General features: G+C 36.0%; 1 protein-coding gene across 1 annotated transcript; it reads right to left on the bottom strand.

Moving 5' to 3' along the window:
• Positions 1–33955: 33955 nt before the first annotated feature.
• Positions 33956–57079, bottom strand: LOC127880103 (uncharacterized). The gene is made up of 13 exons (XM_052427332.1): positions 56669–57079; positions 55644–55846; positions 51692–51956; positions 51033–51174; positions 49960–50081; positions 48234–48452; positions 47813–47933; positions 47560–47642; positions 47237–47402; positions 46879–47042; positions 46509–46720; positions 36071–36143; positions 33956–35785 (listed from the first exon to the last, which is right to left on the bottom strand). Exons 1-13 carry the CDS (start codon positions 56771–56773, stop codon positions 35675–35677), a joined length of 1986 nt encoding a protein of 661 aa, XP_052283292.1. The 5' UTR covers positions 56774–57079; the 3' UTR covers positions 33956–35674.
• Between the last annotated feature and the right edge of the window lie 15010 nt (positions 57080–72089).

Here is a 72089-nt window from a genome sequence, read left to right as displayed (position 1 = left end):
CGTTTAGTACGAAATCGTTATCGCACTGTATTTTGTTGTGTCTAAACATACGGTAAAGTGTAATATATAAAAATGCGTGGAATCGAATTTCCTACAAGCTAGTACCAAAATAACGATAAATGCTCATTACACAAAAAAGTTTTCTTGTTAGCGAATTTTGCAAAGTTGAATATCTGATACAATAAGTCGTGTGAGAACAATATAGGCGAAACAAAAATGTAGCTATCATATGATACAATACTGTGGTGAAAAAATCATTTAAATATCATGAGACGTTGCGAAAGAATTGAGTTAAACCGATGTAACTGAAACTTTCCCTCGCTTGTTTACATGCATAGAAATGCAATGACGTTGTAAAAAATCTAAAGTTAAAGACAGAAATGCGTTTGTACGAAATCGTTATCGGACTGTTTTTGTTGTGTTATGATATATAGTTAAGTGTTATACATCAAAATGCGTGGAATCGAATTTCCTACAAGCTGTACCAAAATAACGATAAATGCTCATTACACAAAAAAGTTTTCTTGTTAGCGAATTTTGCAAAGTTGAATATCTGATACAATAAGTCGTGTGAGAACAATATAGGTGAAACAAAAATTGTAGCTATCATGCGGTTAAATATTGTGGTGAAAATTTCATCTGAATATCATGAGGCGTTCTCGAAAGAATTGAGTTAAACCGATGCATTTTAAACTCCTTTCCCTCGCTTGTTTACATGCATAGAAATGCAATGACGTTGTAAAAAATCTAAAGTTAAAGACAGAAATGCGTTTGTAACGAAATCGTTATCGGACTGTTTTATTGTTGTGTTGATATATAGTTAAGTGTATACATCAAAATGCGTGGAATTGAATTTCCTACAAAATCATACCAAAATGAAGATAAATGCTCTTAACACGAAAAAGTTTTCTTGTTAGCGAATTTTGCCAAATTGAATATCTGACACAATGAGTCGTGTGAGAACAATATAGGCGAAACAAAAAATGTAGCTATCATATGATACAATACTGTGGTGAAAAAATCATTTAAATATCATGAGACGTTTGCGAAAGAATTGAGTTAAACCGATGTAACTGAAAACTTTCCCTCGCTTGTTTACATGCATAGAAATGCAATGACGTTGTAAAAAATCTAAAGTTAAAGACAGAAATGCGTTTTGTACGAAATCGTTATCGGACTGTTTTATTGTTGTGTTATGATATATAGTTAAGTGTTATACATCAAAATGCGTGGAATTGAATTTCCTACAAAATCATACCAAAATGAAGATAAATGCTCTTAACACGAAAAAGTTTTCTTGTTAGCGAATTTTGCAAATTGAATATCTGACACAATGAGTCGTGTGAGAACAATATAGGCGAAACAAAAAATGTAGCTATCATATGATACAATACTGTGGTGAAAAAATCATTTAATATCATGAGACGTTGCGAAGAATTGAGTTAAACCGATGTAACTGAAACTTTCCCCGCTTGTTTACATGCATAGAAATGCAATGACGTTGTAAAAAATCTAAAGTTAAAGACAGAAATGCGTTTGTACGAAATCGTTATATTGCTGTATTTTTGGTGTTTTTAACATACGGTTAAGTGTAATACATCAAAATGCGTGGAATTGAATTTCCTACAAGCTAGTACCAAAATAACGATAAATGCTCTTACACAAAAAGTTTTCTTGTTAGCGAATTTTGCCAAGATGAATATCTGACACAATGAGTCGTGTGAGAACAATATAGGCGAGAAAAAAAATGTAGCTATCATGCGATTGAATATTGTTTTGAAATTTTCATCTCGAAATCATGAGGCGTTCTCGAAAGAATGAGTTAAACCTCTTGGTAGATATTGCACCCAAGCCAAGGTTGTTTTCATGGATAGAAATGACGTTCGAGCTACAGTACATGTTTCGTGCTTTAAAAAGTGTATTCGTGATTATAGGCAAAATGGTTTTCGGCTAGTCTTGATCAAGCGATACATTAAACATACACGCATGTCATATCAAAATATTCGGAATGAAATTTCTATAAGATGATATCAGTTTTGTTTCAAAAAGCGATAGGATGAAAAAGTTTTCTTGTTGCGAACGTTTTCAACGTGATTTTTATCTCATAAGCATGTATGTTGGAACAAAAATTACAATAGAAAAAGTTGTAGCTAACAATAAGCTGGGCATTGTACTTTAAATTTGATAGTATGTGAGTTGATGACTTAAACCTCTGTAAGATATTTACCCAAGGTTGTTTACATGAAGCGAAATGAACTTTGAATAATTGGGTACGATAGTTTTAACCCAGTGTTACTTGAAGCGTTAAATGACCTACGTATACGTACTAATGTAATGAATTTTTGCGCGATGCCGATTTAAACAAAACGATCAATGTTGCGTTTAACTTTCTACGTGCTAAATCGAAATGTTTCACATACATACAAAGTGTTATACACCAAATTCTTCAGAAAACAATTCCCAATTAACTGTACATATTTCGTTAAGCAAAACGAAAAAGCAAAAAAGTTTTCTTCATACAAAAGATTTCGACAGATATTTTACATAGAAGCATATATTTCAGGGCAAACTAATCAGTACGTAATTGTAGCATATAGCCATCTGTGTACTGTACTGAAAATTTCATATTGATATTTTGAGTGGTTTCAAAGAAAATGCACTTAAACCTCGTTGTACGATATTGCACCAAGGTTGTTTACATGAAGCGAAATTACGTAGATCTACTGCACGTCATGAATTTTGACTCGATGCCGATGTCAAGAAAAATATCAATGTTGCGTTTAACTTCCTACGTATTTAATCGAAATGATTCACATACATGCAAAGTGGTATACACCAAATTCTTCAGAAAACAATTCCTTATTCAACTGTACATATTTCGTTTAGCAAAACGAAAAGGCAAAAAAGTTTTCTTCATACAAACGGTATTTTCGACCATAAACTTGCACTTTTGTCCAAGAAGCATTAACAAAAGAATACAACGTATGGAACAATCATTGTGGAGCTTTCTTAGTTGAATATCATAGTCAAAATTTGATCCCAATATCTGCATAGGTTGTTGAGAAATGTACAGTTAAACTTTCTCGCAAATACTCATCTATCCGTGTACTTTAATTTGAAATGACGTTCGATATTATCTGCACTTTATGACCTCGCTGTACTGGGTGTAATTTCTCGTGCGATGCTGGTAGATATTTGATGAAGTATTGGATTGAAAAAAAAGTTGTACTAGCGAGATATTGTGATTTGAAAAATACTCCACTGCACTGTTGCGTTTAAAAATTGATCATAGTACATTTCGCAAAAATATTCATACAAGTTCATATCAAATAACAGCTGTTAGGTATTAACTCATTTTTCACACACACAATTTTATTTTGTCGAGATGAAGAATTGCGAATGAGCAAAATGCTAAGTAAACGTATATGGCTGGAATTTTCACTAACGCATAAGCTTTGTCGAAACTTGTGATACGTATCGAGTACTTGAGTTAGATATTCTCTGCGTACTTTTGTTGTAACATTCGACGTTTTGTATTCTAACAGTATGAGCGCAACATTTGGTACATGAATAACGAAATCGGGTCGTCTATTTTGAATAGTTACTTCGTGCTTAATGTACAATTTACAGTCGTCGCGTAATGTGGGAAATGTCTTTCTGAGGTACTGACCCAACTCGCTAACGTACGTTTTATCAAAATCCCTCAGACATGCAACTTTGTTCAGCGTTTTTCTTAAGTACGAGTGTCTACATCTGCCACGCGTTAGAAATTTGCTATTCATCTTTATCAAGGACTTTGGTATGTAAGCGCTATGCTTTGTCTATATACTGAAAACGCACCAGCCCGTTGGGTATATAAAGCGACACGGACAGCTATTGTCATCATTCTTGATTTGAGACTCCAAGAGAGAACATTGACTCGAAATCATGCCGAAATACGCAAACCGACTGCCAAAGTTCGAGGACACAGACGCTGCTAGTGGTAGTAGCGAAACGACTGGCTGGCAAGGGCAAGCGACATGCTACAAAGCCATACACTCGACCAGAACAATCGGCGTCAATTGATCTAAAGTCGTTCGGCTATCAACTGAACAGACTTGGAAGTCAGGTTACAGCGTTTGTGAACAGCAGCGACTACGCTATGTCAAAGGAAGGTCGCGATGTCTGCAAAAAAATGGTATCGTGTATTCAGAAGGCTTCATCTTATCAGCGAGAAGCGAGCGAACATTTGATTAATGATCAAGAACGTTTCTTCGAGGATGAGTGGGTCTAAACGCGAACGCGCGCTAAAAGAGCAGCATGAACTCGAAACCGATAGGATAATATCGCAGCTCCTATTTGAAAAAGAGCAGGCTTTGGATTCGCTTAGAAACAAAACTCAAGAAGAAAAAGAAGAGGCTATTCGAGCATTGAAACGTGTACCATATGCTACGATGAGGAAAAAAACAGTACCTTGACAAGTGTGGGCCACACTTTTTGTGAAAACTGCTTGCCGGATGATGTTTGAATGGAGACTGCGCTATGTGTCGAGCTGACGTACTGGCTGGGTGCGAATGCTTTTGACTGAATTAGATGTTTTGGATTATTTATATGCTTGTTTGTTTGTTGTGAAATAAAATGTTGAAATGCATATCATGTGTTGGTCGTTAATTGAGCAGGTTAGATATAGTTTGATTGTAGAGTAAATAACGTTGAGCTTACGAACAATGTCGTATTGAATTGCAATGGATCGACTGCTTAATATGAGTCATTGTGTAATATAACATCTAGTAGTATCAACATGTTTCGAAATGTGCAGCGAAATCAAAAAATATTATAACACAAACTTGTACTATATAAATCCAGTCTTTTGACAAACGCAATCATTCTCATTTGAGTAACGAAGCGAAATGGTGTCAAAACAACTTGCTGGTGTTGGTTTATGTTTAGATGATGAAAGTCATCCGTTATATCTCACCCAAGTGAGCTCAACCAAACTTGTCAAAACGTGCACTCCCTTCTAAAATGAGAGACGAGAAAGCTGATAAACAGTATCATTTGCAAAAAAATGAAGAAAAAGAAGCTGCCGATTTTATTGCTCAGCTTGTACAGCAAAATTCCAACGACTCATCAGGTTCGAGTAGTACTAAGAATTCGAACAAACGCAAAGCTATTGGTGATTCCGAGGGACACACTGTCAAAAAACCTAAGGGCTCGCGAAATGCAAAACAAAATGCAATCTCAAGTGAAAATAAGCAGACTGACTTTGTAGAGCAGTATCTCAAGAAACAACAAAAAATAAAATCGTTGCACGCTGATGCTCGTACAAGGATAGCGTTCATTGAAAAATCCTTACACTATGTGCAATCCAAAGAAAGCGATGAGCCAACGGTTTGCTCTTTCTGTCCGAGGCATCTTCAAATATTTCGCAAGCCATAGAAAGCATCTCAAGTGAACTACAAAACAGTGGCGATGTTGACTCCTGCAGAATATGCAAAAATGAAGGACAATCCACCAACAATTATAAGCAAAAACGTGCGGGCACGGATTCTGCTGCATAAATTGCATAATGAAGTATTTGGAATACGTCTACAACAAAAATTCTGGGCGACTTATTTGTTTGAAATGCAAACATCCATACGATGAAAACGCCACATATCAAGTTGGCTCACGCTATGGCATTATTGGTTGATACATAGTATGAATAAATCATATTAAACATCTAATCTGTGTTTTGTTTTACATGCTTGAAATGAATGTTTTATGCTTACACGACTTCAGGCTCATATTGGCCTTAAAAAAGGAAAATTAAGGTCACGGGTATAAATAGCTAGTTTTTGACACAACACAATCATTCTTCCTTGAGATTTCAAAGCGACATGGCGCTCTCCAAACAGCTTACCAATGCTGGTGTTCGTGTAGATGATGAAACTCATCCATTGCATTCAACACCCAGTGAGATTGATACGAAAGCATCCAATTTTGTACTCACTTCTCACAATGACTGACGAAGAAATTAAAACAGAATATCGTTCGCGAGAAAACGATGCAGCAGCTAATTTCATTGCTCAGCCATCACAGCAATGTTCCAACGACTCAACAGGTTCAACTAGTACAACGACATCGAATAAACGAAAAGCTATTGCTAATTCTGACGGTCAAACTGTCAAAAAACCAAAACGAAACGCAAAACAGGACGCTATTTCAACTGAAAAGAAGCATGAAGACTTTTTCGAAGAGTATTTAAAAAACAAGAGATACTAAAATCGTCGCACGGCAAAGCTCAGATAAAATCGACAGTCTCAATAAGGCGCTAAGGTACGTTAAATCTGTACCAATTGATGAGCCGAGGTTAACATCGTGCGTAACAACTGCAGCTACAAACATTTCCAATGCAATTGATTTGATTATTTCAAACCATCTAAAAAGCAGCAGCAAATCGACTACTGCAGACTATGCAAACTTGAAAGCAATCCACCTAGAGTGTTCAGCAAGAAGTGTGGGCACGGGTTTTGTTGTCTAAATTGCTTTCCAAAGTACATGGAATTTGTAAGTGCTAACACTGGTGAACAAATTGTTTGTTTGAAATGCAAAATACCATATGATTGTCACACTGGTTGTTTTGGACCAGGTTATGTCATTTTTGGCTAGCAATGTATCAATAAAATCTATGTTACACCTTACATTTGTGTTTTTGTGTTATATGATTATACATAGAGTTGTGAGTGAAAGAATCTGAAAATACTGAAAACTGCCATTTCACACAATCAGACAAGTAGAAGGTTGTGCTTGCTAGCAGTAATAGGCTCTCGGAATGGCAATCTCTTTTTGAACCAGACCAGTTATGTAAGCCGAGTATGAAAATTCTCATCTTCTTATTCATATAGACGACTAAAACAAATCTGCACAAAAAATTGACTTGTGGTTGTGCTTGCAAGGTCACACACACACTGTAATATGCGCTCGGAATGGCAATCTCTTTTGTATGAGACCAGTTATGTAAGCCGAGTATCAAAATTATTGTATTCTTAATCATATAGACGACTAAAACAAATCTGCACAAAAAATTGACTTGTGGTTGTGCTTGCTAGCTCAAGCAGACACTGTAAATTGCATTCAGTGATTTCTCAAATCATATCAGAGCTAGGACTTGAACCTAGATTTCCTTCTGCGAAAGAAGGCGTTCTTCATTGAACCACTCTGAGAATATGAACTGAACATCACTTCACACATAACACACACAATGAGTTTTGTGGACAGACATGAATGTGCTGACAGAAAACCATATTTTTCTAAATTGCATTTATATACTTTTTTTCTCATCATTTGCATCAGAAATCTTATGAGAGCCATGTATAAAAATTCTCATATTCTTATCCATATGCATGAATAAACCAAATCTGAACCAAAACATGGCTTGTGGTTGTGCTCGCTAGCTCAAGCAAACACTGTATGATGCGCTCAGTGAATCACAGTATCACGGCACAACAAACACACACAATGAGTTTTGTGGACAGACATGAATGTGCTGACAAAAAACCATATTTTTCTAAAAAGCATTTATATACTTTTTTTTCTAAGCATTTGAATGAGACCAGTTATGAGAGCCATGTATCAAAATGTTCAAATATTCTCTTATGGACCTCAATAAAACAAATCTGAACCAAAACATGGCTTGTGGTTGTGCTTGCTAGCTCAAGCAGACACTGTTAGATGCGCTTTGTGAATGACTGAATCACTGCACAACAAACACACACAATGAGTTTTGTGGCCAGACATGAATGAGATGACAGAAAAGCATGCTTTCGAAATGGGCTTTTAATACTTTTTTCTCAACAATTGCATCAAACCTGTTATGCAGGCTGAGTACTAAAATGTTTATACTTTCTTTTATTGATATGGATAAAAAATCTGAAGCAAGAGTGCAGAAGACAGATGAATGTCCAGGTCATGATAACCGTAAAAAAATATTGGAAATGAAAACTCTAATCAACAGAACCAGATTCCTTTCAGTTGGGTTCTTGGGTACTACAAGGTCATAATAAGCTCCATGAATATTGAAACTGAAACAAGAGTGCAGATGCACTTAGATGCTTTGTAGACAATGGAATGTAAAGGTCATTTTGCAACAGACTTGTTATGTACATGTAGGCTTTGTGTACTTAAATGCGGAACTCTTTCAAAAAGGAGGCATAAACACAGGCTTATTTCTTCTACAAAATGAAACACAGACTATGTCCAGAATACCCCTCAAAGTCAAATCTCATTAAATACCAGGGTACTACAAGGTCATAATAAGCTCCATGAATATTGAAACTGAAACAAGAGTGCAGCTGCACTAAGATGCTTTGTAGACAAGGGAATGTAAAGGTCATTTTGCTACAGACTTGTTGTGTATGTAGGCTATGAATACTTTAATTTTTATATGTTTTTCTACAGATATGAATTTGAACCAAAAATTGGCTTGTGGTTGTGCTTGCTAGTTCGCACACACTGTAATGTGCATTCAAATTAAATCTGGTAAACAGACATTGTCATGCCTGCAAAATAGCAAAAGTTTTTTACTTTTTGCAAGATGTCATATTTGTGTGCAATACAATTTCTTTACTGACCAACAACATGCACATTTTACATTTTTTGTGTTAATACCTTTTTTTGAACTTTGTACACCATAACCCGTTATGAATGGTTTGCTTCTTGATATTTAAACATCTATACTATAGGTACTCTAACCAAGTCAGACTTCCAATGGGGTTTGCTTGTTGATACACATATTTGTGTCAACTTGAATGAAAGATTGTTGTGAACAAAATTCACAGGTTGGCAAAAAGCAGAATTTGCATTTTGTTGTGTATATAGATTTTTTTTGAGTTTTAGACAAAACATATTTTTGCGAAGAAGACTTTGAAATGGACAATTGTGCATTCTATGCCTAAAATATGAAAAGTGAGCCTCTTTAGAAGTATGCTGACAGATCAGTTTTCTTTCACATATAGTATCATATTGAGATGTAAATTCTGGTCAGAAATTGTTCAACTTATGATTTGAGATGAAATATTCCATCACGGTGTTAGCAGCACATGGTAACAAGTAAATACTGAGTGTTAATTCATTGTAGAAATCAACTTAGTATGGCAGAGTTTGATGTGTACAAATAACCTACAGTCAAAAAGGTCTGATGCAGATAAAAAACAAAACAACACATATCAAGTGTTAAACTGACTTACTTTGTATAAATCAGAGGTTTTCACAAAAATCTGAATTGAAGTACACATTTTGTTTACAGTGTTTCACTTTTGAAACAAAAACTACACAAGATGATCTATCATGTATTTTAACTTTCTTTGTTTACATATGGGATGTGTTGACATTTCAACAATACACGGTTTTGTCTATCATGAAGCAAAAAAATATATTTTGGTGGTACTTACTTGTAATCGTAATCATGTTTTGACAGAATTCATCGTTTCTTAAACTCTCAATCCAAGAAAGAAAGCCTTAAAATGCCTCACATACATGTATCGATACTGTACATAGAACAACACCCATTTTTCGGAAGGTTCGGATGAAACTCATATCTTTGAACGTTGTATTTTTCCAAAAAGCAAAGTAAACTACAAACTTTTTGTCAAGCATGAATTAAAACTATCTTTTCTAGAACTAATTACACCGCATATTCCGCAAAATTCGGCTTGTTGATAAAATACTCGTCGATGAAAACATAAAACACTTTGTTTACATACAATTGGGGCTTTTGTCGACTTTGTGAAATGGGTCATGTTTTGGGGAAGGGACATGCATTTCGAGTTTTATGCTGTTGAGTTGAATAACGGCATACTATAAAAGGGCGAATTGCTTGTGTTTGAATCATTTCGAATTTTGAAACCGAACGAACAACACGCATAATGAGTGACAGAAAAGCTTGCGAGCAATGGATGTCAGGTGTGGAGAAAAGTGGCAGTTTCCAGGCATGGTTAGAGAGGCAGAATAAGCATCGTGAGAATAAGTCGTCAGCTGGAAACAACAAAGCAGCTTGTGACAGATGGATTAAGAGCATGGGCGAAATGCTGCCAACTGTGTATGACACTACGTTAGTGATTGTGTGTCATAGGTGCAAAAACTTTTTTTCGATGGTGAACTTTTGCCGTAGATGCGAGGCCCTCAGCTGTGTGTCATGTACGCGGATCGACGATCGCTGCGAATGGTGTGGCGAAATTCAGGGCTACGGTCAAAACAGAGAAGCGAGGCTTTTGCATCTGTGATGGACTGATCGAGTGGACTATGTGGGCTGATCTAGTGGACTATGTAAACTGTTGTACGTTGTTGTTGCGAAAGATTGAATGTTTGAAATATTGATTGTTGCAGAATAAAATCGTTTGAAACTACATATACATAGTTGTTTGTATTTGCTTTGATTAGAGTTGGATAATATAGTTTGAGAAAACATACGACACTGGGTTATATCAATAACTAACGCAATAGCGAAATCAAACATTCGTGCACACACTAGTACTTGTTTTTCAACTCTGCGTTTGGTAGTTGCACGAATAAGTATATGTTACTACAAGAATAAGAACAAAACGAATTGAACGGTTCATGATATTTATTTACAACACGATCATACAAAACCTACTCATGTGTCTATCAATAGTCTTGTTCCTGGACCCACCATTCGCAAAAACTGGCAATTCGGTGAATGTTTATGGTGTTCCAAGAACGCATCGTCTGTAGATTTCCAATGATACAACACAATGCCACAACGAAAACATTTGCAACGGTCGTGTTGTCCCAAGTAGTACAACCCGCAAGAAGCAAGCTGGTATTTGTTTGGTTGTATTTGGGGAGACCAATGCTCAAAAGTTTTCAGTCTATCGATATAGTTGTCCATGTAAATACTTGTTCGATACATGCACACAGCGTCGGTATCATCCATGCTATGATATGCGTTTTATTTCACATGCAATTGATTATTTCAACATCTTTATACATTTTTTGTCTCAAAAATACTCTTGGTCAAACGTTACGAGTTTTGTTCTCTTGGCTTTTGAGCTCAACAAAATCCCATTAATGGTTTGAAGTCGTTTTGTGGGATCTTGGTGTGTCCAGCACAAATCATATTTCGGATTGATCAGAATAACCTCAATATCAACATAGTAAACAATTTCTGTATTCGTCACTTTCCAACATTGATCTCGCTGCGAAAATGTAAACTTAGCATCTGGATAGAGATCCGTGATATACATTTCGACTGCTTTATTCCACTGTTCGAGGTTTAAACGTAACATGTGTCGAAAAAAACCTAAATCTTTGAGTTCGACGGCTAGCATTGTTTTGTGTGAAGTGTACTAAGTCAAATTACTGCTATATAACATTTTTCTACAAAACAAACAAACACCTGTGAACGTTTCAACAATTTTATTCAATACTTTGAACATGTACAATTGACAGGCACGCAGCGACAGGTCCAGCATCGGTTTAGTCTGTTAATTTGTCTCTGCGTCATTTTGCCCACGCTGATGTTGAAAGTCGGACGTTTCGCCACCGCAATTTCGGCATCCCAGTCCTCAGTTTTTGGAGTGACGGTTTCTGAAACAGAACAAGCAAAAGTTAGTTACAGCATTCAACGTTTACAATCAAACCTCCAACACTAACATATGAAATTCTTAACAACATACTTTTTATCTCAGACAGCCTAATCTCCATATCCCAGTCCTCAGTTTTTGGAACCCGGAATGTAGTTGCTGGCACAGACATGTTATCGCTTTGAAGGTTAGATCAAGAATGATTTGATCTACCAGTCATGTAGCGCCTTTTATTTGCAGCGACTCTTTGACAACCACTAACCCAAAGCTGTTGTTACTTGTTTCAGTATACAGAATATTTAGGTTTTTGTTGGCCGTATTGTATTCACAAGAAACGAAGTTGTACTTTGATTGCATCAAACGCTCAATTTCCTCACGAAGTGTCGCTGAGTCATCTTGCTGCGAGACCTCAAGAATGCTTCTCATGCGAAATGAGTCAAGTTGTTTGTTCCAAAAATCAGTAGTGCATTTGGGTACGAGTGTTTGACCATAACGTTTGATTAGACACGAAGCCAGTTTGTCATGCGTATTCTTTGAAAATGTTAGTACTCCAATCATACTTAAGGCTTGTGTCAAGTAATAGCTCGTAGCTGCCATATCTTTGGTACATGTTCTTGAAAAATAAAGGTGACACTGATGAACCTCATTGCCGTAGTTATCTTCGTAATCGGTTTGTTCGCAAAGCAGAAAATCAGACCCATTGCTTTGAGAACCACTAAACCTGAGCTTCACAAACTGTATGAATTCAGATTTTGATCTATGAATGACAACTTGTTCTAAATCTTGTTGTGTGAAATCAACAGGCAAAACATGTTTTTCGTTGATAACAATGTAACACGATGAATCAAAATCAAAGTTTTGATTTATGTGTGTTGCTAACAACTCGGGTTGGTTTGATTTGATGAGTGCATGCAATTTGCTTTCGCCTTTCCGTTCGATGCAACGAGCCATATCTGTTTTCAAAACCTACTTTTTCAAGCTTATAACACTAACTTTGTAACATGACGGGTTGTATATAAAGCCATGCAACTTATTCAATGTGTCTCATTTACAATCTGACAACCGAAGCGACAACATGTTCGTCCAAACATTGTGCGAAAAATTCATTCGCGAGAAAAGAAATTTCAATGCGAATGGTCACCAGAAGAAGTACATGTTTAGCGTTACATGTCCTTTCACAGATGTCGAGGGACTGCGTTTTACGTCGATAACGAACAGTCCGTATGACTACTTGAACTACAAGCCAACGCTGGACCATGTGTTTCTCGATGAACCGACACTAGCTGCGTTTGAACGATATGTTGACTTGATGTTTTCTGTTGCCGATGAAAAGATTGATATGTGCTACTTCAAAATATTGAAAACATTAGTACCAGAACATTTCGCAACTCTAACCGAGCGCATAAAGAAGGGTAGATACATGCAGTCGAATCCCACGTTAAACTACAGACTGCCGATATGCATAATACCAGTGTTGGAGTTGCACGGAATCGAGGAGTTTAGCAAAGTCTATTCGGTGAAATCCACTTGCCTATCTTTGGAAAGGACACAGATACGATTGAAGCTGAACACCTACTTTCGAGCAGTCATGACATTACTCGATTGTTCGGAAAATGATATCGTGGAAATATTGGTGAAAAAAGGAGTGCTACCGAGTAAAAACTTTCAGCTTGTCAGTACACAGAAAGAGCTCACAATAGGTCTGAAAATTGTGAGAAGCTGTGGTGAAATATACGAAGCGTTGCAAACTGGCATCGAAATGAGAGAGATGAATGCTAACGTATACTCACTGCAACCAAAATATGGATATCCAAATACAAATTTGTGTCAGGCGTTAGAGGTTTTGTTTGTGATGCATCCTTTGTACCGCAAGCACATCAACAGTCTTCACATTGAAACGGAGCTGATCGATGGGGGAAAAGGTAGATTAGTCAATGCTATTCCTAATCGCAAACGCAAATTTGTTGAAGATCCAAAGGATCAGTCGAGTCTCCCCAAAAAGATGCTTTGCAAAATTTGCAAAACAAATGAAATGCCTTGTTTTGATGTGAAGGCATGTTCGGAGCAAAATGAGATAATCAGTATGCCGGTCGATTTGTCAATCGTGAAAGAAGAAATTGCGGAAACGTTTATCCCAGAACAAGAGGTACAAGAAGCCCCAATGCCCGTTAGCGAAATGTTACCTGAAGAAGACCCATGTAAAGTTTACTTCATCAATCAGTGTCAAAACGAAGAACACGAAGATATGCTCTCTCAAGCGGTTAGAACATGCATTCCCAACATTCACATCCCACCAAACTTTGTCGCATTTTGTGTGTCAAAGGAATTGCTGACAAACGGCCTCGTTTTGTACATTCCTGCAGATTTTGTGTTGTAGTCTGTTAAGTTCATATTTTTTGTTATATAGCTATTACATGTGTTTTGTTAGATGAATGAAATAAAATCCAGCAATGTTGCGCTTCATACTATTTGTCTTGTTTGTGTCTCTATGTAGCTGTAACGATAACTGCTTCAAGAAATCGCCAGAGCGCGATCTGGGTATATACAATGGTGCATTCTCGATCGTTTCCTATGATGATGCGCTAGACAAGTTACGCAAAATTGTATATATTCCTGAGAGAATGTACACAACGCAATATGATATTCTCGAGGCCATACGAAAAGTCATAAATCAAAATTTGGGCGTGAAAGACAATTATTTGACCATTGATAATCACAGGGACAGGTTTTGTTTCCAAATCAAAGGCAAACTCTTTTTGATTTTGACCGAGAATATAGGCAGGATGCTAGCTACTGATTCTCTATGGCGATTCTTGGTACCAGACAATACATCTAATCATGTTGCAGACATCGAAAAACGCAGTACCGATAATGAGCTCGTCACATCGACAGTTTCAAACGAAATTGACACACACACAAACAGCGAAATGGAAAACACAACGCTTGCTTATATCCCCAACAATGGTTCGACAACCACAAAGGTTAACAAAAAAAGCACGCAAGCATCACCGAGAGTTGCACACGAAAATACCACTAAAACATTAAGTAAAAAACATAACACATCAGTTGTCAATGCCCTTAGCGATGGTTCAACAACCTCAAAGGTTGAAGAAAATAGCGATCTTGGCACATCGATAGTTGCAAACGAAACTAGCACACAACAAAACTACAGTGAAATCCATAACATAACGAGTGGTAATATCACAAATAATGGCTCAACAACCACAAAGGCTAACGAAAATAGCGAAACAGGATCTGTCCTTGTTATAATCGAAGTTGTGTTTTGCATTCTAGCCGTGTTTGCAATCGTTCTTGGACTAATAGGATTTGTGTATAACGTTATAAAAAAAACACAGGAACTAAAATAAATATAAAACACACTTAAACAAACGGATCTTGTCATTCTTGATGTTCTGAGCCAAGCATGCGGGCGTTTATCATTTTGTGTTTTTTCATTGTTGTCCGCGCAGACACAACAGTTCAAAGCGTTTCTTCTTACGGTTTACAAAACTGTTATTGCAATGTGTGTGATCCGACTAAAAGTATTGGTAAAATATATGATGGATCTTGCTACTTTATCAGTATTGAGCAACAGTTCAAAGTTGGAAACCAGTTTTCAACGAACGTCAATGTACGTAAAACTGTAAACAGTACCGACTATAATGCATACGATGTGGTCATTTTTGGACATAAAAACATTCATCTAAAAACGGTTTTCACTCAAGTAAGCAACGAATTTATTTTAAACAACATCCAAGGTTCTATCAAGATAGCGCTGTTCAACAACAAAGATAGGCCTGCTCAATGCGTTCATTTGTTCAAACGAAAATATTTGGGCATTTCATGCGAAACGGCTAACGTAGCGCTGTTAAAAGCGGATCGAGGAGAGTTTGTGACTGTGTCACCTTTCAATCCGCGTGCGTACAAGACATGTTCATTTGACGAAAACGCAGCAGCGTCGATCACATCACCTAAAACTTGTTTCGTGGTGAATGAAGATGGCCAGTGCTTACCAGCAGTGCTGCAAACAGAAGAAGAGTTTCAAAACGCTTTTGACTATCTGATTAACAGAACGCACGACCCGAAGGTGAATGCAATATCTCAAAATTTGATGTTCAAAATTGACAGTCTGAACGAAACGCTCGAATTAAACGATTACGCGATAGTCTATTCGCGAGTGTCATATGATGAGAACAATACGTGCTTGTATATCGACGTGAATGAAAAATCTATTTCGTATGAAGATTGTACAACAAAACGAACTCTGTGTCAGATTAGAATTCCTGGTATGGGACTGGATTCACCGAGTGACGATGATTCCAAAATAAACAGCTTTTGGGTCTTATTTATTGCACTAACATTTGTGGTTGTTTCTTTGGTTATAGTTATAGTTATTGCGTATGTGTTGCAAGGATTTCAATCTAGACGTTTACAAACTACTACAACAGTTCAAATAACAAGCGCCTAACTCGAGTATAAAACCATTCACGCAAAGTCAGTAGTTGTCATAACGTAAAAAATGTTCAGCTGTGAGTTTGTGGCTGCGATGGTAGCAAATTACTTGGAATGCAAGCAGTTTGAGGACTCAAATGACACTCTTTGTGACATTGTTGAATGTGTGGTTTTGCTTGTAAATAGAACGGTAACGATGCATGTTCTTACGAAATATGACTTGATAAACTCTTGTGTCGATAAAGACTATTTCGCCGAATTGCTTGAACAAAAGCTGAACAGTGGTTTGAGCTGGGATGTGTTTGTGACTGCATTTGTTTTGTTTGTTGCCGTCGTGCATGAACGATCGAAATACAACCTTGAAGGCTTCTACCACCTGGTCAAGATTCAAGACGTTTTTCGAAAGTATAGACTAAATGACTGGGTTGAAAAACAACCTGGTAAATGGAATGCATTTGTTGATTATTGTAAGCATGTTTGTTGAATAAAAAGTAGAAAACAGAAAAATACGTTTTTGGTTGTTTTATTCATATATTTCATATATACAATCATCACATTCACGGTCGCTCTGTAAACTAAACAATAAATTTGATTCCAACTCTACAAACAAATCGTTTTTATCGAAAATGTCTTTGATACCAATCATATCGATGATTTCCTTACACATAGCACAGCCGTTGGATTTCAGTAAATCATATTTCTTTTCAGTCTCGCCATCTCGATCAGCAATACTGAAAAGCAGTTTCGTTTCATCTAGTGTATCCCTTACTATTAGATCGACATCGCCATAATTATCGTCGTCGACGTTTCCAACAACATCTTCAACAAGATATAAGTACACGCTAAGGTGAACTGTGATTCCAAAGCACGTTAGTTTAATTTCATACTTGAACTCAGGTCTTGGCTCGAAACAAGAATTTGACCAACCCGGTTGAAACGTGTCAGATTTAAACTTATAGAACCTCTTAACTTTGGGCTTTTCAGTTGATGTGATGCTCAAATGCTTCGATACTATTTCCCACAACTGTTTTGCATCAGCTTGTGACTTGATGCGATCATACTTCGAAATTTGCGGACGAGCATACGATGACCATTTTCTGCGGTGAAAATACATGTTTTGAAATGTAACAATTTCCCAACAGACACTTAAATGGTTTGCGATACAGATCGTTACAAAATGTGCATATATAAGCGCTGCGCAAAACGTAAACTGCATTAATTGATGTTTGTGACACTCTTTCTCGGCATATTGCTAACACTATTCATTATCGAAGAACGAAACCCCGATATTTGGACTCGCAAACAGACCAAACCTGACAACGACAAGAAGAAGACATGATTTGTGTTACATTTCTTGCGGCGTTTTGTATTCAAGAACTGCGATGGTGGTTGTCTGTTAGAAAAATACGAATGGAATGCATACAGATAATGGAACAAATTCGTATGGACTTTCGAACAGATTGTTGCTGTGGTCGCAAAGACTGCACCAAACTAATTGCGCGACTTCAACTGGAGAAAGAGCAAGCTGTGAAAGACTCTCGAACTTGTATTGTTTGCCGCATTGAAGAGAAAACCTGTGTGGTAACTGCATGCTGGCACTTGTTTTGCGTAAACTGTTGCTGGCGCATGCATATGAACGGGAACAAATGCGCTGTGTGTAGAACTGAGATGTGGGGTTGGACGCCGATTTATTGGACCGATTAGAAGTTATGACTTTGAGTGTTTTTATTATCGATAAATAAACCGTTGAAATGCATTTTATGTGAATAAAAAGTAGAAAACAGAAAAATACGCTTTTGGTTGTCTTATTGCATGAACAAAACAAACACACAAGTTTACTGTTATTGTTCTTTATTAACAACATACAACAAAAATGTACAACACTTATGTCATCACATTTTCTTCTCTGCGCTTTCGACTCAGACTACGACTGAACACCTTTGTAAAGCTTCTCTTCCTAGGCCTTGAACGTTTATCATCGTTTTCACTAAGTTCGTTGACTGACTTCGGTTGAAGGTTTTCCTTTGACTCGTTTTCTCTTCTGAGCAATTCGTTATCATACGCGGTTTTGTTGTGAAATGTAAGAAGTTGTGGAATGCGTTTAAGAAACATCACCACTTCTGTCATGCCTAGGTGCTCAGCGAGTTCGATCATGTTTACCAGGCTAGAGATTGACTGCCAATCCGAGTAATCTAGCGTGAGACCGTTACATTGGTACTCAGACAGGTTCATGAGAATTTCAAACACGTTCATCAATTCTTGAACACTGTACTTCGGCTGAATCTTGACATGATTTGTCTTAACGTTAGTGAACATTTTCACAATTGCTGCTGGGTATGATTTTTGTTCTTTGCCCACATAAAATACAACCCTGTCTTTGCTTTGTTTAAGCGACTGAATGAGCTTTGAAGAGATTTCAATACCAATATCGTACTTCAGTTTAGTGAACAAGCGATTAGTGGCTTCGGTGTCAGTGACCCGTTTAATATCTTTAACGTTTATGGTTGACATGGTTGACATGGTTGTGTGTGGTTTGAGTGTTTCTATAGAAAAACTAACCTTAAATAGATTTTTATCGCAGTTTTCCAAACCGTAATTTGTGATTGTATAGACAGTTGAACATCCACAAAAAGTCATGTTTTTTCTTGAGCTGGGAATCACATCCTATAGTGTTAATCATAACAAGAAAAACATAAACTCCTAAAAGCGAATAAGGACAGAGTGAAGTGTTTCTCGAAGTTTTGTATGTATCGTAAATAAACTTTATGTATGTGGAATTGTTAACTGTACTTTCGTCAAACAATGAGAAAAAATTGTAAGCTTTAAGTCGGTTGTATCCACAAATAGGATCGCCAAATACTGAATCAAAATGGCTTGTAATTTCGCTAGTTGTCAATTTTTTGAACAACGACATGCGTTCATCGTCTTTGAACTCATTGAGAACCATTGTGACACACGTTTGAATTCCACACCCGAGTTTTGAGTTCATTTCTACTAGCTTGCTTTCGAATATTCGTATTGGTTCTTCATATTCTGTTATGTATTGAAAAATGCATAGCGAGCATTCGTGGTGATGTCTAGAGTACATGGGTGAAAGCAAGTAGGTGTTTTGTGCTAACTGTTCGTCTTCGTCAACAATCAAAACCTCGTCAATATCCATTGATAAGGCAACAAATGTTTACAGTTCATTGATACAATTTATTTACAACATATACAAAAAATGTAACACACACAAGTCAACATAATCATACAATATTGCAACAACGTAGTCATTCGTCATCATCGCTCAATTCTAGATCACTGAGTATAGTCTTTTCCTTTTTCGGTTTCTTTGCAGCTTTCGTTTCACCAGATTTGCGCATTCTTTTAACAGCCAGACCGTTCATAATTTCCTTTTCATCATCGTTTAGCGTATCTGAGATTTCTGTATCGGAGATGTCGATATCGGCATATTTGCGTTTTTCCTCAACATTGGAAGATTTTATTCGCTCTATTAGCGCAAACATGTTTTCGTCTTCCCCAGAACCGAGTATTTTGTTAATCACATCAATTGGAATTCGATCGAAAACGTTAGAGCTCACAGTCTTCACAACATCGTCCTGCAGGTTTTTTGTTTTCTTGATGCCCTTTATCAGATTCTGCGTTCTTACTTTGAGGCTTTTGTACTGCGCTAGTTTGGCATCAATCTGTTTTAGTTTTTCTGAAAGTTCTTTTATCTTCAAATAATCGTTAGGCGACAAGAAGACACCTGACTCGACTTCAGAAACCAAATTCCTTTTCACGCCGTGATTGAGTACAGTGTTCGCAAACTGCTGTATTCGTTCTCGGTTGTTCGTTTTTATAGCATAGCTCGAGGTCAACATTGCTTGTGCCATCGTAGAAAGTGATTGCGAGTGTGCTTATTTTGTTAACTGCAGCTATATATATACGCTTGAAAAATAATGCACGCCTTACTTGTTCATCATTGGCTGGAATAAACGAATGTAGTACGCCTCTTTTGCTTTACGCACATGCTTGTCTCGCTCTGTCTCCAAAACGAATACAGTGTAACGTTCTTTTACATCGCACAAGTGTTTCCCACATTCTATCAAATGATCAGTAGCTCGACAATAGTGCTGTTCTGTTCGAATATGAGAGTTGTGTGTGTGAATGCGTTTTCTCAAATTAACGGTCTCGCCAATATACTCACCGCCGCAAGTGTTGCACTTCAGAACATATATAACATCTTTTGATTTACAAGTCAAGTTCTCTCCATCTTCAACAATGTATACAAAACCACAATTGAACTGAAAACTATTTCCACTCTTTATTTGAGAACATAAAGTGCAACGCATACCGTTACATGGTTTAACTTTGTAATCCATACAAATTTCGATATTTCGAGATTGTGAATAAAAATGTGTTTATACGCTTTTTGTTACTGAGACGTGAAGATCAGCTGGTACCGTGAAATTGATTCCGTGTTCCTGCATAGCACAAGTAATGTCAAAACACGAACAGTTTTGCGAATTTAGCTGACTGATATGTAGAGTTTTACTAACTTTTGTGAAACAAAACTCGATTGTCAAGTCGAATATGAACACGTTTTCGTCTCCAATATCGTCTAGTATGGTTTCAAAAATGCTTTCGAGCAGTTCTTGTTCATTGATCAAAACGCTGATGCATTTAAAAACGTGGATGGAAAATTCTTGAGTGTTACCAATGCTCTCGCGTTCAATGGTATACATGTTGTCATACAAAGTCATTGTGAGTTATGACAATAGCGGATACAAACGCTTTGATATATGTTAACTGTTTACAACAGTATCGTTATGCCGAGCTATGCTGTGTAGTACAATTATGAAGCAAATAGCAGCTATCACAAGCACAATGAATCCACCAACACAAACAGCGACAGTTTCCCAAAACGTTAATTTTCTTAGTCCCGGTTCGTCATTCAATGTACTTTTACCCAACAAAACCTCGCAAATCGTGGGACTGTGTTTGCATTTTTCGATTGAAATGGTCTTTGATCGCATATCGACATACGTGCATTCTTGTCCACTGTTCGTCCTTTTGTTGTACACAATGAAGTGATCGCTTGTTACAGAAGTGTCATCTATATTTTTTATTTGAAACTTTGCCTCACTCATATTGTGTGCCGTGTTCTGAGTAATGCTAACCAAATATGAAACAACCGTATTATCCAAATCGTAAACACTCGCAATACTTGAGTGCGAACAATTTTCATCAATCCGAAAACATTTGCCATCATTCGCTTTCACAGCACCAATATCGCAGTATGTGAAATTAGCCAATTGTATGTGTGGTACGCGAATGAAATGACCATTTCTCGCTATAAGCACAGCATTCGTGCTCTCGGTACAATTCTCAATTTGATACGTATTTCTATATAACGACATACAAATCTTATCAACAGCTGTGCCATCTTTGGTGCTGAAGACAGTAAGTCGATATGATGAAGCCTTTTTCGCGAGAATAACTTCGTTACTCACTTGTTTCACTATTTGACTTAGCATCGCACGTAAAGCATGATTACGTTCGTTGATAATCAAGAGTGTGTATTCACGAAACGGAGAAAAATGCGTATTAGAGGAAATCTTGAATGATGAATCCAAGTTGATGAAATAGCAACGATTGTTATGTACTTTGCCGATTGTAGTAGAACGATTACATGTTAGGCAGTAACAATTTTGCAATCCATACGTAGATACTTCTGCAACGGTCTGCTTGTTGTGCTTAATTCCCATTTTATGCTTGTTGATAGCATCTTGCATATTTTGAAATTTTTGGTTAAGGATGTTATCGTTTTTAACTGGCAGACTAACGTTGAGTTTTGGCTTGTTAAGAGCATTTTGAATTTTGTGAGAAGTTTGGTTAACAACAGTATTTTTTTTAACTGGCGGACTTATCTTGTTTTTTGGATTGTTGGTAGAAGTTTGAATATCGTAAAATTTTTGGCTAACGAAAGTATTGGCATTTTGAATATCGTGAACTTTTTGGCTTACGATAGGGTCAACGATAGGTTTGTTTGTTACTGACAGAACTTTAGTGTTTTTGAAAAAAAAGTCAGAAAAATCGATAATTGGAACATTTTCAGCGCTTTGCTTTTCATCCAAATTATCGTCAGAGTAATCCTCATCAAAGTTATCCTCGTCAGAGTAATCCTCGTCAGATTGATCATAGTCAAAGTCGAACTTATCATCGATTTTTAAGCGGATCTCACTCATTTCTTGCTCTATTTGTGTAATTGTGTCTCGCAATTCTTTGGACTTAGAAGGGATTATTTCCAAACCTAGATCATATTCTTTGATATACTTGGCGACTGACAAATCATTCATTTTTCTCTTCAATAACGCATTTTTGATTCGTGTTAACGCATGATCCTGTTTCTCGGGACTAGCACCTTCTAAATTCACATCGCACCATGTCCCTAACGTTGTACACAGTTCAGTATTGAATCTGATGATGGCATGACCGTGCATCCCATTTGCACAAATTTCACTTCCATCATAGGTCAATGAAAAATTGTACGGAAACAAAGGTATCCAAGCGTGTGTGTAAATCTCATTAAACACAGATGCCACAAACTCACTGATAGAGTACGTTTTCGGCTCAATTTGCAATCTAACTAAAAGACTGGGTAAGTCGTAAGTGATAAACATTGATCCCGCTACAAAACCATCAACTACACTGTATACCGGTTTCGAAAACGCTTTTTTCTTGTTCGGACATCTAGATAGACCTATGGATTTGCATTGTTGCTCATGACCTTCTAAACTAAACTCTGGGTTTTTCATCCATTTGTTGAAAAATTGTAAATTTTCTTTGACATCGTCGTATAATGACAAATACTCATAGGTTACGTTTATCAACACATAAAATAAACCATTCGTAACGTCAATCGGTGTATTCTGTACATGCTTGAAACAAGACGGTTCATAAAAATTTGGTTTAGGACGTCCTAACGCATTTGTTTGTAAAACTAAGGGAAAAAACAGGGCGACTATATGCACAAACATATACATGACGAGTTTTTGATGCATTGTCATTTTGGAAAGTTCCTATATAAGTATTTTCTACAAACAAATTGAAGTTATTTGTCTTCCAGTCATTCACATGGATTACACCACAAATAGCATTCCTATGTGTCTGTGGACAGATTTCCAGCATGTAGAAATAAATACAAGAGAACATTTTGCACATCGATTCGAAACGTACGCAAGACTCAAAGCTTCTCTACAACCAACGAAGTTGATAATGTGTCTATTTGATGAAATTGTTGAATTCGTTTGCAGCAAAACAAACATAAGCAAAATCAAGATTCAACATGCGCTGATGGACTCTTGTACTTCAAGGAAAACCTTTTCAGTTTGGTCGTTTCTGATCAAAGATGTGACAAAAGAAACCTTGAACGTTCTTGCTACGAAAGCGAACCTGTGTAGATTCGATTTATTGTATGGTTTCATTCATGCCGAAAACTGGATATGTGGTGCAATTGATTTTCGAGGTGCTGAAAAGTCAAAAGATATTGCCAAAGATATTCTTGAAACAGAGCACGTTTTTGAAATGTTTAGCGCGAATGCGATGACAAGATATTCCAATAAAATGTCCATGAAGAATATTCAATAAAACGTATTGTATCATAGCTTGTGTTTTCGTGATTTGTTCAGAACATACTCAAATAACAAACAACACGCACAATTGTTTCAAGGTTTTTTATTAACATATACAATCGAACACAACAAAACAAACATGCATAAAATGTTAATTATTGAGTCACACATCTATGTGTTAATATCATGTATCACTCGAATGCCGCATCGGATGCATCATCGTCAGAAAAATAAATATGGTCGGCCTCTTCGTCCCGCGTTTCGATGTATTGCGCGAATGCCTCGTAATCAAAAAAATAAATATGGTGGGCCTCTTCATCCAGCTTTTTGTCAATCAAATAGTCATATGGCGATTGAACATAAGGTAGATGTTCAATTTTATTTTGTTCTTCATCATCGACGCCACCGATTTCGTCCGCAAAACAATTGTCGAATTCTTCTTTATATTTTTCCTCCAAAAAACGTTCGTAAGATTGCAAAAACTGATCTTCTATCATATCATCGATATCACGGCTTCTGCAAACCCAACACATTTTTCGATCATGTATTTTTACATCTCGATCATTGGAAACTGTTTGAGTTGTGTAATTATCATCGTCGTTTTTTTCCTGGCAATATGTTTGTTTTTGATCTCGATTTGCATTGCGTATTTTTGTTCTTCGTTTTGAAAGTTGCCTTTGCAAACGCCTTTGTTCAGCCTTTTTACGTTGCTTTTCAGTTTGTTTTTTATAGGAATTGGGGCGGGTACGAGTACAAGTCTTTTCAATTTTCGCCGTAAGCAGGTCATCGAAATCACTGTAATTATCGTATTCGTCATCATTTTGGTTATCTTTGGTTTGAAGGATATCAACCGATTTCGTTGAACATCGTTGGTTATTGCTTTCTGTTTTCGCAATTCCATTGTTTGCTTTTTGATATAGCTTGGAAAACTCATTTTGTAAGTACCGACCGAATGATTCATTGTCAAAAGGACAAGCACGGCTAAACCGTCGCTGACTAAGTTTCACTTCTTCTTCTGTGTTCATGACCCAATCGAACACAAAAGGGCAAACAGGGCACAGCTGTCGATGCCTCAGTTTTACATCTTCTTTATCCATGTTCCAAATGGAAATGTGCACATGGCAAAACACGCATCGAACACACTCAATATTTTCGGAGATTACACAAGTGTCGTAGATGAACCCTTGGCTAGCCAGGTCTTCCTTTGACACGCCGAAATGGGAAGGCCTGTTTTTAAACGATTGAAGTCTCTGATACAACGACATGTTTGCGAACGAACGTTCTTAGACTCAGTAAAGCATTCATCTGCTATTTATACAAAAAATTGTAATGTAAATTTTATGTCCATCCATGTAGCGATCAAATGCCTTATTGTCAGACAAATAAAACGCCCGGCAAAATTAGCGGGGGGGTCTTTTTTAAAACCCCACCCCCCTTATTAAACCGTCAGAACATTTTCCGGGCATATCATATAGCGCCGCATCCCGCACCAAAAATGCACACAAGAAAAAAGTGGCTGTGGTGCATTGTGTATAATGTAGACTATGCGAAGTCATGCACTATATTAGCGCTTTATGCATGACAATTATACATAGAAATGCATCTGAGCACACCGTTCTCGTGATGAGTATTTGTCTGTCGTGGGTTATAAGTCAACATATACCACGGGAACACACGTTTTAAACTTTCTCAAAACAGTTTTACAATGATATCTCAACCAAGTCCAAAGCATTGCAGCATGTGTGTCAAAAACTATGTAATGGGTTAAAAATAAAGAAACAAAATCTTGTGAATAGAAGTCACATTATCTCCTGCCATCACGAAACTCACTAAGAAAATATGTGCCGTGCTCGTGAAAATGGGGTTTAATGCATGTGCGTAAAGTGTCGTCCCAGATTAGCCTGTTCATTCCGCACAGGCTAATCAGGGACGACACTTACCGCTGTAATGTTATTTTTCGTTTACAGAAAATCTCTTCTTAGCAAAAATCCAGTGTAGACGGATTATTTATCTATGTCTTAAATACGTATTGCAGTATTTTTTCGTTTGTTCGACCTTCTCGTGCAATGCGAATATATAATATAACGACTCATATTGTTCTTATTAATACAATATTGTTAATCAAGTACGTCAAGCAAAACGTAATACACACGTTAATGAAACTTGACAAGTTATCAATCTTTTTTCAAATACTAATTTGCTTGGTGCCGGTTCAATATGCTTCGCCCATAATTATTTCAGAAATGCCTTCCCTTGTCCTCTATTAAGTAAAACACATGTCGTGGACCATGTCCGAATACTAAACATAAGCATTGTGTATAATGTAGACTATGCGAAGTCATGCACTATATTAGCGCTTTATGCATGACAATTATACACAGAAATGCATTTGAGCACACCGTTATCGTATTTGTCTGTCGTGGGTTATAAGTCAACATTCATCACGGGAACGCTCAGAATTCATAATGCATTTCCAAAGCGTTTCAAACTTTCTCAAAACAGTTTTACAATGATATCTCGACCAAGTCCAAAACAGTGCAAAATGTGTGTAAAAACAATTTCATGGTTTAAAAATAAACAAAAGGCTTCTGAATAGAAGTCACATCATTTCATGTCATCACGAAACTCAGTAAGAACATATGGGCCGTGCTCGATGAAAAAGGAGGTTTAATGAATGTGCTTAAAGTGCCGTCCCAGATCAGCCTATGTACTCCGCACTGGCTGATCAGAGACGAAACTTACCGCTTTTATATTATTTCCATGTACAGAAAGTCTCTTCTTCGCAAACATCCATTGTAGACGGAAAGTGTCGTCACTGATACGCCTGTGCGGAGGGAACAGACTAATATGGGACCACATTTTACGCACACGCATTAAACTTCCTTTTCACAGAGCATGACCCCTTTGTTCTAACGATATTACAGCGTATTTTGAAAATGGTTTCGTTCCGTTGGAAAACATGAAAGCCATGGTCAGGGCAGTTTTCCTTTCCTTATAATGCCATAGTGAAAAATGGTGCAGTTTCTTGCAGGCAAAAGTTTGGCAAATCATCATAAAATATTCTACAGATACATTAGAAAACAAATAGTTTCGATGGACAAAAACTTGTCCGCTGAGGGAAGTTATTTTCTGAGATATAAATACACTTATAAACACTCTCCATTATGTCATCATCATAAAACATGAAGCACGAACGATTCACATTTTTGAGTTCGGTTAAAAAACAAGGCGTTGGTGGAGCAGTTTTTGCTACTTTGTATATAGTCAAATCTTATGAACAATATCTGGTCTCACTAGTTCAGTTCCTTAGGTCTCAAATGATCTCATTCAGGCCTTTTTACCTCTTGTTCATTTAATCTTGTCGATTTAGTTCTTAGGTCTTCCCTATATGATCACAACATTCCGACAATATATCTCATATTATCCTTTCAAAACAAAATAAATCCACAAGGCTATGTCGTCATGATATTTTGTTTAAAGTTTTGATATAATCCTGATGAAAACCGATTAAAGCAGGCGAATTTTTGTCACAAATCAGCTTGAAAATGAAAATTTTGGGCATGAGTTTATACCATCATTTTAAGTCGGATGTGAAATCCACTTAAAACATGCAACTGTTGCTTCGGGTACTCACTATAAAGTAGACGCCCGGTTGGATAAACAGGGACAATCGAGAACGCATGACAAGTCATTCAACACTGTCTGAACAATTATGTCTTATTCATTGTTGTTATATTACGTGTTTGGTAATCCGTTCAGTCCCTATGTTGTCCCGCGTGTGCTCGTATTAACCCCTGGAAATGATTTTTAGCTTTAACATAATTTTAACTTAACTTATACCCCATCGCGTATTGACTTAGTGGCGTATAATCTTGTTATACACTTAAATCCAAAAACAAAAGTAGTACCTTTCTTCTCATAAAACCATTCTGTATGTATAAAAATTGAATCGCATGCCTCCACCCTTAAGCCCGAACTTGGACATGTATCGGTCTGTGCATTTAAGATCAGTATTCCCTTGGGCAAGTATATTGTGGTCAGCTTGGATAATTTTTTCAACAAATCACTCAGTTGCTTGAAAGCGTGAATTAAAAGATCGGCACACGAATCAAGCCAGAAAGCTACTAGTCAAGTGTGTCCTTATTAATCAAGCAAATAAGACGTTAATGTTGAATGCGGAGAAATGTATAGCGGATATGGAGTACTTAAACTGTCCGTCTATCTGTAAAACATGGGGCCCCTATTGGGACAATGAAAATGATCATTTGCTTTAAGTAAACAGTCGTGTTTCAAAGATACAAAACCCAAATCACATTTTACAAAGGTTCAATAACTTTGTCCGTTGTGTGTCGACAAGTTTAGTTTTAGCAGTATATCTTCTGATAAATATGGTATATTTAATAATAAAATACGAATATAAGATTAAAACCAACATTTTATATCGCGTTCAAGTAATTGCAAATATAATATAAAATAAACTATGTAAGTTAACCTACTTCATCACAAAGTCTAGATATATTTTACATAATTTTAAAACGATATTAATTTATGTATTAAATATTCTCGTTTATCATATAATATGTTAAAACTACAATGGTGCGTATCGTCTCAAGATAATTACGAACAAATGCTACGGCAGAATTGTCCTAAAAAAATCAGAACCTTGCGCAGAGATAGGATTGGTAGCGATCATAGCTTTATCAAATCCATGCCGCTATTACACACCACGTAATGATGGACGATACAATATGTATTGTAAATCTAATTATTGAAAAACCGTATTCTTAAACAAATGATTTTTAAATAAACAGATTTCCACAACAACTGAAAATATTATAGAAGGAGTGTACTTGTGAATAGAGTGCTTACTCTTAAATAAGACGTTCCACTTCACTCGTATCTTGGTGAGACTCCAGCTTGATTTAGCACTTTACTTAAAGGTGCCATTGCCATTTGGCGTTTCCAAATTGCATTTGTAACTGTCGCTTAAGGCTGTCACTGGGGTGTTAATGTAAAAGCATCATTAACAGCATCAGTAACATGTACTTTTATGCAAATTGAACTCTCTAAAGAAAGTGCATTTATTGAAACTCTTCATTTCCTTTACATTATTAATTTGATTTGTATAACTATTACATCCAAAAAGGAACGATTTAAACAAGAGTTCATTCAATAAATTGTATGACAGTCACGGGCTATGCACTTATTTTAAATAATGCCTTTGGTATGTTTTTTCTGAATAATATAGTGAGTGACCAAATTCATGAAAATATGTTGATATGTGTTGTTACAGTGGTATAACAATTATCTAACATTATTAATATATACATGTAAGTATTTAACCGATATTATTTGGACAACAAATATCAAATAGTATTGACTTGTCCCTGCAACATTATATTAGAATGAACACATTTATGTAATGTAAAATATGTCAGGTTTGACGCCCGTCCCATCCCTACCCCACTATTTATTTTAATAAATGCATTTATGTTTTGGATCACCAACATAAATGTCCGTATAAGCCATTTACGTATGTTGATTGAGACCAAGAAACAACAAAATGCACATTTTCATGTTCATACTCGAATATTTGAATGAATTTTTGTCAATAATGAATCGTTGGAAATATATTTTAATGATAATCCTATTTTATCATTGGTTCTTAGCATTCGTCACATCTATTGACAGCTGGACAATATTCCCTACCTACATGGCGTACTTATTTGCGTACTCCAATAGTCGTTAATCACCGGTATACGTCCAAAAATAAGATATCATATTGCTTGTGATAATAAGATCAATAAATAACATGATTGAATTGAATTCGTTGTGAGGGGATTTTTTGTTAAAGTGATATAAATGCTAACAACATTATATTTCTTGACAAGTTATCAGAATTATATATTTACATTAGAAACCTTATCAACTTTTTGGGAATCGTTATACACTGACGTGGTGGTAGATAGTTGGGAGATTGCTATACGAAGAGGCCGTATTAATAAAGACCTAACAATAAATAAATGCATCGATGTACCTTTCATTTTAATGTAGATTTGATTGTTTAATTACGGATAAGCAAACACGTATTTATAATGTCATGAACGGAATTTCACCACAAAAATCGAGGAAATTGTGGCATTTTATTTCAGACATGAACAATGAATAATAAAAAAGTATCATTATAATTCATAAATGCTCAGAACACATTGATACATTAATAAGGTTATTCTGAAGTTGTTGTGATTTCACTAGTATTGTTTCATGTTTTCGAGCCACGTATTCTCCTATTTAAGATGTTTTATACGGATATAAAATAAAATAAATATTCGTCAAATTCTCTTGATTGGGTTTCGACACAATAGTTGATGAAATTGGATACATATCAGACAACTAACAGTGTTAAATTTACTATTATTTCAGTCGCCAAAACTATGTCAGTGTGTGTGTAGATCATATAGAAGCAAGTAAAGAAAAATAAGTTTTGACATTGTCTTGAAAATCATTTACCCTACTTAACCCATTTATTCCTAGCGTCTAGAAATAAGCCTTAGCAAACAGCGTAGACCCAGATGAGACGCCGCATGATGCGGCGGCTCATCAGGGTCTGCGCTGTTTGCTTAAAGGAATTTCTGTAAGAACTATTTTAAATAAAGAAAGAAATATACTAAACATCCGTAATTTTGGAAATAAATTGATCCATTTTAGAAGGATCGGAGAGTCCGCTAGGCATATATGGGTTTAAACATTTATTCATATGTTCATTCACGCCGCGAGTTGATGGAACAGCTATTCCACATTGTTGTCACATCAGCGTTTCTGGAGCCGCGGGTCGTGCTGTGACAATCTCAAAAGGCATTTTTTTATGTTTCTCCGTGAATCACCAGCGAAGCAGTGAAGACCGTTTTGACATTCTAAGCGCCGTATTCGTCGTGCGCCGCCTTGAACTCGGGTCACATTTACGGGTGTTGCTTTTTTCGCGGGATACTCGCGAGAGATGAAAAAAGAAGTGTCACATAACAGATTGGCGTTGTCGTTTATTGCGTTCACGTCACGCAGGTCAGACAATGTAACGAAGATTGTCCATCTAAATTAAAAACCCTTGGAGCGGGCTGGATTATACAGCCGCTTCTCTGTAATTACTGGCTGTATATCTTGTTATGCATTTAAATCGAAAGCAGACGCCGTACCTGCCCTGTCATAAAACTGTTATATACGTTCATAATAATTTGTCGCAGGCGTCGACGCAATCTTCCTGACTTTGACATTTATCGGACTGTGCCTTTAATATCACCTTAACCCTGCGAATGTGTGATGTGGTTTGCTCTGATAATCTCTTCAAGGAATCAGTCTGTGGGTTGAAAGCGTGAAAAGAAAAAGATCGGCAAAGCAATAACGTAAAAACAATATTAGTTCAGTGTGTCGTTATTTATTCAGCAAATAAACGTTAATGCTGAATGCGGAGAAATGTATAACGGACATGGAGTACTTAAACTGTCCGCCTGGGCTTCCTTTGGGATGATAAATTTAAAATTATTTTCTTTAATAATACGCTTGGTTTAATAAGAAATAACACACATCACGTTTGATTAAGATTCGTAAGTCTTTGTGCGTTTTTTGTCGGCAAATTAAGTTTTATAATTATATCGACTGAATGCATTTTTTATATTAAATATTACACTATGTATTGAAAGTTAAAAGCTTAAACTTATTAGATCGACTCAAAAGCATTCCAAGTTAGTAATATCGGTTCATTTATATGTAAACAAGGACATGTAATATCAGTAAAATTGCTTTATTGCAAAATAGTTATATACTTCACATATGTTTTAAAGATAAGTATGCATATATATTAATTGAATATATACATTAAACATACATATCTCAATCTACAATGACCCTGGTACGTATCGTCTTACGGTAATTGCGTACAACAACTTCGGAACAAGTGTCCTCTTTCTATAAATCGCACCAGACAACGCATTGGGTAAGACTAGTTCGGGGCAAAGCGTGTTCCTATCCCTTCAGCCATCAAACAACGTGATTATAAATGATTCAATTTGTATTGTAAATTTAATAAATTTAAGTCTTAACTTTTTTATTCAAAATATTGTTATGTAAACAATTTGCTAGCAGTTCAATTATACAGAAAATAACACGGATAAAATAAGTGAACGTTACAAACCAGAAATCCTTCCATATCGGGAATGATTTTACTGGTGCATACAGTGTTACTTGAAGTTACCAAGCACTTGGTGCTTGGCAAGACATTGCTCTTATACCAAACCGGCCCGTAATCATGAACGCCTGTCTTTAACACGATTATATGTTATTTGGCGCTTTTTGAACGCATTTATTACGTTCGCTTAATGCTGTCGAATGGGGTGTTAATATTATATGATCATAAACATATACTTGAATACTTAAGTGCACAATGCAGTTAAAATATTTGTATTAAAGTTATTCGTTACCTATATATCGTTAATTAGTTGTTTATTATTTCCGCAACGACTGTTCATTCAGTACAAAGTAGATGAGTAACGGGCTTTGTCCTTTTTGGAGTGAGGTATCGGTGCTGTTTTTCTTAATAAATTGAATTATCGAATTAATGTATTCGGAAGTTCAAGAGCTATTACAGTCTGCAAACAGTATACACCATTAGATATAGTTATTAACACAAGGTGTTTGTTAAAGACATCAAATATGTGTTTCCGTTTCAAATTTTGAAACATCTTAGACGTATTAACCCTTTGCATGCTGGGAAATTTGTCGTCTGCTAAAATGTCGTCTGCTAAATTTCTAAAATTAGCATTTTCTTCGATTTTTTTTTCAAAGAATACTATCAGAATAGCAAACAGTTTGGATCCAGATGAGACGCCACGTTTTGTGGCGTCTCATCTGGATCCAAACTGTTTGCAAAGGCCTTCACAACTCGGTTCCCGCACTGTAAGGGTTAACACATTGATACAAGAAAATAATTTGTGTAATCTCTCTCCCCTCCAAAATAATAAAATCAATAAACTAGTTTACTTGATGAATTGTTTTTTAATAACCCCCATCATTATTAGGATATAACTTTGTGCATGTTGAGTGAGACGGTAAAACAAAATAACTTAACTATGCATATACTCGAATATATATTTACATTTGGAAGAAAGAATTATCAGTTGAAAATATAATTGAGTCCTTTGTGGAAAACTGTGCTTAAGGTAGCGCACCCGTAAAGGGCACCTATCCAAATATAATCGTATCTTGTATTTTCTTAATCAGCATCATTTCACTGAACTACATGCAAATTTTTAGGTTGTCGTTTACTTTTTGAAATAAAACAAAAATGCCACATGCATGGTTCGTATTTTCAGCAGTAAATCACCCAATTTAGCCATAACGTTCAATAAACATAGCTTATATGCTTAAATCAAATTACGTTAGAAAAGAAATAAAACTCGTCGCAAAAACTTATACGTCGTCGACAGGATTCGAACCTGCGCGGGAATATCCCATACGATTTCTAGTCTATCGCCTTAACCACTTGGCTAAGGCACCTAATATTAGGCTCTTCAACCTTCAACTTTCGAATAAATCGCTGGAAATCATTAGGGGTGCGCTACCTTAATTACTTTGCATCAAGTATCGTCACATATTTGCTTGTACGCACAGGCTAATTAGGGGCGACACTTTTCGCCTAAAATGGATTTTTGTTTTAAAGATTCCTTTAAACAAAATATTCTATAAAGGCGGAAAGCTTCGTCCCTGATTAGCTTGTGCGGTCTCTACAGGCTAATATGAGACGAAACTTTTCGCAAATTCACATGAATGACGCCCGGTTTTTCCAGAGCGTCGCTTAATTTCTTAGGCTCTGGAAGATCTTGTTGTTTACCTATATAATGATACAGCGATATGTTCTACAAACAGGAAAGTCATTGATAATTTAGCAAATATACTAGTATGTTATTGTTAGAAGCCTTTGGAACTTTTTGGTATGGAAAGGTTTTGGTTACCAATAATGAGGAGGAAGACTGTTGTGATTACCCTATGAGATGGAGGCCTTATTTAAAAAGGACATTAACCAATCTATATAAAAACATTCAGCCATGACCCTAACGTTTCATGCTACACTCAGTAGTTTAACAACTTTAAGTAACGTATAAGGATAAACAGTAATAAAGACAAAACCACAGAGAAGATTATGTCATGAAGCATTTAATTTAAACATGGGCACTGAATACTAAAAATATATGGTATACTTTTTAATGCTAAAAACACATTGATACATTAATTAAGTTATAGTAGAGACGCTGTGAATCACTATCATTGTTTAATAAATTAGCGCCCCTTATTCTCTTTTTCATTTATTCGAGGTAAGCCAGAGATAAGACGAATGTGATATACTTTCTATTTGCATATTCATAAACAGTTTAACAAATAAAATATTTGGAATTATAATATTGTCCAACGACGCTATTGTTCATCTATACATTATATTTGCATTCCAAAGAATTTTCTACCTGAGACAGCTGTAGCTCTTGAGAAAGTACATTACGGTTGATAAATTATTGAACTAGCTGAGAAAAATTCAGACTAATAGCCAGTATATATTACACATTGCGACACTATTTCTGTTAAAAGCGAATGTTTGCTTGTCTCATCACGCATGACATTCTAAACTTTAACACAAGTTTATATTTTAAAGAACTATGTAGATTTAACATTTATAGCACAAAACACATTCAATTTTAAATCTATATACCGTGTAATACGAATGTGTGTCATCCGCTATAAATTCTTAACCCTTTCAGTGCGGGAACCGAATTTTGAAGGCCTTTGCAAACAGTTTGGATCCAGATGAGACGCCACAAAACGTGGCGTCTCATCAGGATCCAAACTGTTTGCTATTCTGATAATATTCTTTGAAAAAAATCGAAGAAAATGCTAATTTTAGAAATTCAGCAGACGACATTTTAGCAGACGACAAATTTCCCAGCATGCAAAGGGTTAATTCAATGTGTATGCTGTCATTTGGAAAAAATAAGGTCATATTATAAGCATCAATGTTTGATTAAATGTCAAATTGAAGACTGTTTCATATTGATGCTCTGTTAACACAATGATGCTTATGAAAGTCCATCAAGATTGATAAATCCTTGGCGATTATCAGTATAAATTACAGACGGTTGGTTGCATCAACACTCCACTCTTTTTATAGCGAGAGTTCCAACTCAGAATTTGATGGCATCACTCACGACCTTCTTTACCAAAATATAAGTGAATATTATAAAGAACCATTTATAACAGCCACTATATCACGAGTGCTCAGAAATTGTTTCATCCATTACTAATTTGTTATTGCAAATCAGGTTGGCCAGTGGAAAAAGTGTGATCAAATTATAAGCAACGGCAATGCATTTTGTTTCAAAGTTAAATTAAACCCTGTTTCAAATTTATGTTCTTTGTACAAAACGAAGTCAGTGATTTTACTTTGAATGAAAATTCTCGGATTTAAAAAAAATCATGTTTTACCGCAAACTACTATATTGCAATATTGGCATCGGGGAAAGCTGGTGATTTAACAGACAAGAGTCTTAGCGTTAAGATATATTCGGAGTGCGAATTATTTCAGATACCATAACAAATACCGATTTTTTTTCTTGAACAGTCGTGGAAAAACAAATAAGTGTATTTAGCATTTGCTTCTTGATTGCGTGCATCATCTCCTGACATGAACGACATTGTAATAACGTAGTGAAGGTGACGAGCGCTTTGGTTGCGTACATGTATCCATTTATATGTTCGTTATTTTAATCACATGGCTTAGGTGGCCAGCGTATATGTTCGTTTCTGCAATCACACCGTGCAGGTGACAAGCGCTTTGATGGAGTCCATGTATCACATTATATGTTCGTTATTGCAACCATGTGGTTTAAGTGACAAGCGTTTGGATGGCGTTCATGGAGAACATGAGATCTTCGATTCTGCCATCACGTGATGTAGGTGACGCGCGCTTTGATGGTTTTCATGGGGCATATGAGATCTTCGATTCTACCATCACGTGGTGTAGGTGACGAGCGCTTTGATGGCGTTCCTGAATCGCATGAGATCCTCGACACTACCGAGGTGCATGGTGGTCTCAATCCAGTGACAGAACCGAGCGGGATTCTTAAAATGAACAGGCATGCTTTAGCAACAATATTTAGTTAAAACGATTACACTAAAAGCTGTAAATATATTCACAATATAAAACATAAGATATTGTCGTTAAACAATGTGAAAATAATTTAGTATCGTTATTTTACGGTCATATCCAAATTGAATGCAGCATATTAAACATGCCAGCCAAATATCGCAGTTATTACCATGAATGCTTATAACGTAAATCGAATGGTTTTGTTAATGCTTTAGTTGTATCCGTTATTTATCTAAATTTAACACATATGACGATACCTTTATCCAGTTTTCGAATACGAAGTATATCTGGGCGCCATTCATCTTTGCAACAGTCCTGAATGCTCGGCCTCTGACAAACAAACCCTCAAATGTAAATAGTGTTGACAAAACAAATTATGCGTTCATATTTGAATTTGTTTTGTTTATTGATCTTGGACTATCATTAGAATACTCAGGTAAATCAGGTGTATATATTGTAAAAATAGAAATAAAGAAACGTTCAACAATAGTTTAATCATGTAAATACTATGTAAATTTCAATTCAATAAACTAATGCATTAACTATTTAGTTAACAGTTTAATTTGCTGATACAAACTCTAGTTTGAAGTCCATCGCCCATTGTTGAATGTCGTCTGCTGTCCAATCTAACACCTGCTTGGCAGACTTTATATTTGCTGGACTCAAAATCGAGGCTCTTGACATCATCCTCGATGTACCACGTGGCGTAGATAATGAGACTGCAGCACGTGACTTAACACGTGAAGGCGAACGAAATAGAGGCTGGAAAGCTGCTTGCTGATCTTTCTGCTATAATTCATCCGTTCATTAAAATAATATTGCTATATGTTTTTGTTATGTTTAATAAATCCTTCAAATACGTAGACAAAATAAGTCATATACTGCAATATTCTTAATACAAAATGAAGTTTAACTTATTGTGCTAAAGATCTAATGAGAAACGTTACCAATATCTGTCTTAAGGTATGCATCTTTGAATGTGTGAATCGGGTGAAATCTATCGTGCCTGGGTTTTCCCCAATGACGTCACGCAACCATCCGTCTGCTTTGTAGTTTTGCTGCACCAAAAGTGGAACTATTATCTTCTTCAATTCAAATGCATACTCAAGCTCTGTAATAGTAGCAAATAGTAGAATTAGGTTATTCATACAACCAATCGACATTTCGCTTTTGGATGCTAGTGCTTCAAGACCAAAGAAATGACTAAAGTCTTTGTGTATACTTTGTCAATCTATTCAACAATCAACGAAAATTAGAACACACTATTTGCATAATAGTTGTAATTTAATTTCACTGGTGTTAACCTGTTCGACAATTCCGGCTATTCTTGTATTTTTCTGACATAAACACGAGAACAACATTGGCATCTTCTATTGATGACGTCATTGCATTCGTGACGTCAGGATATTTGTTGACTTCTTCCACGTCGATCCAAATATTGTATCCCTCTGCTCTCAAAACACGATATATCTAGAAAATCGCCCAATTATCATTACAAAATAAAATCTTAATTAAGAAACACACACCTTTTTAAATATATTGTGTTTAATTAAAATAGCAAAGGTTATGTGAATATTTTTGTCAATAACGTGTGTGATAATGTCAGTATAAACTATGAAACGACTGTGTTTCCTCTATAACTTTAGTCCTGTCTCCCCAGTTGTAACTGATCATAACGTGAGGTTGCATTCGCTCATCAACTGGTCTGCATTCCACTTCAAACAACACAACATTTACTATTAATTAAAAGGTTCACATCATATGCATTGCCAGAGATATTGTTATTACTGTTAGACTGGGGCCTGAGCTTTTTTAAACATGATAGCGAATACATCTTAACCGTGCTCACTTATCTGAACAAAGGCAAGTACTAACATACTATTCTACCTTCAATCACTCTGTCATCCTTCTGACTAAGGACAAACATTGCCTTCTTTGCTGTACATTTGACGTCTAGATTGTTGTGAAATGTCAGCTCGCGTAAGAGTTCTGTGAGATCTCCCTCCGCCTGGCAAAAGGTACCGTAAATCAGTAAAAAATCTTAAAATTGAACAAATGATTGTATATTCCATTCCACGACTTTAATCCAACGGTGACTTTTCAAAGTATTGATAGTATTTGAATAACAAGCAAACATATGCGGACATTGCAAAATCTTTGTTTTTCGATAAGTAGTGTAGAAAATGGGAACATTTAGCACAGTTTAAATAAATATCGAGGACATGTGTACCGATGTTTAAACCAAGACAAATGCGGTATCACAATTGAAGCCAACAACTTGACCACATGTCTCACATGTGTGCTTTTTACCAGTATTTTATTCCTGCTCTCTCCCAGAAAGCTCATTTCCCACATTAATTTCAACACTGCGAGTTTTTCCGGCTGACTGCCTTCACTGAGAATTGTAAGCACCAGGTGGAGCGTAGGCTTCCTGGAGGCCTTACGTCTTACGTCATCATGTTGACATAACGCCGTCAGTCCGTCAACGAGCTCTGTCACGTGAAACCCTTGTACTCGCCTGTCCTTCGCCTAGTCCAACAGAGTGTAATATTTATAATACGATCATCGCAATAACTTACTTTAAAACAAACCTATTCAAATGAAAGCATGGTTAATAATTTGTTATTGTTACCGTGAGCTGTATTTTGTAGAAAGTGATGCAAACTGTTATACAATGATGCAATATTTGAAGGCACGCTGTTGCATACATATTCAATTATTCTTTGTCTAGGTAGATAAGATGACCCATATTTTGAGGACGAATTAATGTCAGTAAACATAAAGGAGTCCATACACCAAGCACGTTCTTAGACAGTTCGACCACGTTCTGAAGAAAATGCAGAACGGGATGTGAACTTGCTTGAACGTATAGTTTTGGTCGAAAAAAATCTTCAATAGGATTGAATGATGTTTATACACAGTTCGCGTTACGTGCAGGTCGTTCCTATCCCGTCCTATCCCGTTGCCAGTCCGTCTTCATCCAGTTCAAATCGGATCAATTTTCCCATTGTCCCCGTTGGTATACCGTTTCTAGTCAGACCGAGCCCGTCCTCATCACAGTTCTTCTTTATTCGTTGTGCAGTGGTAATTCGTTCAAAGGCAGCTCTCACTCCGTCCTACTACGTTCTTAGTGCGTTTAGGATGTAGTTGCAGCCACGTTCTGCACGGCGATTATAAAACCGACTACGTCCCTGCCAGTTCTCATTTATGTTTCACGCTTTGAGCCTTCTTTCTCGGACCAACAAAACAGTATATTGCTGCTTCGCTTCTAACATTAGAAAAATTAATAGCTCGAAGACTGTCCATGTTTCAACTTAATATCACAAGTTAGAATTTTGAGACAACGACCTCTATTTATATGCACATTGTCTGAACGTATTGTATTTACGGTTTGAACGTTGTAACAACTGCATTGAACAAGTACAACGAACTTGGAACCTACTGCGAACTCCTTAAAACGAGTACAACGTACTAAGAACTTACTGAGAACTTATAGAACGTGCTGCAAACGTTGTAAGAACTTATATTTTAGTTTCTATTTATTTACACGAAACAAGATGGTACTTGAGACGTAGTGCGGACGGGGTCGGTTTGTCTGAGAACGGATTGGACGGACTAGAAACTGACTCGATCGGTGTGGCACCGTACTGGTATTTCGGTCCGATCGCACTACATTCTGGCACGTTCCTTACCCGACCTTAGTACGACCTATCCGTTCTTAGTACGCCCTTTCCGTTTCTAGTACGTTGTTACTACGTTTAATTGTAGAACGGTATGATCGAAAGAACAATTTGAGTAGGCTCAAAGTTCTGAAACACCTCTCCCGTTCAACCCCGTTCAAGGCCGTCCACAAAGTTCGAAGACAGTTCGTAACACGTTGCTACTACGATCACTCCGTTCTCACACAGTTCGAGCCCGTTCAGTCACATTTTTCAGAACGTACCAGGCACGGAGTCGGTGTATTGTGGGTATAACAGTGTATAACGGAAGCAATTTCAATGACATACGAAAACAATTTAAAATAAAGACTGTATCACTCGGCATTTGACCGTTAAACCGTGTCACAAATAAGATATGCTTGCTCGGGTACTTGTGTTGCCGCTAAGATTGCATTGGTGATGAATGACACAACATCGAACTCCGTGGTAAGGTCTGGGACCTCGTTTTCCCTGATGATGTTTGCCATGGCCAGTAGCGATATCATCTGAATGTCTGTAAAAATAGATATTACACGTTAGTCAAGTCCATTATGCGCAGATAATTCTAAATTAAAACAATTTTATAGGAGATTATATATACTGTAATTTCGATATGTTTTGTTAAACAAGAAAAACATGTCTTACAAAAATGCATGAATAATTGGAATGTCCCAAAGGGTTAATCAAATGTAAGCTAGTTGCAATTTGAGTGTTTCAACAATCAGACAAAGTGTTTCCTTTCGAGCTCAAAGATAAAAGCATTTCTAGGAACTAATAACGACATTAAGAACAAAGTTCATGAAACCACTGAAGCTTTTATTTGTTCGTATACGTGTTCCTACGATCGTCGTTTATTTGTCGGAAAGTGTATTTAACCCATTTATGCCTAGTGGACTCTCCCATCCTTCTTGTATATTTATTGCTATATTTAGAATATTTTTTTATAAAAATTCCCATAAGCAAACAGCGCAGACCCGGATGAGACGCTAGGCATAAATGGGTTTAATTGTATTAATTTGTTGTTGTATTTTTTGCATGTATTCATTTCATTTATTCATTTGTACTAACTAGCATATGTTACAGTTGTATATGGAGAAAATATTAATTAATGTAAAAAGTGATGTAAATAATGTTAATTATCGAGAAAAAGTATATCAAACATTGAGTTTGTTTGTTCTACAATTGTTGTATTATAAATACAAAATTAAGCACCGAGAGTTGAGCTGCGGCAGTTGAATTATAAACAATTATAATGATCAAAAACTGTTAATAAGAATAAGAAATTACATTTATGTTCATGTGTAAAAAATATTGTCCATTGAAATATTCACCATCATAATTCGCATGCCATTTGGCGTCGCCGTTGTTAATATTTACCTCATGTTTATTTTTACAGATTTGCTTGCTACAAGCATTTTATAAATACATTACATTTAACCTTAGTTCAGCCACTTACACTGACACTGGCATTTTAAAAATACTCTCATCTTTTTCACAGTTCGATATTGACGGAAACGTTCCTTTTCTATAAAAGGATTTCGAGCAGAGTTGTACAGAATGCTTACTGCAGAAGAGAATATGAACAGGTCACTGTCATTCTGAAAGTGTAATTTCATAGATCAATTTGAATATTTACGAATTCTTAAAGAGCATCTTAGTTCAATGTTTATAGTAAACTATATAAGTAAATGAATACGAATGCGATAAAATAATGTATGTTATTGAGTGTAAGAATGTACTTTAATACATAATTTTATTAAACCTTAAAAAAAGGCATTATATAATCTTATAATATATTTTCCGCTGACAGACACAATTACTTGTACTTATAGACTTCATTATAAATCATAACATCTAGCTACATATGTCACTATAGTTATTTAATGACCCAAGTTGAATTTTTTTTTAAATAAAAGTCACAATTCACATATAAAGTTCGTATTTGACTGTATTAATAGTATATTGTATCATACAGAACATCAATTATGTTACTGCGGCGAAAGCAATGTTTTCCCCTGGAAAACATCCCCACAAAGCCCATATGACAAGTCAACCTCGTTTATGTTATTTATAAATCACAAAACGTTGTTTGTAAGTAAACAAACGAACTGGAGACCACGCTCCACTTAACTCGGCGTTACCTCAATTTGGGATTGCAATCCTCCCAAACGGTCCTGAGATATAAGATGTAAATCTAGCATAAGCTTCTGAAACAATCCACTGTCAGCGACTGACTCTGAGAATGTATGGCAACTGTCAGAGTAGTCCCAAAGCAGTCGCCGTATTGTCAACAGGGTTCGCATTCCTGAGTCCTCTCTATATTTCAACGCGATTGTGTCGGTGAGAGAGGTTAAAGACAAGTCGTCCATTATGTAGTCATAGTAATCCTCCAGGGCTTCCACCAGTCTGAAATAGTTTTTAAACCAGACATTTTGGTCCTTCCGGTAAATCCGTTTCTAATTGCGTGGTTTATTTAAAGTACGTTGTGATACAATCATGCGTTCAAGTGTTATTTGGCAATGATAAACCAATTCATTAAAAAAAATGTGTTCTAACCACGAATGTTTGTAAGCATTGTCTAAAATGCATAAATTCACATCAGCTGTCCATTTACAAAGACCGAAATATATGTGACAAAAACAGAACAAACCATAAAGCTGGCTATAATTTCGCATGTTCGCCGAGCTAAAAAATATGCTGATTACAATGGTGGAACAAATACCATAATTCACAGGACGTAACGGATATTAAAGAAAAGTGTGTTGCACTTCTGTGAATTGCAAAAACTACAATAACAGATATGATTAAAAGTCAAAATAAAATAAAAACGTTGAAGTAAAACTTGATATTCGGCTTGGCTATTCGTGATTGATATGTTTCATATTGTTATTCAAGTATGTTAGTGTACTACTATTTTTTCAAATTATAAAAGAAAATCGTTGTATATAAACGCTTAATAGTTATATATGTTAAGGTAAATCATTAAAACTAGGAATTTCACGAAATTCCAAAACGATTCAAAATTAATTTCGCGGTATGACTGAAAATGATGACACAGTTTTTATAACGGCCAAATACGCACAATTTTATTCATGGAGAAGCGATTCGAGATTGATTTATATGAGAGGTTTCATATTTGGTCTCAATATGTAAAGTATCAATAAATTATGAAAATATCTTTTTAAAGTTCAAATTGATGCAGGTTTTCAAAGGTGTAACATTTTCTAAATTATTTATATGTTTGAGTCTCATTTATTTTCTCAAGCAGTGAACAATTGTGAATGAAGATGTCATTTCAGGAATTTCAGGAAATGACTGAAGGCATTTTTCAGTCATTTCCTGAAATTCCTGAAAACAAAATCATGTATAACGTTTAGTCCCTCAGTGAAACACTTATTTCATGAAAATCCTGAATCATTTAGGAATTACGTGAAATTGCTGGTATCACAGGTTTACCGTAACATATCAATTTCTATTGGTTAAATTTGAATTATGTTTTCGCCATCTTTTGTTTATCTATTAACAATTATCAAATATATATTTATATATATATATATATATATATATATATATATATATATATATATATATATATATATATATATATATATATATATATATATATATATACTGAAACGACTGTGTATTTTTTTGGCTCGCAAGGAGTCCATATGACAAGAGTACATACGAGTCAAATATCCGCTAATGCCAAAAACAAGTATTAACTTAAGCCAATGTATTTCGAAAAGCACGCGCGTCCACATGTTTGACATATTTTGAAAGTTGATTCGCCTGGATATGATAACGATGTATATGTATCGTGTCAAAGATCGTTTTGCTGCTGTACTTTGCAAACGCTTGCAATTGGACAAAAGATTGACTTGCCTTGAGCAATCATTCTCAAAATAATATCTGACAACAGTTTATGAGACGTTATTGATAAAGGGCATCGTTAACATATACATTGTATGATAAAACAGTCAAATGTATACTTGTGTTAATGTTTTTAGAATTGAATAATTTGTAAATAAATTAGCACAGGCTAATAAGGGGCGACACTTTTCGCCTAAAATGGATTTTTGTTTTAAAGATTCCTTTAAACAAAATATTGTATAAAGGCGGAGAGCTTCGTCCCTGATAAGCTTGTGCGGTCTCTACAGGCTAATATGGGACGAAACTTTTCGCAAATTCACATGAATGACGCCCGGTTTTTCCAGAGCGTCGCTTAATTTCTTCGGCTCTGGAAGATCTCGTTGTTTACCTATATAATGATAAAGCGATATGTTCTACAAACAGGATAGTCATTGATAATTTAGCAAATATACTAGTATGTTATTGTTAGAAGCCTTTGGAACTTGTTGGTATGGAAAGGTTTTGGTAACCAATAATGAGGAGGAAGACTGTTGTGATTACCCTATGAGATAGAGGCCTTATTTAAAAAGGACATCAACCAAACTATATAAAAACATTCAGCCATGACCCTAACGTTTCATGCTACACTTAGTAGTTTAACAACTTTAAGTAACGTATAAGCGAAGACGTGTTTATAATTTTATAAACAGTAAAATTGGATAAACAGTAATAAAGACAAAACCACAGAGAAGATTATGTCATGAAGCATTTTATTTAAACATGGACACTGAATACTAAATTTATATCGTATACTTTTTAATGCTCAAAACACATTGATACATTAATTAAGTTATAGTAGAGACGCTGTGAATCACTATCATTGTTTAATAAATTAGCGCCCCTTATTCTCTCTTTCATTTATTCGAGGTAAGCCAGAGATAAGACGAATGTGAAATACTTTCTATTTGCATATTCATACACAGTTTAACAAATGAAATATTTGGAATTATAATATTGTCCAACGACGCTATTGTTCATCTATACATTATATTTGCAATCCAAAGAATTTTCTACCTGAGACAGCTGTAGCTCTTGAGAAAGTACATTACGGTTGATAAATTATTGAACTAGCTGAGAACAATTCAGAACAATAGCTAGTATATATTACACATTGCGACACTATTTCTGTTAAAAAGCGAATGTTTGCTTGTCTCATCACGCATGACATTCTAAACTTTAACACAAGTTTATATTTTAAAGAACTATGTAGATTTAACATTTATAGCACAAAACACGTTCAATTTTAAAACTATATACCGTGTAAAACGAATGTGTGTCATCCGCTATAAATTCTTAATTCAATGTGTATGTTGCCATTTGGAAAAAATGAGGTCATATTATAAGCATCAATGTTTGATTTAATGTCAAATTGAAGACTGTTTCAAATTGATGCTCTGTTTACACAATGATGCTTATGAAAGTCCATCAAGATTGATAAATCCTTGGCGATAATCAGTATAAATTACAGACGGTTAGTTGCATCAACACTCCACTCTTTTTATAGCGAGAGTTCCAACTCAGAATTTGATGGCATCACTCACGACCTTCTATACCAAAATATAAGTGAATATTATAAAGAACCATTTATAACAGCCACTATATAACGAGTGCTCAGAAATTGTTTCATCCATTACTAATTTGTTATTGCAAATCAGGTTGGCCAGTGGAAAAAGTGTGATCAAATTATAAGCAACGGCGAAGCATTTTGCTTCAAAGTTAAATTAAACCCTGTTTCAAAATTATGTTCTTTGTACAAAACGAAGTCAGTGATTTTACTTTGAATGAAAATTATCGGATTTAAAAAAAATCATGTTTAACCGCAAACTACTATATTGCAATATTGGCCTCGGGAAAAGCTGGTGATTTAACAGACAAGAGTCTTAGCGTTAAGATATATTCGGATCGCGAATTATTTCAGATACCATAACAAATACCGATTTTTTTTCTTGAACAGTCGTGGAAAAACAATTAAGTGTTCGAAGTGTATGTAGCATTTGCTTCTTGATTGCGTGAATCATTCTGATGACATGAACGACATTGCGATAACGTAGTGAAGGTGACGAGCGCTTTGGTTGCGTACATGTATCCATTCATATGTTCGTTATTTTAATCACATGGCTTAGGTGGCCAGCGTATATGTTCGTTTCTGCAATCACACCATGCAGGTGACAAGCGCTTTGATGGAGTCCATGTATCACTATATGTTCGTTATTGCAACCATGTGGTTTAAGTGACAAGCGTTTGGATGGCGTTCATGGAGCACATGAGATCCTCGATTCTGCCATCACGTGATGTAGGTGACGCGCGCTTTGATGGTTTTCATGGGGCACATGAGATCTTCGATTCTACCATCACGTGGTGTAGGTGACGAGCGCTTTGATGGCGTTCCTGAATCGCATGAGATCCTCGACACTGCCGAGGTGCATGGTGGTCTCAATCCAGTGACAGAACCGAGCGGGATTCTTAAAATGAACAGGCATGCTTTAGCAACAATATTTAGTTAAAACGATAACACAAAAAGCTGTAAACATATGCACAATATAAAACATAAGCTATTGTCATTAAACAATGTGAAAAAATAATTAAGTACATGTATCGTTATTTTACGGTCATATCCAAATTGAATGCAGCATACCAAACATGCCGGACCAAATATCGCAGTTCTTACCATGAAAGCTTATATAACGTAAATCGAATGGTTTTGTTAATGCTTTAGTTGTTTCCGTTATTTATCTAAATGTTAATATTAACACATATGACGATACCTTTATCCAGTTTTCGAATACGAAGTATATCTGGGCGCCATTCATCTTTGCAACAGTCCTGAATGCTCGGCCTCTGACAAACAAACCCTCGAATGTAAATATTGTAGACAAAACAAATTATGCGTTCATATTTGAATTTGTTTTGTTTATTGATCTTGGACTATCATTAGAATACTCAGGTAAATCAGGTGTATATATTGTAAAAATAGAAATAAAGAAACTTTCAACAATAGTTTAATCATGTAAATACTATGTAAATTTCAATTCAATAAACTAATGCATTAACTATTTAGTTAACAGTTTAATTTGCTGATACAAACTCTAGTTTGAAGTCCATCGCCCATTGTTGAATGTCGTCTGCTGTCCAATCTAACACCTGCTTGGCAGACTTTATATTTGCTGGACTCAAAATCGAGGCTCTTGACATCATCCTCGATGTACCACGTGGCGTAGATAATGCGACTGCAGCACGTGACTTAACACGTGAAGGCGAACGAAATAGAGGCTGGACAGCTGCTTGCTGATCTTTTTGCTATAATTCATCCGTTCATTAAAATAATATTGCTATATGTTTTTGTAATGTCTAACAAATCCTTCAAATACGTAGACAAAATAAGTCATATTCTGCAATATTCTTAATACAAAATGAAGTTTAACTTACTGTGCTAAAGATCTAATGAAAAACGTTACCAATATCTGTCTTAGGGTATGCATCTTTGAATGTGTGAATCGGGTGAAATCTATCGTGCCTGGGTTTTCCCCAATGACGTCACGCAACCATCCGTCTGCTTTGTAGTTTTGCTGCACCAAAAGTGGAACTATTATCTTCTTCAATTCAAATGCATACTCAAGCTCTGTAATAGTTGCAAATAGTAGAATTAGGTTATTCATACAACCAATCGACATTTCGCTTTTGGATGCTAGTGCTTCAAGACCAAAGAAATGACTATAGTCTTTGTGTATACTTTGTCAATCTATTCAACAATAAAACGAAAATTAGAACACATTATTTGCATAATAGTTGTAATTTAATTTCACTGTTTTTAACCTGTTCGACAATTCCGGCTATTCTTGTATTTTTCTGACATAAACACGAGAACAACATTGGCATCTTCTATTGATGACGTCATTGCATTCGTGACGTCAGGATATTTGTTGACTTCTTCCACGTCGATCCAAATATTGTATCCCTCTGCTCTCAAAACATGATATATCTAGAAAATCGCCCAATGTTCATTACAAAATAAAATCTTAAGAAACACACACCTTTTTAAATAATTTGTGTTTAATTAAAAAAGCAAAGGTTATGTGAATATTTTGTCAAAAACATGTGTGATAATGTAAGTATAAACTATGAAATGACTGTGTTACCTCTATAACTTTAGTCCTGTCTCCCCAGTGGTAACTGATCATAACGTGAGGTTGCACTCGCTCATCAACTGGTCTGCATTCCACTTCAAACAACACAACATTTACTATTAATGAAAAGGTTCACATCATATGCATTGCCAGAGATATTGTTATTACTGTTAGACTGGGGCCTGATCTTTTAAACATGATAGCGAATACATCTTGAACGTGCTCACTTATCTAAACAAAGGCAGGTACTAACATACTATTCTACCTTCAATCACTCTGTCATCCTTCTGACTAAGGACAAACATTGCCTTCTTCGCTGTACATTTGACGTCTAGATTGTTGTGAAATGTCAGCTCGCGTATTAGTTCTGTGAGATCTTCCTCCGCCTGGCAAAAGGTACCGTAAATCAGTAAATCCATTGAAAATTGAACAAATGATTGTATATTCTATTCCACGACTTTAATCCAACGGTGACCTTTCAAAGTATTGATAGTATTTGAATAACAAGCAAACATATGCGGACATTGCAAAACTTTGTTTTGAGATAAGTAGTGTAGAAAATGAGAAAATTTAGCACAGTTTAAATTAATATCAAGGACATGTGTACCGATGTTTCAACCAAGACATAACGGTATCACAATTGAAGCCAACAACTTGACCACATGTCTCACATGTGTGCTTTTTACCAGTATTTTCTTCCTGCTATCTCCCAGAAAGCTCATTTCCCACATTAATTTCAACACTGCGAGTTTTTCCGGCGGACTGCCTTCACTGAGAATTGTAAGCACCAGGTGGAGCGTAGGCTTCCTGGAGGCTTTACGTCTTACGTCATCATGTTGACATAACGCCGTCAGTCCGTCAACGAGCTCTGTCACGTGAAATCCTTGTACTCGCCTGTCCTTCGCCTAGTCCAACAGAGTGTAATATTCATAATACGATCATCGCAATAACTTACTTTAAAACAAATATTTTCAAATGAAAGCATGGTTAATAATTTGTTATTGTTACCGTGAGCTGTATTTTGTAGAAAGTGATGCAAACTGTTATACAATGATGCAATATTTGAAGGCACGCTGTTGCATACATATTAAATTACTCTTTGTCTAGGTAGATAAGATGACCCATATTTTGAGGACCAATTAATGTCAGTAAACATAAAGGAGCCCATACACCAAGCACGTTCTTAGACAGTTCGACCACGTTCTGAAGAAAATGCAGGACGGGATGTGAACTTGCTTGAACGTATAGTTTTGGTCGAAAAAAATCTTCAATAGGATTGAATGATGTTTATACACAGTTCGCGTTACGTGCAGGTCGTTCCTTTCCCGTCCTATCCCGTTGCCAGTCCGTCTTTATCCAGTTCAAATCGGATCAATTTTCCCATTGTCCCCGTTGGTATACCGTTTCTAGTCAGACCGAGCCCGTCCTCATCACAGTTCTTCTTGATTCGCTGTGCAGTGGTAATTCGTTCAAAGGCAGCTCTCACTCCGTACTACTACGTTCTTAGTACGTTTAGGATGTAGTTGCAGCCACGTTCTGCACGGCGATTATAAAACCGACTACGTTCCTGCCAGTTCTCATTTATGTTCCACGCTTTGAGCCTTCTTTCTCGGACCAACAAAACATTATATTGCTGCTTTGCTTCTATTATTACAAAAATTAATAGCTCGAAGACTGTCCATGTTTCAACTTAATATCACAAGTAAGAATTTTGAGACAACGACCTCTATTTATATGCACATTGTCTGAACGTATTGTATTTACGGTTTGAACGTTGTAACAACTGCATTGAACGAGTACAACGAACTTGGAACCTACTGCGAACTCCTTAAAACGAGTCCAACGTACTAAGAATTTTCTGAGAACTTATAGAATGTGTTGCAAACGTTGTAAGAACTTATATTTTAGTTTCTATTTATTTACACAAAACAAGATGGTACTTGATGGTACGTGTGGTACCGTACTGGTAAATTCGGTCCGATCGCACTACGTTCTGGCACGTTCCTTACCCGACCTTAGTACGACCTATCCGCTCTTAGTACGCCCATTCCATTTCTAGTACGTTGTTACAACGTTTAATTGTAGAACGGTATGATCGGAAGAACATTTTTAGTAGGCTCAAGTTCTGAAACACCTCTCCCGTTCAACTCCGTTCCAGGCCGTCCACAAAGTTCGAAGACAGTTCATAACACGTTGCTACTACGATCACTCCGTTCTCACACAGTTCGAGCCCGTTCAGTCACATTTTTCAGAACGTACCAGGAACGGAGTCGGTGTATTGGGGGGGGGCGTATAACAGTGTATAACGGAAGCAATTTCAATGACATACAAATACAATTTAAAATAAAGACTGTTTCACTCGGCATTTGACCGTTAAACTGTGTCATAAATAAGATATGCTTGCTCGGGTACCTGTGTTGCCGCTAAGATTGCATCTGTGATGAATGACACAACATCGAACTCCGTGGTAAGGTCTGGGACCTCGTTTTCCCGGATGATGTTTGCCATGGCCAGTAGCGATATCATCTGAATGTCTGTAAAAAAAGATATTACACGTTAGTCAAGTCCATTATGCGCAGATAATTCTAAATTAAAACAATTTTATAGGAGATTATATATACTGTAATTTCGATATGTTTTGTTAAACAAGAAAAACATGTCTTACAAAAATGCATGAATAATTGGAACGTCCCAAAGGGTTAATCAAATGTAAGCTACTTGCAATTTGAGTGTTTCAACAATCTTACATCATACAAAGTGTTTCCTTTCGAGCTCAAAGATAAAAGCATTTCTAGGAACTAATAACGACATTTAGAACAAAGTTCATGAAACCACTGAAGCTTGTATTTGTTCGTATACGTGTTCCTACGATCGTCGTTTATTTGTCGGAAAGTGTATTTAATCCATTTATGCCTAGTGGACTCTCCCATCCTTCTAGTATATTTATTTCTATATTTAGAATATTTCTTAAAGAAATTCCCATAAGCAAACAGCGCATGACCGGATGAGACGCTAGGCATAAATGGGTTAAATTGTATTAATTTGTTGTTGTATTTTTTGCATGTATTCATTTCATTTATTCATTTGTACTAACTAGCATATGTTACAGTTGTATATGGAGAAAATATTAATTAATGTAAAAAGTGATGTAAATAATGTAAAAGATTTATCGAGAAAAAGTATATCAAACATTGAGTTCGTTTGTTCTACAATTGTTGTATTATAAATACAAATTAGGCACCGAGATTTGAGCTGCGGCAGTTGAAATATTTACAATTATAATGATCAAAAACTGTTAATAAGAATAAGAAATTACATTGATGTTCATGTGTACAAAATATTGTCCATTGAAATATTCACCATTATAATTCGCATGCCATTTGGCGTCGCCGTTGTTAATATTTACCTCATGTTTGTTTTTACAGATTTGCTTGCTACAAGCATTTTATAAATACATTACATTTAACCTTAGTTCAGCCACTTACACTGACACTGGCATTTTAAAAATACTCTCATCTTTTCCACAGTTCGATATTGACGGAAACGTTCCTTTTCTATAAAAGGATTTCGAGCAGAGTTGTACAGAATGCTTACTGCAGAAGAGAATATGAACAGGTCACTGTCATTCTGAAAGTGTAATTTCATATATCAATTTGAATATTTACGAATTCGTAAAGAGCATCTTAGTTAAATAAATAAATAAATAAATACGAATGCGATAAAATAATGTATGTTATTGAGTTTAAGAATGTACTTTAATACATAATTTCATTAAACCTTCAAAAAGGCATGATATAATCTTATAATATATTTTCCGCTGTCAGACACAATTACTCATACTTATAGACTTCATTATAAATCATAAATATATAGCTACATATGTCACTATAGTTATTTTATGAAGAATTAAAAAATATGAAAGTCACAATTTACATTAAGTTCGTATTTGACTGTGTTACTAGTATATTGTATCATACAGAACATCAATTATGTTGCTGCGGCGAAAGCAATGTTTTCCCCTGGAAAACATCCCCACGAAGCCCATATGACAGTCAGCCTCGCTTATGTTATTAATAAATCACAAAACGTTGTTTGTAAGTAAACAAACGAACAGGAGACCACGCTTTACTTAACTCGGCGTTACCTCAATTTGGGATTGCAATCCTCCCAAACCGTCCTGAGATATAAGATGTAAATCTAGCATAAGCTTCTGAAACAATCCACTGTCAGCGACTGACTCTGAGAATGTATGGCAACTGTCAGAGTAGTCCCAAAGCAGACGCCGTATTGTCAACAGGGTTCGCATTCCTGAGTCCTCTCTATATTTCAACACGATTGCGTCGGTGAGAGAGGTTAACGACAAGTCGTCCATTATGTAGTCATAGTAATCCTCCAGGGTTTCCACCAGTCTGAAATAGTTTTTATACCAGACATTTTGGTCCTTCCGGTAAATCCGTTTCTAATTGCGTGGTTTATTTAAAGTACGTTGTGATACAATCATGCGTTCAAGTGTTATTTGGCAATGATAAACCAATTCATTAAAAATGTGTGCTAACCACGAATGTTTGTAAGCATTGTCTAAAATGCATAAATTCACATCAGCTGTCCATTTACAAAGACCGAAATATATGTGACAAAAACAGAACAAACCATAAAGCTGGCTATAATTTCGCATGTTCGCCGAGCTAAAAATATGCTGATTACAATGGTGGAACAAATACCATAATTCACAGGACGTAACGGATGTTATATTAAAGAAAAGTGTGTTGTACTTCTGTGAATTGCAAAAACTACAATAACAGATATGATTAAAAGTCAAAATAAAATAAAAACGTTGAAGTAAAACTTGATTCTCGGCTTGGCTATTCGTGATTGATATGTTTCATATTGTTATTCAAGTATTTTAGTGTACTACTATTGTTTCAAATTATCAAAGAAAATCGTTGTATATAAACGCTTAATAGTTATATATGTTAAGGTAAATCAGTGAAACTAGGAATTTCACGAAATTCCAAAACGATTCATGAATTTCGCGGTATGACTGAAAATGATGACACAGTTTTTATAGCGGCCAACTACGCACAATTTTATTCATGGAGAAGCGATTCGAGATTGATTTATATGAGAGGTTTCATATTTTGTCTCAATATGTAAAGTGTCAATACATTATGAAATATCTTTTTAAATTTCGAATTGAAGCAGGTTTTCAAAGGTGTAACATTTTCTTAATCATTTATATGTTTGAGTCTCAAGCAGTGAACAATTGTGAATGAAGATGTCATTTCAGGAATTTCAGGAAATGACTGAAGGCATTTTTCAGTCATTTCCTGAAATTCCTGAAAACAAAATCATGTATAACGTTTAGTCCTTCAGTGAAACACTTATTTCATTAAAATCCTGAATCATTTAGGAATTACGTGAAATTGCTGGTATCACAGGTTTACCGTAACATATCAATTTCTATTGGTTAAATTTGAAAAATGTTTTCGCCATCTTTTGTTTATTTATTAACAATTATCAAATATATATATATATATATATATATATATATATATATATATATATATATATATATATATATATATATAATATATATATATATTCTGAAACGATTGTGTATTTTTTTGGCTCGCAAGGAGTCCATATAACAAGAGTACATACGAGTCAAATATCCGCTTATGCTAAAAACAAGAATTAACTTAAGCCAATGTTTTTCGAAAAGCACGCGCGTCCGCATGTTTGACTTATTTTCAAAGTTGATTCGCCTGGATATGATAACGATGTATATGTATCGTGTCAAAGATAGTTTTACTGCTCTCCTTTGCAAACGCTTGCAATTGGACAAAAGATTGACTTGCTTAAGCAATAATTCTCTAAATAATATCTGACAACAGTTTATTAGACGTTATAGATAAAGGGCATCGTTAACATATACATTGTATGATAAAACAGTCAAATGTATACTTGTGTTAATGTTTTTAGAATTGAATAATTTGTATATAAATTAAACAATCCATCATCGAAACATACAGGCGCTACTTTACGAACGTGTATATCACTTAATGTTATGTCAGAAGCATGGGAGTAGCCATAACACAGCAAACGAACAAAAGCAGGGTAAAGATATATACCTTATGTTTGTTCGATGAATCTCGAAAAGATACGTGGACAAAGTTTTAAAGAAACTCCTTTAAATCAACTAATGCAATCTTTTGAATTATTCATAAGTGTCTTCTGGCGGCAAATTTCTCTAGTATTTTATTGGATATTTATAAAGGTCAATACAGATCAAACTCTTTGTTAGATAGCAACGCTACCTCTTGAAGTCTCCATAAGGGTGGATCCAACAGACTGTTTGCGCATGTTACGTAAAAGTTGGTAGTAAAATCTATAGAAAATCAGTAAGGACAAAACAGTAAATGCCTTAAATATAAAGATTGAATCTAAAATATGTTCCTTGGTCAAACGGGTCCAACGGAAAGATGGATGCAATGGTGGGGCAATGTATAGGGCATTTCGTTAAATTAAGTAACAGTAGATTTGGGTGGACTGGCAATGCTACGACTTTATAATCTCTTATTTGAATGATAAAGTGAACAGCCACTTGTTTATCGATAATAAACGAGCGACTACTCAACTCTAGCAAGACTATACCAGTTACATTTAATAAGAACACAATTAATCAATTAATTTGCAAGCACTCATTTCTTAAAATTCTATTAGTTTTTTTTCAGGCCGTTTTAGCGTGGCGAATAGCCATGCCACTTTTTTGTAGCGCCACGCTGCCCCTTTCAAAGCCATTTAGCGCCACGCTGCCCTTTCCAAAGGCCGCCGCCCTGCCCTTTCATGAGCACCCGCTGTTTTCTTCCCTTATTGATAACATCTTAATTGCCCCTTGACCAAATTTCTAAGCCGACTAGTATCAGATTATGGCCTCCGAGGCAGAGTGTTTGTGCATTAGTCATGCGTGAATAACCCCATATCAGTATCAATCGATATGTTATACCACTAATCGGTCGGTAATGTGTACCCCTCCACGATAAAATCGTGGACTGTAACTTCGGAGACTTTTGATGAAAAGCTCGATGTTGTCCTCGTGGCAATTGTGCATTTCATACATAATTCAGGTATATAAAAACATATATTTTACCCATAATTACATTTAAAAACACAAACAAATTAATTATTTATCGATATCGTCTTTAAGATAATTAATTATTGAATTCGTTACTGAGACGTATACTTATTAAACAAAATGCGAATCGCGTATTAGGCGGATGTATTAGACGATTTTACGTTGCTGTGCGCAGCTGTCGCTTACATCATTTGACATTTTGACAACATGGCGGACATACAGAATTAAATTGTGACTCGGCAAACACGGCAAATCACGTCGTAATCGATCGAATTAACGATGGGGAATATACATTCAGAACGAATTAATCAAATGTCTGTGATAATCAACGATGCATAAAAATGTTTTAGATAGCAATCACATAGTTATTTGTAATCTTCTCAGTGGGTATATCATGAGATTTCACGGAAACGAGTGCTTGCATATTGGTAGCGATCAGTTTACTCGCAATATTAAACATCTGACAAGATTATCGTTAGAAATGGGATAAGACAAACATGGTTTCATTTATATGTTAGTGGATCTGTGTATAATCCGATTCATATGCATATATTGCTTTATTATGTTTGTCGTGCTGTACAGTGTATTGAAACAGCATGGAACTTAAATGTACATTGCAAGGTTAATATATTAATATAAATCAAAGTAAGTTAAATACATCACTTACTATATACCATTAAATGTGCTTGTTTATATTTTATGTTTTTCCACAACTGCCTCTGATGCGATTACATGTTTCTCCCTCATTCAGGTATTCACGGAACGTTTTTGCCCTTTTTTGCCTAAAGTGGCTAAACTGTGCGCTAAAATGCCCTTTTTGAAAGTAATGCGCCATGCCCCTTTGCCCTCCTGGGAAAAACACTATATATAGAATTTTCTTAATGAGTTAGAATTAAAATAAAAATGACTTAAAATTAAACAGGTAATCACTCATGTCATCGATTATTACTGACGTGCCTACCCAAGTCTGGCAAGCTTGTTTCCCACAACGGTCCTCTCTTCGAGTGTGTCGAACATGGGGAAGATGTCAACCACCTTGTCTCTGAGCACCATATTCACAAAACTAAACCTCTCCCGCGTCTTGTTCTCAACATCGCTTAAAGTGGTCTTCACTTCCTCGTAGCCTCTCAAGTATTGTTGAAACAACTGTGATTTATTCAGTGCCTGTAAGGCAAAAGTTTAAAAAGCGTTATTAAAGAATAATATATCTCCGTGTAAATACCATGTGATCCTCTATAATGCCGATTTATGTTCACTTGTTAAGAGCATCATAAATTGTGACTGTATTTGAACCACAAATATGCTATGAATTATTAAATGGCTGACATTCGTCTTCGTTGTTTTCATGTTTTCCATTTAATATTTCGTCTATAAACTTTCGTCTTAAAAATGCAAAGGCCAATATTTATTATAATAAACAAATATGTTCTATATGCAGTAATTACCAAAATACTACGTTCACTGTAAGGTAATAATCTTCATGATTGTTCACTTACATATTTTTGACTGAAATACATAATAATTATTATAATTTAAGGGATGGTATTAGTCGCCAATACAAGTAAGTGTACACAAATAGAAACGAAATTGTATATCATTTAAAATACTAGAAGTATACCAAATTGTATTCATGGCAGAAACTTAAATAGATACCATTAAAACATGTTTATTCCAAAACGGTTTCATTGGTAATATCGAATAACCATATACGTCCGAATTAAAATCAACTCAACCCATTTATGCCTGCGTCTAGAATTAAGGCCTTGGCAAACAGCGTATATCCAGATGAGACGCCGCATGATGCGGCGTCTCATCAGGGTCTGCGCTGTTTGCTTATAGGAATTTCTGTAAGAAATATTCTAAATTTAGAAATAAATATACCATACATTCCTAATTTTGGAAATTAATTGATCCAATTTAGAAGGATGGGAGAGTCCACTAGGCATAAATGGGTTAATTAAACAGGAACACTCTCATCTAATGTACCTGTTTTTCCAGATGGAATTCATCCCACTCCGCCTGTCGTGTGAGCTCAATGAACATCTCCGAGGGCCTCTGCACTGGGGGTTTATTCTTTGATTGTGTGGACATGTTCGATTATAAAAGATATCCTCATATATTTTTAAGTTTACCCACTGCACAGAAAGTGTAGTATGATCCGATTCCTCGATGTATATCACAAATCTCACGTTTGAATGGTTCAATATCACTGCTTAACTCATTGACAAAACGCGGACATCATGCTCAATGTTATCTTATAATTTTGTTTGCAATGAAATGTGCGTAATTTATCATAGACATTGCATTCATGTGAACACGATTTAATTAAACCGATATATTATTCACAATCCTTACAACTTTGATGTCACAAAACCTTTTAGATTACCCACTGTTATAATGCCCACATCTATTCCATTATTTAAAGGACGCGTCCATGTTTGAATAGGCAACTTTATTAGGCTATTGAAAGGTAACGTCATAAGTCTTTATCACAGTAAACTAGCCGCCCCACCGCGAACAGAATGGGAAATATGTGTACTGACAAAACAAATAAGACAAATATTTACCTTTTAATAATAAACTTCAATAATAAGCTGTCGGTCTATAAACACGCATTCAACTCTATGGTAATATTTTGAAACAAGTCGTGTTATAAGTAGGTAATTGCCGATCACAAGTATCCAATAATGTTTAATGAACCAGACTAATGCATTATCCTCTACTTAATGTGACTATAACAGACAACTTTATGTATTTGTTCTGCCTTACATTTTGATAGCACGGCAATTGTTCTTTGCGATACAGTCGCTGTGATTTTGATGACTGACTTGATATAACGCCCATTGATATCTCAATATTAAATATGAACTGTTTCACATCTTGATAGGTTTTGAGTGTTGGGTGGTTTGTTTGGATATTTTCATATCCTTATGCAATGTCTGCCAATAATACAATTTGTAAATTGAATAAATTACATGCGGTCAAATTTATTGTGTAAACGTTTAGTATGTTCGTAGTTTAATATTCGTTTGTTACATGTAGTATTGTATCATTTAAAACAACGGATATTAAAGCAAAGTTGCGACATTTCTAAACAAATCATTTTGATTGCCATTTAAATCTCATCTTTACGTAGTATGGAAATAATAATAGTGAGTTGCATAATATGTATCACTAAAATATATTAAAAGATTGCTTTGAAATGAACGTAAAGAAAAACAAAATGTTAAAATATTGATGTGTATGCTATTGAATAAATATCCGTTGTAAACATATTGGGATATCGACACGGAGATTGTTTGCGGACGGGATTCTAAATTATTCATACTGAATGATAATCAATATATTCAATATAAGACAAGTGGTTTCAAGCGTATTCTTAAATCATATTGCAACATGGAGCTACTCAAAATTGAACAACAACAACTAATAACGCTACTGTACTCTCCCGGACAACGGTTTCCTTCCTCTTAATATTTATTCTTAAAGTATGCAAATCCCCCATTTATTCCTAGTGGACTCTCACATCCTTCTAAATTGGATCAATTTATTTCCAAAATTAGGAATGTCTAATATATTTATTTCTATATTTAGAATATTTCTTACACAAATTCCTTTAAGCAAACAGCTCAGACCCAGATGAGACGCCGCATGATGCGGCGTCTCATCTGGGCCTACGCTGTTTTCCAAGGCATTTTTTCTAGACGCTAGGCATAGATGGGTTAATGCCCACCTAGTAGGGCGTTGACACCTACTTCATATGATAATCGAAACGAAAACTTATTCTCAAGTCAAGATAAGTCAAGTGTATCAAGCAAATACAATCATACATAGCAGAAAAGCAAACACACCACAGAATCCAATCGCAAAGTAATTCAATAAATATCGATGTAATACAGCGTTTTCTACTCATATTTCATCGACTTATATGCGTTTAATAATATGTTACATACATTATATAATGTTGATGGTGCTAACACAAGTCGCTCTGTACACAAATATGAAAAATAGGGACATTGTAATTCAATGTAATTTAGTATTTCAAACTTAATTTTGATACTAACATGAGCCTCGCAACGCCGAATTTATTCATTATTTGGAGGCACTCAACCGCAATCATGCATGAAAAATTACATAACTTATAATTACAATAAAGAAACCAACTGTGTTTATTATACAAGATTAAATTAAATTTCATATTTGCGTAAGCGATATGTCAGATGTGATAATAATTACACGTACAATAAGATATAAATGAACAAAAAATGTTAACCGTGATACAGGGAACTTATTCCTTAAGGTTAAGATATTTTCATGTCTTATATAAATTGTCTCTTCATATTACCAATGTTCATTGAGTAACAAGATAAGAAAATCATTGCGTATACATAACATTTGGACCGTGCTCTGCGAAAACAGGGTGTAATGCATGTGCGTAAAGGGTCTCCCCTCGTTAGTCTGTGCAGTACGAACAGGCTAATCAGGGACGCACTTTCCGCTTTTATGATATTTTTCGTTTAAAGAAAGTCGTTTCTTAGCAAAAATCTAGTTAAGACGAAAAGTGTTGTCCCTGATTAGCCTGTGCGAACTGCACCCCTTATAAGCCTGTGCGAACTGCACAGGCTAATCTAAGACGACACTTTACGCACATGCATTAAAACCACATTTCACAGAGCGCGGATCATTAATGTTCCAAATTAAAAATATATTTTGTGTATATAACTTATTTAAATGTGTATTTATTTAGTAAACGTGCACATGAAAGTTCTTACGTACTACTAATGTAAAAAATCGTATTTGTTTAAATTCAATTGGCGAGTTGCTTATTAATTAATCGACGTATATAAAGGTGATTTCTGTCATTTAATTTCGTTTTTGCATTTTATATATATGTTTACACTTTACTGATCAAACTATAAAGATTTCTGCAGTTATTAAATACATTGCATTTGTCTATTCGGATTTGTGTCTTGGTATTTAGCTAATTACTAAGTAATGTGATTAAGGTGCGAACGGTCGAGCTTTTTGCAGTGTGGCGAAAAAAAAATATTTAAAAAAAAACGATTTCAATGAAATTATACATCTGAATGCAATATTAAATTGTGCAATGTCATAAAATGTGAAATGTGGAAGTGGAACAATTATCAAATCGAAGGATATAAAAAAGATAGAAATAGCAGTGGAAATGAAACATCGCGCAGAAAGGTATGTCGGACCGTATTTGGTACAAAAACGAATATGGTACATTTGTACCATATTCGGCCGAATATGGTACAAATGTACCATACTCGGACCGAAGATGGTACAATTTTCGACCGAATATGGTACAAACATTGTACCATATTCGGTTGGAATAAGTTTTTCTATGCTCGCCAAAACGTATTTGGTACATACCAAAAAAACTCATAAAAATGAAAATGGCCTACGTATATGGTACATAAATTATGTATTTCTTAATAAATGAAATAGTCTGCCGATGTGTAAACTTTTTTTCAAACTCAAATACATTGTATTAACCTAATATTGGAAGTGACAAAAGTATCATCATCATCATCATCATCATCATCATCATCATCATCATCATCGTCGTCGTCGTCGTCGTCGTCGTCGTCGTAACTAGCAGTAACAGAAACAGCTAACCTAACCACACTTTACATGGATTTTGCTGGTTGTGTAACTGTTTCGCCGGCTAGCTCAGTCGGTTGCGCGTCAGATTGGCACGCAGGCGGCCTGGGTTCGATTCCCGGGCGGGCCAGATACTGTCGTGGAGGTCATTAATAGCAATTTTCAAATTTTTAAAACTTTTTTTTTCGAAAGTGTATTTTCACCAAAATCCGATTTAAGAGATTTTGAGCTCTTTTAAATGAATATATCTCTCCAAAAATAAGGATGTTTGACTGGCTGCTTTAGACAGGTGTGACTGTATTCCTAAACATTACTTTGTAAAGTTGATTTGTCGTTCCGACGTCATATTGCTGAGAAGCCGACAAAGCTTTGAAGTTTCCGATTTTTTCTTTGATAACGTGCCGCTTTAAAAAGGCGGGAATTTTGCACACGAGTCTTACTCAGAAGTCAGTAACCATATTTGACTTGGCGGTCGGCAAGAAAAGTTGTGATTTTCGACTAGAAAGAATTGAAATCCAAACTTTCTTCAAACTTCAAAAGAATTCTTGACAGTAAGTACTGTACATAATTTTAATTTTCAGTTGTCTTAATATGCATTGATGTTTTAACATGCATTGATTTTTATGTTTTATGCCCCCCCCCCCTCAGAGTGCATTTGCAGTTGTCCGTCCGTCTATCCAATTGTCCGTGGCATTCCTTCCGGGTGCGTAACTCCTAAACTGCTAAAATATTTAAGCTACAGTCATTTTTTCGAAAGTGTATTTTCCACCAAAATCAGATCGAGCTCCTGTAATCTGTAGATTTGAACATTTTAAATTTTATGGAGTTTATAGGTCTTTGACCTTCGAACCCTGCCTAGTCGTGACTTCTGGTGAGCGACCTAGGCCCCCAGGGCCCCTTCTTTATATCCCTTCCATCCACGTAGCATTGGTTTCTACAGACCGTTTGTCCGTTGACCGCCATAAGTTTGCCCGCTATTTTTCCCCTGAATTTGAATTCGGTTGGATTTCAATGAAACTTTACATGAAGTACTTGCTACTTTCATTGCGCATATTGCCCGGAAGTTCGGATTGTAAATTTTAGCGGAGCTATCAGACGAGTGATTTTAGCTCAGCTCATGTCGTGAGACATTCGTTTTCGACACGCGGTGTTCAATACAAGCTCTATTAACTAATGAAGTATAAATGTATAATAACTTATTATATTATTTCAGATGAAGGAAGCAATTAGGAGAAAAAGGAAGCAATTAGGGTGCTTGCCCAGGTCGAAGTACGATATTATTGTCAGATGTTTAAACGGATCGTTCGATGTCCCTGTGAAGAAACGGACACCTGAAGAGAATAATTGTTTGGCCATGATTAGAAAACGTAAGGACTTCGAGCTTGGTGACCGGGGTTCTTTATTGTGTGGCGGAAAGCAAGTCCTTGTGAAAGAAGATCTTCCTAGATTTGTTGAGAAGATGTTCATGGAAAACAAAGGATGTGGAGCAAGGGTTATTTACAACAAACTGAAAGTAAATTACACGGGGTTCTCGGAACAAGCTATCCTTGAAATACTGTACAATAGCAAGTATTACCATGAGAAGTATCCGAGATTTACAAACAAGCCAAAGCCAAAGACAATTACAGAAGAGGAACCAGGCAAAAGATGGCAGATTGACATAATTAACATGAAAAATCAAAGTGTTAGCTACAAGGGGTCCACATACAGTTATATTCTACAAGTCGTGGACGTTTATTCTAGGTACGTTATGCCAAAACCCCTGAAAACGAAGAGTTCGCGTGAAGTTGCAAAGGCATTAGAGGACGTGTTGATGGTTAACCTTGCCCCTGACATCATCCAATGTGACAACGGACTGGAATTTAAAGGCCCTAGTATGAAACTTTTGTTGAACAAGTACAACATCAAAATGATCAATAGTAGGCCGTATCATCCTCAATCACAGGGCAAGTGTGAAAGGTCAAACAGTGTTATAAAGGCCAAGATTCTATTTGCAACAAAAAGTAAACGTGGATTTAACTGGGTCGAAGGGCTTCAAGATTTAGCCTATGCCATAAACACAAGTTTCAAACGAGTTCTTGGGGGTCTCACGCCCTTTGAAGCCTACTACGGAAGAAGTCATGTTTTTACCAAAGAACGTCATAGTTCTCGTGAAATAAAGAAAACCATACGGCGAGCAAATAAAAAGGCTTACAGGTCGCTGTTGAAAAACGCAACTTCCCCAAGCAAGTACAAAGTAGGAGAGACAGTATTAATTCGCTATCCCTTTCGAAAATCCAGGGTGCCAACCAAAAGATATGTTATCGAAGGCAAGGTAGAAAAAGTAAAACGAAATGGTGTTTATATCGTGTCATTTCAAGTACCGAACAAACCCGAACTTGGATTCGTAAGCAAATCGGTTGGGGTCGAAAACATGACTAGCCTAACTGTTGCGTTAGAGAAACAACGAAAAATTAAAAAACATTCATTAAAACAGAACCGCTCAGAGAAACAAAATCACAGAACTAAGTACTATCATGTTTTAACACACCATGAAAATCTGCAGTTGTTGGATGGGGTGAATATTGCCATGGACCCAAATCCGGATGGAAATTGTCAATTTGCTGCTATATCGCATCAACTTGGTAAAATTGGTATATACAAAGACGTAGATGCTTTACGTAAGGAAGCAGTCCATCACATTGTAGAAAACAGATATTTCTATGAAACTTTTGTCTATGATGAAACATTTGATGAATACGTTAAGAATATGTCTAAGAATGGGACATACGGCGACAACCTCACGCTCATTGCACTTATGAGAGAATATAATTTGCAGTGCCTGGTAGTTTCTACCCGAGGACTAGAACACTCATCAATTGTGTCAGCAGATGGAAAGTTCGATGGTGATGTTGGAACAATTGCATTGGGGTATTTCCCAGAAGGATTTGGCATGCATTACGTTAGTATCCGTATCAATCAACGCGTGTACAAGGACATAATATCACGCTTAGAACAGTCGTATGACAACGGTGACTCTGGCGACAGCGCTGCGTCTGGCGACAACGCTGCGTCAGGCGACAACGCTGCGTCTGGCGACAACGGTGACTCTGGCGACAACGGTGACTCCGGCGACACCGCTGCGTCTGGCGACAACACTGCATCTGGCGACAACGCTGCGTCTGGCGACAACGGTGACTCTTGCGACAACGGTGACTCCGGCGATAACGGTGACTCCAGCGACAACGGTGACTCCGGCGACAACGGTGACTCCGGCGACAACGCTGCGTCTGGCGACAACGGTGACTCCGGCGACAACGCTGCGTCTGGCGACAACACTGCATCTGGCGACAACGCTGCGTCTGGCGACAACGGTGACTCTTGCGACAACGGTGACTCCGGCGACAACGGTGACTCCAGCGACAACGGTGACTCCGGCGACAACGGTGACTCCGGCGACAACGCTGCGTCTGGCGACAACGGTGACTCCGGCGACAACGGTGACTCTGGCGACAACGGTGACGTCTCTGTGTGTTCAGCCCTGAAAGAGCTTCAAGATATGATAAACAATAGGAGGGCACAGAAGCGAACGACTTTTCCATTTCTGATGTTACCACTTCACATTCAAGTTGAAATTTTTAAGTTCTGCATACAATCAAACCCGTCAATCCAGTTTGTGTTGGCGAAGGTCGGCAAACCCTTTAGAGATTTAATAAGGTCAATGAGTTTGCAAACACCTAGAATTTACATTCGGCCGGATATTGGACTAGATACTAGTAACAGAAATCCTGTTAGCGTTCGTTTCCTATTAACAAGAGCGGGCAGAAACAGCGGTCTTATTTCGGCAATAAAAGAAATCATCAAGGGGCCAAAATGGGCAAACGCATGGCTGCGTTTGCGTGTTAGTGGAATCGGTTGGTATGATATCATAGATGTCATGTACAGACATTACAGGTGAAATATACATGTATATCGGTGTTGGAAACCTGTTATGTTATTTTTGTGATTGATGATTATGTTCTTCTACCGGAAATTTGTTGTCATTTGCTCATTTACTGGTAACTTTTTACGAAGCACATTTGGGATATTTTGGCTGCTACTAAAATGAATGTATATATGTATATTATGTCTTGTCAAAATGCTACAGTTGGATTAAAATTTAAATGCTGTTCTATGTTCTTCAATATTACTTTGAAAAATCCTGTCAGTATACCAATAAATGAAAAAAGTACAAGTTTGTTGAATCTCTTGAATGAAACAAATTATAAAATACAAAATGTAAAATGAATATGTGATGATGATGATGACAAAACATTTGTGATGATGATGATGGTAAAAAAATTGTGATGATGATGGTGGTGGTGATGATGATGACAGTGGTTATGATGATTGGGGTTTGATGATTGTGGTGATGATGATGATGATGATGATAATGATGATGATGATGATGATAACAAACGTTTTGGGATGATGATGACAGCGATGTTTATCGGACGATGATGATGGTTATAATGATGATGATAAGTTTTTAGATGATGATGACGGCGATGTTTATCGGCCGACGATGATGATAATGATGATGATGATAACAAAATATTTGTGATGATGATGATGGCGATGTTTATTGGCCGATGATGATGATGATATTCTCATCGTCGTCATCATCATCACAACATCCTCATTATCGACCGAAAACATCGCTGTCATTATCATCACAAAAAAAACTTTTGTGATCACCATTACGATCATGATAATGGATATGATGATGTTGGTTTTGATGGTGATGATGATGGTGGTGTTGGTAAAGATAACAACGATGATGATCATTGGGGTGTTGATAATTGATGTGATGATGATGATGATGATGATGATGATGATGATGATGATGATGATGATGAGATAACGATGATGATGATGATGATGATGATGATGAGATAACGATGATGATGATGATGATGATTACGATGATGAGTGTGTATCATATTCGGAACGAATGTGGTACATTTTTCATCCGAATATGGTACAAGTTTGTACCATATTCGGTCAGGCATTTTACCCCAAAACTGCAGATACGTATATGGTACAATTAGACAGTTGTACCATATTCGGCCGAATATGGTACAAACTTGTACCATATTCGTTTTTGTACCAAATACGGTCCGACAAAGGTACATAAACAAAGAGGCCCGCTAAGGGATAATGACTCAATAAGAAAATTTCTCAATAAGTGGGGTCTTAAATTCAACTAATTCAGTGCTTTATAAAATGGAATTAAATTTGTCCGTTATCATTATGACGCTATTATGTTATTTGAATTAAATCATGATTTTTAAATACGGCCTGTGATGTTAACATATGTGGAATATACGGAGAGGGCTCTCCCGTTTATAATGCAATTAATATGGATCTTTTTTTGTATTTTATAAAATGATATTGCTTTTTATTTTACTTTGGAAGTTTTCATAATCGGGAATTTGATTAGTAGAACCAGTAACTAATGCGATTTTATTTTACATGACACAATAAATTCAGTTCATGATGATATAGATTGTTTACCAGACCAAGCCTTTGTTAGGGCCACATTTGATGAAATACGCAATAGTGATTGTATTAAATTCCCTGCTCTGTGTGTTATTAGTTACACCGTTAGTAACTGACGGTGTATGGGCTATACACCCTCAGTAATGTCATGACTTCACAGACTTCACAGATGTCGTTCTAGCAGTAGGTTGGTGTCCCCATCCTTTAATGCTAGCTCCTCGTTTTCATCACTGGAATTATCCTGAATACCTCCAGTAAATTTGAGACACTCCGTGAATTGATATTTAATGGATTGATCGCTAAGGAATTTATCTAATCGTCTTTCAAAAGAGTGTACCGTCTAAGCGGATATTACATGTTCGGGTAATGTGTTCCATATGTCCACAATCCGACAACAAAACGAATATTTCCTAACATCCAGTCTTGATCGCCATTTAATATGTTTATGCTGATGTCCCCATGTTGATTGACTAATGTTTTTCTCGAATAAGTTTGAGACTGCTGGGTCATATTTCATAGAAATTGTTTTATATGCTTCAATGAGGTCTCCTCGTAGTCTTCTATAAGTAAGAGTAGTTAATTTCAGATCCTTCAATCTCTCCTCATATGACATTTCAGATAAACCAGATACTTGTTTCGTCGCACGCCTTTGAACATTTTCTAGCATTTCAATGTTTTTTTTCAGATGTGGATTCCAGACTGGATTAGCATATTCTAAATGAGGTCTTACCAACGATGTGAACAGTTATATTCGCAAATTTCCACTCAGCTGGCAATTCACCTTTAGTACATGAATTATTAAAGATAATTGACAATGGCTTAGCCAAAACTGTACGTTAATTATAAAGTAATCTTGGGTGCAATTTATCCGGCCCCGGGGATTTACTAATATTTAAAGTTTTCAACATTTTCTCAACAATTTGAGGTGTAATTGTTAAAGAATCCAAAGAATGGCACATCTTGAGAAGCACTGATATCTGGTTGTGTAATATCCTTATCTTTAGTAAAAACCGATGAAAAAAAGTCCGCTAAAACCCTTACCGTTTCAATAACGTTTGTTGCCATGTCTTTTTTTTCATTTTTATATAAGTCTGTAACTGATACTTTAGTTTTAGTTTTCCTGTTTACATATTAACAAAATGCCTTCGGATTACTTTTAGAATTGTCAGCTATTTTCTTCGCTCTTTGTTTAATCATTTTCCTTGTCAAATTTCTAATTTGATTTCTTGTGCGTTTATAATTCTCATAATCCCTGATATCACCTTCTTTTACATATCTGTTCCATAGTCTTTGCTTTTGTCTTATTTTAGATATAAACTTCTTGCTTTCAAGCTTAACCCTGTATTTCCTATTTCTACTGGCTGATATTTTCGGTATGCATTGGTCAACAGCATTGCCTAACGTTTCCTTAAATACTCCATTGCTCATTTGTGCTCAAGTTATTACACGCATTGTCCCAGTCTATGTCAAGTATTTCTTTCATTTTATCCCAGTCTGCCTTATCATATTTATACACTTTTTTTCACAATCAGGTCCATACCTGTGGACATTAAAACCGTAACTGATAAATGCATGATCACTTTTTCCCAGAGGCGCCTCAATATTCAAGTCTGAAATCATTCCTTCTTCATTGCTGAATACTAAATCAATTAATGAAGGTTTGTCTTTACCTCTACGACGGGTACTCTCTTGAACATGTTGGTAAAGACTCACTGACTCCAGAAATTCATACTCCATTTCACCACGTCCCTGCGATGTACTTGTATTATCCCAGTCTATTCCTGGATAATTCAGGTCTCCGTAAATCAGCACATGACTGTAATTCCTAGAATATATTTCCTTCAAAAGAACATTTCAATTTAAATTATTATCTTTTTCACTACTGGGACTTCAGTAAATACAAATGTAGTAGTATACAGTAGTTTATCATGCTTAATCATTTCTAATTCAACACAAACATGTTCAAAAAATGCCACCTTCAATTCCACCTGGTTAAATTTCAAACTTTCGTGCACACATTTAAGTATTCCTCTCCCTTTTTCATGTTTGCCCGTATTCCTCTCCCGTTTTCATGTTTGCCCAAGTTTACTGGTAAAATTGCATACTCCTCTATAATATACTCGGATAACTGCCTTTCAAACTCGAAGTTCTAAGGTTTTACCTCTGAAACTGAAATAATGGTAGCTTTCTCCTGCATTAGGTCCAGTTTGGCTCGTATTTTATGAAATGTATCTACAGTAAACGTATCTGCGTTCGTAAAAACAACAAAAACCTTTTCGAACGTATTTACATTGTCATTTAGTGTCCTTTTTCTATCAATTCTTGAAGGATAAGCGCCCCCACGCCTCCGCATTTCCTTTCTTGTACGATTCTTCTCTCCCACGGTATTCCTCGCACTACATGCACGAACTTTTCAGTCTCCTTTTCTGTGAGATCCTTTGCTGCTTCTTTCTTTAGGTCCTTATCACGCTGGCGTATCTCCTTTGTCATATCGTGCTTGATACCAATCGTCCTGTAATAATCTGATTTTGAAGAAGAAAGTTGATGAGCATTTTTCATGATTCTAATCTTAGCTTCCTCCGTGAAAGTTCCAATAATTACCCGTGGTACCTCGACATCCTCCCTAGTTCCGTCCTTATTCTCAATAGTTTTAGTCAAACCTTTCTTGCCAAATCTTTTCAAGTTTTTAATATCGTCACCATGTGCATGAATCCCTATTTCCGTGAGTATATCGTTGATACACTCTTTATCTAACTTTTCACATTCTTCTTTCAAATTGCTCTTATTTTCCTTGGTACCATAAAATGCTATATTGTTACGTCCATCAAACCTTGACTGGATTTCAGATGTGGCCTGTTTCGCAATGTTCTCGGGTGCGACTGCCTCTTCCATCTACCCCTCAATTCCGCCCTTTACTTGCTTCAACCCAACTAGCTCCTGCTTTACCTCGTTCACGTCCTTTTCAATTTTCGCAAACCTCCACTTTTTCCTGAAACTTAGACAAGAAGTCGTTACACTGATCTCCAATAGATTTACTAGTCTTTACGCTTTCATTAGCCTTGCCCAGATAATTATCGCAGAACCATGGGAAGTTTACTCGACCGCTTACTTGCTTGAAGAATGCCTTTGGTAGACCGAGACATGTGATACATTTAGGTTTTTCACAATACTGACAAAGAAGGAGCATGTCACTATCCTTTGTAAATGACTGATCACAATCCATACATGTCCATGCTACCTTTCTTACACTACCCTTTCTCTGGGAGCTTTTCAACTGTTCAACTTCTTCGTTGGACGTTTTTTTGGGGCATGAGCTTACCTTCCGAATCCGCCGAATCTAGCGTTACACTCATGTTATCCATCACCAATCCTACACTAGGGACACATATAAATGTTATTGATCACAAATCCTGCTGTATTTCTAAAAAATACCTGTACTAAACAACAATTTTCTTAATTTTCTTTTCCAATTTTTTCTGTTCGATCCTCACCGGAAGTCGTCAACCGGAAGCAAATACCATGCTTCGCTCGAGTATGGTATGACATTACTGGGGATGTATGTCCCATACACCGTCAGTTACTAACGGTGTAACGATTATGCAGACTACTCGATTACTCGGGTAGTATGGGAAACTACTCGGGGTGTATTGAAAATATTCCATGGGCACGTGACCGCTCTTAGCCAATCGGATTAGGTCATTCTTGTAGGAGGTGAGATATAAGTCAACTACCCGACGTATTATTAAGGTAGAATATGCGATAGTTGTAATCACACTTTTTCTCATATAACGGTTCTTCCGTAATTGATTATATATTGACCGAAGAAAGTAATGTTAAATTGTTATCAAACTTTAAGGTATGTTATTGAAACGAATGGAGCGATCATGCTCTATTACATTGTATTGTAATAAGTATTCACCAAGCTATGATACTTTTACCGATGTTAAATATCAATAAATTTCGCTCGGATATTATTTCAGGACTTCCCATATTTGATGATAGTATTGGAAATATCGGTTGTTCGAGTAAACTGTCAATTAACGTAGCTGCACAATAAATCACTAATACAATCCAAAACGTTCCGGATAAATTGATTTTCAAACATCGCTTTTACAGTAATAAAACCACATTTTATGTTGACAGTTGTAAACAAGGCAAATTTTAAACGCATTTGAAAATGTAAGCATCTCTGGTCATGAAAACCTTATTCTATAAAATGTGGTTTCGTTTTAAAGGACCATATCGACGGTTAACCCATTAATGCCTAGTGGACTCTCCCATCCTTCTAAATTGTATCAATTTGTTTCCAAAATAAGGGATGTCTAGTATATTTATTAACATATTAATAATATTTCTTACAGAAATTCCTTTAAGCAAACAGCGCAGACCCAGATGAGACGCCGCATCATCCGGCGTCTCATCTTGGTTTACGCTGTTTTCTAAGGCCTTTTTTCTAGACGCTAGGCATAAATGGTTAATTATTGAAGCATTTGTGTAGCGGATATATGCGATATGATCTTAAATGCCAACTCTTCTTTATTATTTGACACATGAAACCACTTACCTCATACAAGTAGTATTTCTAGTAAGATTGCCCCGTTATATTAAATGTATGCCCGTATTCCTCAGCATGATACGTGACATTCGGTGCGGCAAACCAGACAAATTGAAAGTTTCTCTGTCATTATAATGATATAAAAACCAGTATAATTGTGTAAGGGATATTTATACGATTACAATTTTTCTTTACAATGTCGTTAATACGTATGTCTGGTATATTAGGATCAAATTTACACAAACTTGATGTTCATTTTTGAACAGTGCTTCGAACTTTATCCGGATCTTATTTTGACTCCGGTTGTTTTGTTGCATTGAATTAAGAAAGCTAAAGATTTAGAAGAATATATGTCAAACACAACAGGCGAATGTGGTTGTTTTATACATGTATGGGCATATGAACGATGTGCTTATATCGGTGTCTGTATGGGCGTTAGATTTTACAAACATCCAGATAACAAATCATGGTACGTAGGTCAACCAAACTTTCACAAAACTTTTTTAATTATACAAAGTTGGGGTTTTTTTCTACTTCCTTTTTTACGTTTTTCTTTTTACATAAATCTTTAAAATCTCATTCAACGAAATGCTGTCCATATTTTTTATAATTTTGCTTGTTAATTATGATCGTATGTAGAAAAAGATAGAAAACATAATTTGGAATAATAGAAAAGAACTTGAAGGGGCGATAGAAAAATAGGATATGTCGGATTACTGGAAATAAACAACTTTTAATGTAACTAGTGTGTGTTGTTTGTTTGTCCTTTCGCCCATGTAAGCAGTATATTAGTCATACTTTGGCTGTTAACCCCTTTATGCCTAGCGTCTAGAAAAAAAGGCCTTGGCAAACAGCGTAGACCCTGATGAGACGCCGCATAATGCGGCGTCTCATCAGGGTCTGCGCTGTTTGCTTAAATTAATTTCTGTAAAAATAAATAAATATAGAAATAATTATACTAGACATCCCTATGTTTTTTTAATAAATTGATCCAATTTAGAAGGATGGAAGTGTCCACTAGGCATAAATAGGTTAACTTTCTCACAGCTGTCCTACTTGAATGCGAGGTAGGATGAGAATATGCCGTAGAAAGGATTCCATGACCATTATCTACTTAAGTTGTGCTGATGTTTACCTTTGTTTGCGCTGTCTTTTAACTTTAGCCACCTTGCACAGCTATTGGACATTAGGATTTTTTTACCTATGAAGGCGTTCTATAAAAATGACTATCGGGCCTTTATGCATGCCTACCCAGGAATATCGATAACACCTAGTGACATTGCTAGGCTCTGCTAAGCCCTTCACCAAGACATTCAGTGTGATCAATTAACCCATGTATGCCTAGAGCGTCTAGAAAAAGGGCCTTGGCAAACAGCGTAGACCCAGATGAGACGCCGCATGATGCGGTGTCTTATCTGAGTCTAATCTGTTTGCTTAAAGGAATTTCGGTAAGAAATATTCTAAATATAGAAATAAATATACTAGACATCCCTAATTTTGGAAAAAATTGATCCATTTAGAAGGATGGGAGAGTCCACTAGGCATAAATGGGTTTACCAAGACATTGAGTGTGAACAATAAAACATCAGCTTATGGGAAGTCCATAGAATGCAGGTTAACCCTTTGCATGCTGGGAAATTTGTCGTCTACTAAAATGTCGTCTGCTGAATTTATAAAATTAGCATTTTCTTCGATTTTTTTTTCCCA

Source organism: Dreissena polymorpha, chromosome 4 (assembly GCF_020536995.1).
Source record: "Dreissena polymorpha isolate Duluth1 chromosome 4, UMN_Dpol_1.0, whole genome shotgun sequence".
NCBI classification, from domain to species: domain Eukaryota; kingdom Metazoa; phylum Mollusca; class Bivalvia; order Myida; family Dreissenidae; genus Dreissena; species Dreissena polymorpha.
The sequence above is the reverse complement of the archived record's forward strand: the minus strand, read 5'-3'. Positions and strand labels throughout refer to the sequence as shown.

Excerpts from the sequence above, each read along its gene's own strand:
- LOC127880103 (XM_052427332.1), bottom strand. The coding sequence starts at position 56,773 with ATGTCCACACAATCAAAGAATAAACCCCCAGTGCAGAGGCCCTCGGAG. Across the intron at positions 47,934-48,233 it reads ATAGCAGGAAGAAAATACTG|GCGGAGGAAGATCTCACAGA; the intron begins GTAAAAAGCACA and ends ACCTTTTGCCAG. Across the intron at positions 47,643-47,812 it reads GGATGACAGAGTGATTGAAG|TGGAATGCAGACCAGTTGAT; the intron begins GTAGAATAGTAT and ends TGTTGTTTGAAG.